The 58,066-nt window shown below is 31.7% G+C and overlaps 1 protein-coding gene across 2 annotated transcripts; it reads left to right on the top strand.

Annotated features, from left to right (window-relative positions):
- The first annotated feature begins 7,252 nt into the window (after window positions 1-7,252).
- Window positions 7,253-57,797, top strand: LOC141536112 (uncharacterized). Of its 2 annotated transcripts, XM_074256374.1 has the most exons (12): window positions 7,253-8,569; window positions 14,705-14,947; window positions 44,890-45,039; window positions 46,182-46,376; window positions 46,903-46,988; window positions 47,891-48,087; window positions 48,235-48,352; window positions 48,542-48,784; window positions 49,117-49,274; window positions 52,513-52,631; window positions 52,732-53,536; window positions 55,177-57,797. In XM_074256374.1, exons 1-12 carry the CDS (start codon window positions 8,341-8,343, stop codon window positions 57,035-57,037), a joined length of 4,404 nt encoding a protein of 1,467 aa, XP_074112475.1. In that variant the 5' UTR covers window positions 7,253-8,340; the 3' UTR covers window positions 57,038-57,797. The 2 variants fall into 2 exon arrangements, with proteins under 2 accessions (XP_074112475.1, XP_074112476.1); XM_074256375.1 differs by lacking the exons at window positions 7,253-8,569; window positions 14,705-14,947 and adding an exon at window positions 43,373-43,452.
- The last annotated feature ends 269 nt before the right edge of the window (window positions 57,798-58,066 follow it).

Below are 58,066 nucleotides of genomic sequence, written 5' to 3'. Positions count from 1 at the left end.
TCGCAAATAATTGTTAGGGGAATAATAACAACGATGATTTTCAATCCGACTGTTATGAATGTAAAGCACAAGACATGGAAGCATGAAAGGAGCACAGCAGTCGGGAATTGTAGACGTCATCGGTTCAGTTGTTACGGAAGTCAACCGTGACGGGAAGACAAGCCGAGCATACATAGTAACACTTATTGCTATCCTATACATGTAACATAGAGGCTGCCGTTGTCGATGTAGATGTGGTTGTTGCTTCATCTGGTATTGTGTGTGCTGGTTCGTTTGTAACAGCAAACGTGATCGATGCCGCGAGCATTGTGTTGACGAACCAATAGAATACACCCGTTGAGACGAGCAAACGACAGGAAAAATTTATCGGAATCGGTGTAAGGATACGAGATGAAGTTAAAGTTTTATATTATTTGTCTTTTCGTATTATTGGATAAAAATTTACGCAGCATTTCAATACTCTGATGGTATAATTTAGTTGTCATGAGCTTTTCTCTGATAATTAATGATGTTAAGAGTGTAAGCTTGTTGTAATTTGGGTTATTTCAAGTATTTTAAGATTGTTTGAGTTTGGAATTTTAGAATTTTAGTGAAATTTTATTTTTGTTACAAAAAAAAAAAAACAAAAAAAAACATTTAATTATTAAGCTACATAATTAAGAACACAATTCGTTTTTGCATTCCCTACAAGGTTCTTAGGCCAAACAGTTGATTAGTTTATTTTTTTAGAAATTTAAAATTTCTAAATTTTGACCATTTTGACTACCGAATGGCTTTTTTTTTTTTATTCAAATAATAAATGTTTAATTAATCACTTCACAATTTAATTTAACTACTTAACATTAATGTAGTTACAAGATGAGACTTACTTGTATCTAAAATCCGGAAAATTAATTTTTTACGAGTTCTAACGTCGTTAAACTTTTTAACGGGGGGTTAAATTTATAACTGTGTAGATCTAAAGATTTATTTGATGGCCGTAGTTACGACGAAGTGGTTAGATTTTAGTTTTAACGGGAATTCTGCAGGTATTAAATTAAAAGCCTGCGATTAGTTGTCGGAGATATATTTCCATTTACTTGGATTGAAATTGTGTGACTTTGAAAAATTAATTTTATTATTATTAATTTTATGAGTGAGTTTTGAAAAGCAAGAACGACGTTTGTCAAATTCTCTATTTGTCTTTCGAGGGCTTGAATAGTCTAATGTAAAGAGGAAATTTTAAAGTGAAATGGCATGCTCATGTTCATACAGACGTATGCGCTTGCATGAGTAAGATTTAATTTTATTCAAACAGAAATTCAAAACTTGTGAATAGCAATTTCGAGTTGATATTTTGGAGTTGGTATATCAAAGTCCATTGTTCTGTAACGTTATCGGTCAATAAAACTCGTCGAGATATTCCGGTTCTGGTAATACACTTGTACTCATAGTTATATCCGAGGTAAAAGCTAACTCGGTCAATATTTTCAACTTTGAGAGCTCTATAACGATACAGAGTTATAAATTTTATTTAATAACTTTTCATTTTAATTAAACATGTTTATTTTATTCTGAATGAATTATTTTGAATAAGAGTCATAAAACCGTTCGGGTAACTTTCAAAGGACTGTAAATATAGTTTTTATAAAGAAAATAAATATGAATGGTGACTCCAAGTTTTTTGTTTTTGTAATTTTAGTATAATATTTTTCAAGTTTTTCAGGTCAGCAATTTTTTAATAATTATTGAAACAAAAAAGATTGACTTGTTAGTTTTTAAAATAAAAATTTTTTTAAACACTTTTCGTTAGTTAAAAATTGAAACTTTGAACATTTAAAATAATAAGTATTGAAATATATCCATTTTAAAGGTAGATAAGTGTAATTTAAAGAAATTATCTGTAATTTAAATAGCGACTTTTTCCGTCCAATTCTATTCCACGTTTAGCATTTTATTTCCATGAAACATAAATCTGAAGAATGTAATGCGATAACAAGGGAAAGAAGGGCCTGGGGGAGAATGTCAACTATGCTCAAAGCAGCAGCGTACGAAAATATTTTTTGAATGCTCTCCTTTCGTAATCGTTGTATCCGTCTGCCGCTATCTCAACATTTAAATATCTTCCCAGACACTTAATCCTTTGTCGAGCCTGCTGAAATATTTTAAAATTTTACAGAAAATAATAAACTTTAATAGAATTCATAATAATTAATTAACAAATGAATCTGAAATGTTTAAAGTTGAATGTTAAAAAAAATGTACAGAAAAGAAAGTCTTTAAGACGGAATAAAATTTCCAAGGCTTTATGAAACGCAATTATCAACTATAATTGCGTATAAAAAAAGTTTGTGAGGTGAGTGCAAAATTGCCGGTGAGGAAAAAATATAAAATAATGTTGAATGGCTCACTTTCTCATTTATTTCTATACTTGTCGTTTGTCTAGTTCTACCGTTCGCTGGTTCTTTTCTGCTCATCCAATCTATTTCTTCAGGATCTCGTTAAGTCCGCGCTTTTCGCCTCTACTCTTGTCGTACTAACTTTTAATCGCGTCGGAACTGTAAGACTCTAAATCTCGCGATCTTATATATACTACGCCGCTAACTAGTTGTCTTCCTTTCATCATTTATTTCATTTTATTTTTCTTTCATTTTGGTTTTTTCTTGTTCCGTTGTTGAATTAATAAAATACAATTCCTCTCAATTCACTATTTCGTAGTGGTTCTCTTTGTAATTAAATAAACGCTTCGGTAACACTTTAAAGAATCAAAAAATCCAGTAAATCGATATAACGAACAATTTTTATACACTTTTATAGATGATGAACTGAATAAAAATTTATTTTGCAAATATATTTTGACCTTAAAAATGAAAAAAAAAAAAAAAAATTGGCAAATCAAAAAGTGCACGACTAATATGATTGCTTATTTTATTATGAAATAGTAAAAAAATATAAAATACCAAAAAAAAAATTTTTTTAATTCGTTATTTATCACTATAATTTCTCGCATAAAAAATAAAATTGTGATCAATCTTGTGTATCGCTGGCTATAATTATCTCGATTAATTAAATTTAATATTTTCAAATGAATGGAAAAAATAAAAAACTAATGAACAGTGACACCAAAAAACAAAGTTTAGTCTCGCAAAACATTACCCAAACTTGTTTCTCGACAAACATCGTATTTCATCTAGTCTATCATAAATTATAAATTATAAATTTACCTATCATATCACTTTTTAATATCTAAAATATGAGCCGTATATCAAAAGCGTAATCAAAGCTCAGCAAAATAAAGTAAAACAGTTGGGTATAGTTAAACAAACCAGCGCTCTCGCAAATAATAAATAAATAATTTTCAGCAGTAGTTTATAAGTAAATGTTTGGGAGTTAAATGTGTTTGAGTTGAACTTTGGATTGTTTTGTTCAAGTATTTTGTTATCATTTAATTAACTGTTAACGTGTAACTTATAATTCATAAGCTTCCATAAAACTAGATTCAAACTTTGAATAAACAGTTGATTTCAGTTTAAATGCTATCGTTAAAAGTAATCTCGTGTAAGTGAGCCAGTCTTGAGCACAGTACGACGTCATAAAGTGCACGTGGACTTTTCTGATTTCGTGACGAGCAACTTTGACACTTTTCATTATTTCTTCTTTAATTTCAGTCCTCTTTGCTCCGCAATAATACTCAGGAATTATAACAAAACTTGCTCCAACTTGTAATCCGCCTCGGTGAGTAGAGAGCTTTCGTCGACTTCAGAGTTTCACTTGTATTCTTGAATTGTTTATGCAGTGATTATACGACCGGTAATATGCTATTAAATTTTTTTATAACATGTTCAAAAAAAAATTTACGTGAATTTTGTCTTTGATTGAAACTTTAAATATATTTTTTCCTCGAACAACATTTATAGATAAATAAATAAATAAATAAATTATCATTATTAGTTTTGAGAAACGTCCAAAGTTATTTTAAGGTGATCAATCATGGCCAGAAAAATTTACGTCTAAAGATCAGCAGCTTTTTGTTTGATTACTCGATTTTATTCTTACGGATATGGCCGGCAGTTGAAGCTCTTCAGGTAACTATCCTCCTTCAACGTCAAGCAAGAGGAAGTTGAGTAAGACATCGTATCAGTAAAAGAGGATGGATGTGGCCTCCTGAGATAATTCCCTCTCCATCACCCTCTCTTCCACCCTCACCATCATCCAACTGGGCAGCTTCCTTTGGAACTTTTATTAGCTTCTAGGTCTTTTTGACTCATTCTCATTACAACTTAATTTTTTTTTTTTTTTTTTTTTTTTTTTTTAACTGTTTGTACCCTTTTTTATAAGAGATTTTTAAAATTAATTTATAACTTAAGTCATTATAAATTTAATATTAACTTTTTTTGTGGTAATCATCAAAATTTAATCAAGTTTTATAATTACTTGTTTAAATAGAAAAAAAAATAATATTAATAATAATAATAATAATAATAACAATAATAAAAATTTTAAACATTGTGATTTATACAATAGCTCAGTGTTATATGTATATACAGAATAGTAAAGTAAAGTAAGTAGTATATATCCTGGTAGTATACCGGTAGAGTATTTCTTATTCATATTCGCATGATAGTGAAGCGACAATGCGGCTCAAGAAGTTGGTCTTGTTAGCCCGAGATAACAATACGGCTCACTTACATTTACCCTTACACTTACACAAGGGAATATCGTAGTCAGTAGTGAGTAGTCTGAATCTGAATCTGAGTTCGGGTAGATTGAGATGTCTGATAAATATTTAAATGAGTAGAATAACCTCGGTCCCGACTGATGACAACCTGATACTTTTATCCGGTTGAAAACGATTCCCATATTTTTTCTCCCTTTCAGCCATTTTTGCTATTTTACTCTCGGATTTCTTTCTTTATTTTTGTTCTATACTTTTACCTTTATTCTTTTTTATTTTTATTTTTCCTTCATCATAAACTCATTTTACTTTTCTTATTCTCCATTAACTTTCAGTAAAATCTCATGAAGTCGTGTCGATTTTAGTTTCCCGAAGAACCGACATCAAATCTCAAGCTCAAGATGCACTCTCTACAATCTAGAATGTGCCATCACCCTGCCTTAAAAGAGGAAAAGAGAACCCAGGGATAAAGGGAGAGAAGCTAGAGAGGAAATGTCCTAGGATTCTAAGGAATGAGTGGCTTTGAGAAAAATCCTGTTCATATCGATAGAGTCACTGGGAGATGGAAAATAAAATAAAGTTTAAATGAGGAGCTGAGAAGGGAGAAAATAAAGAAAACATGACGCCTCTGATCTACACATTCTCGGTACGTGGTAAAACCGAGTAGGGTTTGTAAGAAAAGACGGCGGTTGAGGTGAAACCGTATATGTTGAACTCTGCTGAGGAAACAAGACCGGAGCATGAGATGTCGAAATGCTGAGCCGAGTGAAGAAAGGTGAAATAAGAAGTAAAGAAGAATGAAAGTGCTTGACGGGGAAGAGAAAAAAAGAAGAGCTGTAGATTCGGATAACGACCATCCATACGTCGGTTTTACCAGCGGCGGTGCCAAGTTACTGAGGTGGAGCTTTGCACAAGGTTATCAGTCACGTTTTTTCGAGGAATACGGTGGTCAAAAAATTATTTTCCTTCGTTTTTCTTAAATATATAAAAATTTATAAATTTTTAGAGATTTAAAAATTTTTTTTTGTCATTATTAATTAATTATTATGATGAATTATAATTCATTAAAAATAATTCTACTTTTTGAGTCATAAGTGGTTGAGTTAAAATTTGTTTACAATTTTTTTGCAAGGATAAATGGCCTCAATAAAAAAAAAATGATTTTTAGTTTTGCAAATTGACATTTCTATAATCGTAATCAATTTTATCAATTAATTAAAAAAAAAATGAACTTAAAAGCTATTAATACAGACTAAAATATCGACTCGGTATCTCCGTGCGTTGTCTCTTCTATTAAACCGAACCGAAACTATCCCCGAAAATATAACCCGCCTCTCAGCAATAGTACTCTCAGCAGAGGCGCTGCTTCTTACTTGAATTTAAATTTAGACTTGTATTTCCGTACCGGAGTAGTTTTAATCTCAGTTGCAAGCAGTTCGCTTTAGGCTTTGCCTAAATATCGCGATCGACGATAAACAACGAGGCTTACTTCTGTTAAATGTATCAAATAATAATAAAAAAAAAAAAAGTAAATAAAAGTGGTTGAGCAAACATTTATTTAGTCTATCGAATTACCCGCGGCTCGGAGGCTTGACTGGTTAATTAACAAAAAAGGAGGCTCTGATAAAGAATTTATCGTGTCGTCGGTGGATTCTGAAGGGACTCTTTATTGCGGGCGCGTTAAATCGATATAGTCTGTCAAGCTGGCTGGAAGCTATTCACCAGCAGCGATTCTTGGCTGTCGACGAGCAGAGCTGGCTGCTGTTACCACCCGGTTGCCCCAGTCAGTGCAGTAATAAAGACAGATACCAAACCCATCAAAGTGTAAAAGGAAAAGCTACCTTAAACTTGTTCAACCATTTTCTTTCATGTCCCTCTCTCCCGTCTGCCCTCCGTTCAAGCACGTCTTCAACCAACTCCTTATTACCTTTTACACCCTCCTTCCTTTTTTTACCACCCTCTCAACTATTCAACTGTACTCCTTCTCCTTTTACCGGATGTTCTAAGGTCTAATAAATTACTCCGGCTTTTAATTGCTCGTCAGTCAATCTAATGTTCTTGATGCCGATTGCTTGTTTGATTTACTTCTCTCAGGCTTGATCGCACTAAACGACTCACCTTCGTGTCGATCGGAAGCTGTAATACTCGTTTTATGCTTGACACCTGTGCAATTAAGAACAATTTTAAATTTGTGTCTTTGAAGTTTACGGGTCAATAAATTTTCAACGAAATTGAATATTTTTTTTTTTTTTAAATGGTTCGAAATCTTTGAATATAAGTGATACATTTATGTATGTATTGCTTTGGATTTTATAAAAATATGAAAATTTATTTAGTGTCTATTAAAAATAAAAAATCATTAATAAATTTGATAAAAAATTAAAATAAATCAAATCTTAATTTTGAGAATTTTTTAATTTTAGTGAAATACTTTTTTTATTTGACTTAAAAAATTCCTTCTCTTGAGAAAAAAAAATAATAATGTTACTTACAAAATTTATAGAAAAAACTGCAAAATAAAGTTGTTAATATTTTTAAACTTTAAAAATATTACAAGTACAAGAATTAAAAAATCAAAGAACAAAACGAATGAATTAAAAATAATTCGTTCAATTTTTCTGCCCAAAAAAACCCAACCAATGTCCTTTTTCAAAAGATATTTATTCATCAAAGCGTCTCATTGATAAAAGTGAATATTTTGCATCACACAGAAACTATGAATCCTCAGTGAATATGATCTAACCCGAGTGTCTCATACTTTTAATTCAGTGACAGTGGAGCTGGCCATAACCTCACATTAGCTCGAAAAACCTACAAAAAAGGAGCGACAAAAGTAAAGACAAAGTTTTAAGATGGCAAAGTTTTAAGTTGACTCGGATGTAATGTCTTGTAGTTGTTAACTCAGTGAAGTTTGTTGACTTGGAGGCTCTGGAAATACCAACTCGGAAACATAAACTTGAGGCGGAACCGCAAGCTTCAAAATCGGTGCAAGGTGCGAGAAAGTAACTTTTGAAATTTGATGGCTGCGTGAAAATTAGCGTTCGAACCGCCTGAGAAAACGTTTGTCATGACTTAATGAAAAGGAGTTTGCTGTAGTTCCAGCTACTAGCTAATAGCTACAACACACATTCACATTCACACAGAGAGACTACTCACGTTTGGTCTTGCGTTTACCGAGATATACTCAAGTTTACCAACACAGCGACTTCTATTTGCGTCAAAATCATGACAAGATATGTGTTTACTCTCTCGCTTTCTCTCTCTCTTGTCCCGTCTTGGTCTCTCTGATGGGTTCCAACTAAGGTCTATATCTAGCAAGAACGACAACGACAACGACGCGACGTACGTTCACCCTTGTTTGCCACACGTGTGCTAAGAATATCATCGCAACAGCAAAAGCATAAGCTACCGCTGAGGGAGAACAGATCTTCCTTTCCTCTTCTCTCCTCTCATCCACTCTCCGTCTCTTTGACTTTCGTATTATGAACTGACCTGAAAACATTTACGTCCACAATATTTATGCTATGATGAATAAATTTACGCGTCGATGTAATAAATGTGTCAGAGGAACGGCGATTGATTGTGATTTGCATTATTTGTTCATCTATGGGCTAATTAATTGATTCAGTTAGTAATTAATTCATGGTTTAATGTCCTGTTAATTAGAGGATTTATTTACACCAAAAATGAGGCTGATAATAATTGGGATCATTCTGGTGTCTTGCACCCAAATACTGTCAGAACACCGTGACTTTTATGGCCCTTACAATCAGTTCGGACATCAAAGGCACCGCCACCAGAACTGGGACGAAGATCAAATGACTAAAGAGGTCCGTGTTGCTCAAGGGAGATTGAGGGGCTTCGTTGTTCAGCCGAAGACTAGTCCGAGGATGCAGCTGGTTGATATTTTTCTTGGTAAGTCTCGTTAAACTCGGATGATAAAATTCTGGAGAAATATTTTCGAACAGCTTTATGGAATTAACTTTATCAAGTTATTTCTTTTGAAGTTCTGGTTTATGAGGTCTGGTTGCTTTGTAACGAGGGATTTATTGTTGTTATTTGGAGGAAATTTGAGAAAATTATGACACTGTCATCTGAAATGTTTTTTGTGTGTATTTTCGTGAAATTGAATTGATTTTTATGAGATTAAGTGAAAAGTTTTAATACTTTTATTTATTTTTACGGTAAAAAAATAGAATTATTAAAAAAAATGTTAATTTAGTATTTTTACGTTTACTGCTGAGATGATAGTTACATTTTATTTTATTATTGGCTTTGATCATGACTCTAAATGTCATTCTTATTCTGATTGATGACTCAATCATTTTATTTATATTACTCTGCTTAAAAAAATCTAAATTCACTTTAATCGCAGGATGATCTTCATGAGAACTTACATCTCATTTTTAAATAAGTAGTTAGTTTATTTATACTCAAATTTAAATGATGGTCAATAAAAGAGTTTGAATTATTAAAATTTAATTGCAAATATCGATAGAGATATCCAACTTCTGAACAACCAACAATCATTTTAATAAATTCATAAGTAGCAGTTATTTTTACTCGGTCAAATACTTAACTAATAATATTCTTAATATATTTCTTGTATTATCTAAAAGCGAATATTCTTTTAAACATTGGATAATGTATTTAAAGTATTAAATTGATGCCAGTCACCGGAATACGAGACGATAATATTATATGTAATTCAAATAAAATGCAAGTCAGAAGTAAAATCTTCGACATATAAATCGATAAAGTATTTTAGAATTAAATAAATTTTATTCTCAACAATTCCTTCGCTGATTAATTATTTAAATTAAATTTTATACATCGAATATTAATTAAAGTTGATTAGAAAAAAAAATTATTTTCATTCTTTCTTTTAGAAGAATTAAAAAATTAATTTCAATCAAAATCAAGTTATTATTAATATTATGATTGTTTTCTTTACAATAAAAGATTTTTCATGATTTAAACGAAAAAATTTTATGACGAGTTTCAATAATAACTTCACTTCTCTCAAAACAAAATAAAAATCTAATTTATCGGTGTCAAAATTTAAATACGGCCCACATTAATTATTATCTATGTAGCATATTAAATGCAGGCTTAAAATAATAATTTAGTCAGTTTTTAAATAAACCAAAACCTTAATTTATAAATAAAATGATTTTTCTTGTTTTAGTCAATTTAATCAACTCTCTCCTTCCGTCCGTTCCAAATGGATAAATAACTATTTTACACGAAAACACAACAAGATTATTTTATATAATTCTGAACTGTAATGCATCAGCTCGGGTAATGCATATAATAACTCGATTATCCATTTAAAATTTAATAACAGCACAGATTTGACTGCCACACGAGAATATGATTAAAAAGTTATCCATTAAGCTCGAAGTTAAAATTCATTAATATGAACCGGGTTACCAAATAATTTTATCGAAAATCTTTAAATAAACTGCTAAAATAAAATTAAACTTTATTAAAAGTCATATGAGTCACTATGACCAAAATAAACTTCACATTGATATTTATAATTTTTATTATTATTATTAAAAATTTATATAAGTAGTGAGAGATTAGATAAGAGTTGTATAATCTTCTCTTTTTATTTATTTCGTTGCAAATCTAGTCTGAATAGAAAAAAAATTTTTTTTTTACTCTGGAAAAACTCATTAAAGTAATGACTCGCATTTAAATATTTATTGAAATCGCCAGCGGGTTTATTTTTTATCCACCAAGTGGCTCAATAGATTTTCAGTGTGAAATTTCTTCTATTGGCAATTTGCCATGTGTTAAAGCTTTGCTATGAAATTCCAAAGCTTTTACGTTGGAATGCCTTCGTTTTTATGTCTATATTATATATTTTTAGTTTGACAAGTATGAGACGTACGGAAGAGCAAATTGGAGTGTGAAAAAAAAAATCTTTTTCCGATAAAAAATCCAAAACGATTTGTTAAAAATAAAAAAAAAAAAAAATTCACGTGTCGGAATTCCCACGGCTAGACTGACGTGCGAAAATGACGTCAGGTACGCGGAAAACGAGAATTAGAGGAAGATAAAAGATAAAGATATAAAATAATAATAGTAATAATAAAAATAATAATAGGTAAAGTGTACTGGGCGCGAAATAGAGAAAAAACGCCCGAAAAAGGTAAAACACAAACGATAAACGGAGAAAGTAAAATGGACTCGCAAGCTACGTGCCGCAGGGGGAGGTAGGAGGCCAGCGGAAGATAGAAGGGGGAGTAGAGACTCGGCTGAGCTGGGAGCTTGCTGACAAACATCAACCTCGTGTACCTATTTTCGTCAACCTCGCTCTCGGCATAACACACAACTGTCTTTTATTATTATATTTTTTATTTTTCATTTCAGCTGTTGGTATTTCTTTTTATACATTTTTATTTTATTTTCTTTTTGTTTTTTTGAGCTCTTTCATTTGCTTACGGGTTGCCATCTGGTGCGAGCACATTTGCACGTCCCTCTAAGTCGTTTGAATACCTTCTCTAGTAAACTATAGTCGTATCCCAGTGAAGAGTTTTTGTTTCACGAGTGAATTTAATTTGAAATGATTTTTTATCTTTTGGGTGTAATTTTAATTTCCATTTATATTAATTTTTTTTTATAAAACTCGATTGACTCTCAATTATAGAGAGTAATTTAACAGTACGTAAAAAAATTAAAACACTATTTTATGGGGAAAAAAAAATAAGAGAAATAGATCTTTTATATATGTCAAAAATTTTTTTGATAAAGATTTGGAATAAGGGTAATGGAAATAAGAAAAATTTAGAGGGTGCTTGGAGCGGATCGTTGGATTTTTATAATTTTATTCAGTGTAATAAATTAGCAATGAGTGAGAGGGAGATCACATTCAATTTCGAGAAAGGAATGAGCGTACCCTCGTAAAATAAACATGAAAACCAAATCAAAAGCAAATACTGAGGAACTACCTCACATTGTAATAAAGTTTATTGCACCCATCGAAGCTTGAAGAAGGACCCTATAAACCGAAAGTCTACGAAGCTTATAATAATACTATTTTCAACACCAAGATTAGGGAAAAAATTTTTTTATTTTAAATGTAGTGGAATTGAAATGGTTAAAAAAAATTGGTTGTATTGAAGCTGTGAATTTGTGGAAAAAAAATATATGGGGTATGAATCTTTGGAATTTTATAGTCTACAAAATTTAAGTCTACAAAAACACCATTTTTTTAATTTCATATTTATATTTATATATCGCTCTAAAAAAAATAGAGGCTCCTTTGACCTTAAACCAGATTTTTCCTGAAAAAGAAAATCTAAAATTTAAAACAAAAATTCTGTATAAAACAAAGTCGACAGCCGTCAGAGCTTTTTTCCATAGCTCTGAACCGTCTGAAAGTAAACTTGACATCCGCACAGCAGAGTCCAGATTTTGAGAATAAAAAACACATGTATGCAGAAAAGAATATAGAAGCTAGCAGTCCTTAGTTCTCAGTTCCGTTCCCCTTTACACGACCGTCAACTTGCCAACGGCTTTGTGCTTCTCGGTAGACTCAGCGGTTCTATTCCCCGCGGCACGACTGGCTTTTATTGCACTTGACCCAGAATATTATGCGGTTAAAAAGACGCAGTAACATCCATATGTCATCCGATACCACTGAATAAACTATGTAATATGTAACATTACATTAAAGCTTATTACATGTCGAATTCAAACATATGTATATATATATATATTAGGGTGGGTCAAAAAAATCGAATAATTTATTTTTGACTTTATACTCTGAAAAATAGGTTCGTAGACACCTAAAAAGAATTCTCTCCAAGTATAAGCTCTTAATTATAACGGGAAGGTCCTCCGCTTTGCGGGTTTCTATTTTTTTCGAATAATCAGATAAAAAAATTTATATCTCGCTTCCAACTGCTTGGAAAAATATTCCGTGGCATAGATTTTGTGAGAAATTGAATGCTTTACAAAAAAGGTCTCTTATGACTTTTTCAAAAACTCAACCGATTAAAAGATATTCATAGTTGAAGTTTGGCTATTTTAAGGAAAATATTCGTTTTTATTATGAATTTTATAAGTCGATGAAAAAAAATTATTTCGGATTGCGGAACTCATGATTTTGTAGGAAATTTACTGTTCTACAAAAATGGTCTCTTATGATTTTTTGATTAAGTGAAGCCGTTACGAGATATTCATCGTCAAACATTAACGAATATCAATATTTCCAGTTTTTGATCAATAATTCGATAAATTTTAATTTAAACTATGAGTTTCAGGAAAATTTACATAAATTTGAGTTTCGATCGATAAAGAAATGTTATAAACAATTTTTTTAATATTGTTTTCAGTCTTGAGCTTGTTTGATTGCATTAAAACAAGAAATTAGAGCATTTTTTTCGACATATAGCCAATGATTAGTTTAATTTGAAGTGAATGACATATTTCTTTGTCAAATTTAATATGAAAAGTATTGAATCAAGTGAGAAACAACCAGTATTTAACTTTTTTATAGATAAATTTTTTATTGAATTATCAATTGCAATATAATTGTCTATATTTTTAACATAACAGTACGCTATTACTATAAATAATTTCTTTTATTACAATTTGGGAATGTTTTTGATGTTCTTTGACAACTTGCAATAAGTACTGGAATTGTTCTTCATTTTTTGTCAAGCATTGATTATATTCACTGACTAATGCAACAGCTCGCTCTGCTGAATCATTGACAACTTTTAGTTGTTGAAAGTATTCTTTATTTTCGAGATAACTCTCATTAGTAGGCCATAATTCAACATCGACATCAAGAAAGTCATACGGTAGATCGAAGATTTTGAAAAGATTTAATGACTTTTTAGACACAAAGTCACTCAGAGTTCTCTGCGCCAATGAATTCAAATCTTTTTAGCAATTACAAATCTTTTAGCTTTAGAATCTGTACCTTCACGAGTATTAACAGCTTCAACAATACTTTTTTACTTCTAATGGAACGCCATCGTCAAACAGTGATAAAATGGCAAGTTCATCGCTCAAATACCATAAGTGCGAAATCATTTTTTCACACGTAGCTGAAGAAATCAAAGGATTGATATGTTTGTACTCCAATAAATTTTTCATAAACTGCAAGTCATGATAAGCAGCAGTTGTTGCAGAAGTTGATGAAAACCAAGCTTTTAAATACAATGTGACTATAAAAATACAGAAATGACGAAGACCATGCAATTCTTTCTGAGAGAGTTTGAATTCATCTCTGAATAGATACATTTTCAAACTATAAATGGCCTTAGCCATCCATCTAGCATGATGAACAGCACCAGGACGTTTGAAAGAAATCTTTTCTTGAGGCATTTCTCCAAGGAAAATCAATGATAATTCCAATAATTCTTTATCTAACTTATTATAACATTTCTTTATCGATCGAAACTCAAATTTATGTAAATTTTCCTGAAACTCATAGTTTAAATTAAAATTTATCGAATTATTGATCAAAAACTGGAAATATTGATATTCGTTAATGTTTGACGATGAATATCTCGTAACGGCTTCACTTAATCAAAAAATCATAAGAGACCATTTTTGTAGAGCAGTAAATTTCCTACAAAATCATGAGTTCCGCAATCCGAAATAATTTTTTTTCATCGACTTATAAAATTCATAATAAAAACGAATATTTTCCTTAAAATAGCCAAACTTCAACTATGAATATCTTTTAATCGGTTGAGTTTTTGAAAAAGTCATAAGAGACCTTTTTTGTAAAGCATTCAATTTCTCACAAAATCTATGCCACGGAATATTTTTCCAAGCAGTTGGAAGCGAGATATAAATTTTTTTATCTGATTATTCGAAAAAAATAGAAACCCGCAAAGCGGAGGACCTTCCCGTTATAATTAAGAGCTTATACTTGGAGAGAATTCTTTTTAGGTGTCTACGAACCTATTTTTCAGAGTATAAAGTCAAAAATAAATTATTCGATTTTTTTGACCCACCCTAATATATATATATATATATGCCAGTATTTTGATATTTTTGATTTATTTATTGTCATTTCAGGAATCCCTTACGCAGAGCCACCAGTGGGACCGTTCAGATTTTCTCCACCACGATCACCGCAACCCTGGCGAGATATACGATCGGCTCAGGAGTTCGCTCCGGTCTGTCCGCAGGTCCTGCCAAATTTAAAGCTCGAAGTTAAGCCCGCTCGACACGATTATCTCGAGCGATTGCTAACCTACTTAAAAAATCAGAGCGAAGACTGCTTGTACTTGAATATTTACGCTCCACATCAGGTTGATGGTAAGGAATCATTTTCTCTAAGTCATGAAAGTTATTATTCTTACTAATCACTTAATAAATTTAAAAAGTTTAAGATTATTCATTTCATGGTAAAAATTGAAGTTTTTACTATTTCAGTGAGGGGAAAATTCTTAGGTTGGCCTATAAAATTTTACATTGTAATTTTTTTTTATGGATTTGAAAAAATTTTTCATGATAAGTTAAAAATCATTCTTACACGAGCAGAGATATTATTACAATCTCAGCAATGGAAAAATAAATATGCAATGCAGGAAAAATAACTATGTTAATATTGGAATTTTATTACTATTGTGTTGTAAAAGTTATTCTTGTAATAAATTAGAATTTTTTTTATTTTCATGTAGATATTTAATTTGTGATAACAAAGATAAAAATTCTGGGAATTTTTCTATGTCAATATAGAAATTTTTTCTGCGTATAAAAAAATTGAAAAATTATTAATGAGTTATTTTTTTATAGATGAAATATTTGAAAGTTTATAAAGTTCAGTAATACGTCAATTTTTACAACGGTAATATAAAATTTTTTTTCCTTCATTAAATTAAAAATTTAGTTTTGATAGAGTGATGGGAATTTTTAAGAGGAAGCACAGAAAAATTTGTCAGGCATTTTTTTATGTTCACATAGGAATTTTTTCCACGGAAAAATTGATAAAATTCCTATTTCAATTTTGTTTTATCATAGAATGATTGAAAAATTTCTCTCTACAAGCAGATAATTATATTATAATAATAGATCATAAAGTTTCAAGCGCGTATTTACTATTTCCTCAATTTCTACTCCGTATAATTACGGAAGTAAAAATAAAGTAGGATAATTTAGGGCGTAATTACAAGAAATCCGGCCCCTTTTACTTAGAAAGATCTTTTAATCCTCGAATTTCAATAGAAATTACAAAGCATTAGATCAAAGCATTATCTTTTCTTTGTAACATTATACGGTGATAAGAACTTTGGATTCATTCTGAGAGAATAATTTACAATGACTACGATAAGTTTTGTTTCTAATGGACTCGCTTTCTCTTAAACTCCCTTTACTTTAAACTTGCTCTTATTCTATTTCTATATCAAGGGATACTTTCGAATTGGCAGTGGAAGTTACGATTATCATCGTTTCCCAGCGAATGAGCTTCAAAGTGTTTCTAGAAACTTGCCTTTAAGTCACTACTGGCTACGCTAACTACCAGCTCGTTCCTCTGTAAATATACATACCTTACCTCTGCATATAGTGCACTATAGTTTGAGTATGAGATCGTTAAGATTAAGGAAACAGCAGTTAAACTTGTCATCGTTGAGCCCATTAGCATGAGTAACTTACCCGGTTAATTTTCTGGGTAATATCCGTCTGAGATTCTACCTGACCGCTGTCGATTTCGTGTTGTTTTACACCCCGTCCTTTTTTGGAGTTGAGTATCAGCCGGAATTTATTAAATTTTCAATTCTGCGAGCGTAAGAGTTACTCACGTATCGCTGGAGTTGAATCCTAGTGAATGATTCTGTTATTTGTGGGCGTTGCGGGTGAAAAAATCGTCAGTTGGGATTTAGAATTTTAATAAAATTTTATCGAAATATTTTACAACTATTCTTCCAGCTAATCACATTTAAAGGCGACACACTGTCACTAAATCGATACTAAAAAAAATTATTTGCTTCAAGAAAAATGTTTTCTGGAAAATTTTTTTTGCATAATTTTAAAATATGATATGTATGTCCACATAGTCGCAAAATTAAATATTTACGAAGTTGTATTACATATTCAACAGCGTCAAAGCCTGAATTATTTATCCAAATTAAATTTTAATTAATTTTTGAGTTACTTATTGTTTATGGAGACTTTTACAATATTGTCTTTTAAAAAAAAATTTCGTTCTTTAAACGAAAATTTTTCTTAAAATTTGTGTTGGCAAATAGTCTGATTGAACAGCATTGACAATTTTTTTGAATTGACACTCTACAATGTTAAATATTCTACAAAAAAATTTTTACAGTCAATCAGTGACGAAAATTTCTCTACAATGTATAAAAACTCCTCATAAAATTTCCTTTGAAGTCATTGAAAAACTAACTGAAGGAAAAATCCATCGCACGTAACATTGTATCCCGAAGATAATCTAGCTTATGTTGTTGAATAAAAAGTATTTTTTGACGTATTTTATGGATAAATCTTACAACACACACCCGGTCTGGCTCTCGACCAGTCCAATATTCTATAGTGTAGAGTAAAAAGTAAAGCGCATGTGAATTTCTTCACAAAAGAGCTGGATAAGTCTTAAGATGTTTGGCGAAAAGATATCCAAGCACCAGCGAGCGTCGGGAATGCACAAAGACCGACAGATGGGGAAGCCTGTACCGTTTGACGGCCATAAAGGATGCAGAAAAATATGAAAACGAATACTATAAGAGAATGAAAATAGTGGAGGCCAGTCGCGCTTCCACGTTATGGAAGCGTCGATCTACGAGTTCGGAATTTGTTATGAGACTTTTTAAATCCAAATACACGGTTATATTCCTCACGCTTCTGAACTTGGCTCTATAAAACTCAGCCATTATATTTATATTTATATTTTTTTATGTAATATTTATTTTATGGCTGATCGCTATTCTCCATTACTTTACGATCGAATCACAGCACACATTATTTATTGAATTATTTTTAAAATTTTTTCAGTGCAAAATTCACGAACGAACCGTTGTAAAATGTAAAAATATTTTATAATTTTTTCACCTACACAGTTCATTAAAGCTCACAAACATTCAAAACTATTTAAATTTTTTTTTTCACTAGTTTATTTTTTTTTATCTTTATTTCCTCGGATATCAACAGATAAAAAAAAATAAAAACAAAAAGTTTAATTATTCTGCCCACTGTACGTTTATAGGAGAATAAATAACAAGAATACTATTTTTTTCGCGGGTCCTTTTTTTAAGCTCTTTTATTATTAGCCGTATTTATAATCTGAAAAAACAACGTTTCAAATTCGTTAAATCAGAGATCAATAAATGCCTCGAGCGCAATAGCTATTTATAAATCAGAAAATATATTGTTTTCAAATAATAAAAATTACTGCTGGGGGCAAAAAAGACGAACCAATCACTAAAAGTCGAGTGATTGATTATTTTCAAATAAAGTTGAACGAATTATTCAAGTTAATGGATATCAATAATACTTACCAGCTTTTGAGCAATAAAAAGCTCTCATGGATTATATTATTGATTCCATATTTTATGTCGTGGTATTTTTTTTTTTTTTTATTTTAAAGACATTAATTTTTTAGATGCAAATTTTTTTGGTATATTACAAGATTTTTCATTTTTTTAAACTTTTTCTTTTATAAAAATAATGATTTTTTTTATAAAAACTTAATCATGCAAATCTTTCAATTTTTCTATGATTATAAAATTTTTTAATTGATTTTTTCATACAAATATAATTATTAATTTCTCTTTTGAAAAATAAAAAAAATAAAGCTAAATTTCTTCCAAAGAATGGATTATTATTTACGATTTATCTCTAAATACCTTGAGATCTTGAACAATCCTTAAAGAGAATGTAATTTCCCGTAACGATTTCCCCCCACAACTCCGAGATAACAATCTATAAATTACTATTTTCATTACTCGACCTTATCGGATATCGAGATTCGAAATATTAATTGTCCTGGCACACACGCATGGGAATAAAATTCGCGTATATGAAGACCGCGAGGATTTTTTTTTTATTTTAGAATTAAACTAGAAACCAATAACGAGGATAGCTGAAAAAAATTTATCATTGGTATCGGTTGCAAAATACTGCAATAGATGATGTATATTCTATGAAATGTGAAATAAATGTTCGCGGTTAAACTTGATTCAGATTCAAACTTTATTTAAATATCGACAGTCGCGTCTCTATTATACTTCTCAAGTACAAGTACTGATGATTCGTTTCCCATTTAGCCGCGTCTCTATCGCACACGCGATTTGCGCTGAGGGATAACCGAGAGAGAGAAAAAGAGAGGGAAGGATGGAGCAGAGCAATCGACGTGTACTAATCGCCGAGTAGAGAGAAAACCCGATATTTCATCTCACTATCGTACGTATAACGACAGGGGAAACGAGGCCCAAGTCGATAATGACATCATCGGAGATTGTTTGCCGGTAGACAACCGAGACATCCAGTCTAGCTACAATTCACAAGTAAAAAAATAAAAAGACAATCAAATACTGTCTCCGAAACTTTTCTACGGCTAAATTATTTTTTTTATTACGGCAATACTTTTTTTCTAAGATATAATTGGAAAAAATATATAGTAAGCTTGCAATATTACGCTCCAAACTAGTTTGTGTCCAAAGTGATTAAGTTTGGGATTTAGATCGTTGTTTGGAACATAATTTAAGTTTTATATCAAATTGGTGTTTTTACACATGAAAAACTATAGGATATTTTTCTTTTCCTAGAAGTTACATTAAAAAAAAAATTAGTTGACTCAAAAGAAAATTTCTTAACAGGAAAGTTATTTTGAGGAGATTTATTTTTTTTAATTTAAGAATTTTTTAAACTCATTTTGTTAGCTTAAGAAATTCTGCTTAAGGCTTACTATTCATTTGTATTTTAGAATTATTTTTAATGATATAAAAAATTTTTTTTTTTAATTTTAAAATTGAAATTAAATTTTTAAATTAATTTTTTTTAGTTTATTATTTTTACCAGATACAACAAGAAAAAGGTTTGTCCATATGTGACCTTAGATAACGCAAAAAAAAAAAACGAGGAAATAAATTTTTTAAAATTTTATAAGCTTTTAAGATAATATTTTTCTTGAAGCAAGTAGTTGATGTAAGTATTCTGTTGGAATCTATGAATTCTGTAGGCAGAAAACGATAAAAAAATTGTTGATAATAAATTATAATTATCTCATGAAGTGTCTCATAAATTGGTATGTTTGATGTTGAAGTTAGTAGTCGTTTGCGTTTTTATATTCTATTCAATTAACTATTCACTAGATGAATTATTGAAAAGAATAGGCGAGAATAAAATTGAAAAATACTCTGCGGGAAGTCGGTAAGAAAGTTATTTGTGTATGTGTGTGCGAGGAGGAGTATGTGGGTAATATTGGAAAATTGTTCGAAAAGAAGAATAGCGTAACAATGCGATCGACACCTCTACTCTTATCACGTGAGAGACGTAACTTTCAACAGAACACGAGACTGGCTATTTGAAGAAAATCGAGGGCGAAGGATATACCAGTACACCAGTTGTAGAAGAAAGCGAATCAAGTTTCCATGGCTATAATAAAACCAATTTCGTCGGACATTTTGCCACGTTCCCTACAGAGGCAGTGATGTATACATATATACATATACAATATGCAATATACATGTTCATAATAGAAGGCGCTGGAGGGTTGGGAGCTTACTTCTGTGATGTGAAAATTTCTCTCGCCTTTTCTTCTCAGTTTATTTATCTTTTTTACCTATGTTCAATTCAGACGTTTACGACGCTATTTACACTTCGTAATTGCTAAACTACCGAGGATAAATTTTTCCATTAAGACACTCTCTAAATTAAAGTTTAAGAACTTTTAAACAAGTATCGAGAAACTGGAAAATTAATTCAATCACTAAAATGTTTCAGTTAATGAAAAAATAGATTTTGAGTATTGATTTTATGCACTTTTATTTAATTATTTTTATTATTTAAAAAAAAAAAAAAACAATTAAAATGAATTATTTCATAGTGATAGAGAGGATGTATCATTGCAGAAGATCAGTAGTATTCCACATGCAGAATATTATACAACTACCAGACATATAATCTTTAGATGGTTCGTTTGCACCTGTAAGTCCTCGGGGTATCAACTACATTAAACTAAACTAGTACTGAGCTCACGATACATCTCGCAAGCTCACAATTAATGCATCGAGTCTAATCAAGGTGGTTTGAAGCCGCTCCAGAGATCAAGGATCTAATAACACCCCTGCCAGACATATAGATTACAATTGTTTGCAGATGTGACGTTGCATTCAGAATTCCTCAAGCAGCTTAAATGTTCCCACACATGGTCCAAACTATTCCATTTACATTATTCGCACTACCGATTGAAAACTCTGAAATTCCACGTTCATGACTGAAACATTTTGTGAGATAATATTTATTATTTATTCCAATGAAATGTGGATGATTGAGATGTATTTTACGCGTGATATTATCTCCCGGTGTCTATACACCGAGAAATATTTCAATTGTATCGTGTCGCGTGATACAATCACAACTTCCACTAGATATCATGGATGGCGTAAATGTCCATTCTACCAGACCAGAACAACCAGACAACTATATTATTTACTATTTACTGTATACTCTCTACCATGTACTGTATAGTTGTCTCCTACAGCGTGTTTGCATCCAAAGATAACACCTAACAATTGCGTTTCGAGTATTTGTCATTTTCATATTAGATATATTGGATGATATGTTTATGAGTTTTGATATCGATACCTTAATTTATCATTTATCGTTTATTATCGTAAATTTTATTATTTACAGAGTTTATTGTTTAATTTTCTAATGTAAATTTCACAATAATAACATGACTATCAAAATTATACTGTTACTTTATCACATGAAAAAAAATTTTTTGAAGTGACTAATTTTTATATTAGACTTACATTAGGCAATTAAAAAATTAATTATTATTAAAAAATATTACAGAGTTTTATAAAAATAAGAAAAATTGATATTAACAATAAAAATTAACCAATCAAAAATGTAATTCTCGAATTAAAAGAGCTTTTCAATAAGAATTTAAATAAATGTATTTATTCAATTAAAGAAAAATTTTCCCCTACTCAAAAAAAATTTATGAAAATTTTTAAAATCATACCAAAATATCTCAGATCATAAAAAAATTTTTTTTCACCCCAAAAAAAGCTTCTACCAAATCTATATTTATCCTTTTAAAATCACCCCAATTAATTCCAATTACTAATCTTAATACCACGAACTTATCCTTAATCCTAACTCTCTCTCTCTCTCTCTCTCTCTCTCTCTCTCTCTCTCTCTCTCTCTCTCTCTCTCTCTCTCAAGGGAACAATTAGTCGTATCTTGACTTTTTGATGAATCGTCGGCCGCGAGAATTATAAATGAGACATTCACATAAGAAAGGGAGACTGAGGCTGAAGAGAAACTAATGACAAGTAGTCTCATGAGTTGTCGAATGATATAAGTCTCTTTCTTTCCACCCTCCCACTTCTATATTCTCTCCTATTCCATATCCTCGACTTTCATTTCCTTTTCCCGGGTCACATCGCAGCCGTTGGACAACTCTTAACTCGCTAAAGTTTTGCGAATTTCCCTCCTGGTCGTTGGTCCCGGCAATAAACTTTTACGTGGAAGGCCCGTGAAAGATAGCGACTGGAGGTAAAATAAAATAATAAAATGAAATAAGTCCTTATGAAAGCTCCTCAGAAACGAGAGACAGAAATGAAGAAATAAAATGTTAAATTCAGTACCTGTATGTCGGCGAGTCAAAAGCAACCCTGAAAAAAAGGAAATCGGGAGGACTGGAGCCAAGCTTAAACTTATACGACTGATATAGATAAAATTTGTCTAATGGCTCGAGCTCAAGGCGCAAGTTGCCGTTTATTCTATGGCTCTAGCTCCTTTCTTCCCTCGCGCCATTACCAATCTCAGACTTTTTTTGGTACAATCCACGGCCTCTATCTCTCTTTTTCTCTCTCAAGAAATTATCTCCCCTCTTTCTTTCTCTCGTTCTGCTCACAGCAGTCATCCTATTTCACGAGTTAACTTTTGTTTTGTTTTACTCTCTCTTCTCGGCTCCTTCTTTCAGCTTTTCGCGTTAGTCGAGAGCTGAGTTTTAAAGAACTTCTTAAAATAAACGGCTACCGTGGTCACGAGTATTGCCAACCGTGTGTACTTACTGACATTCTCGGGAAAATATATATGTGTTTGTGTGTATGTACGTTCTAACTTTAACTGTATTTATACATGAACTTTCGAATGTCCATTTACCTAGCTATATGCACTTATGTACATACTTATAAATTACAACAAGACACTACTGTAGTGTTTAGCCGTCTTCAGACAATTCTTATCCAGTTCCAGTTACAAGTACCAACTACCAAGTGCTCTTCTTCGCTCAAACACTGCTTTATTTATAGCTTTTTAATAACCCGATATACTTGCGCTGGGTTTAGTGTCCTCGACTTCTTTTCCACGCCAATTATAGTTTTTTAGGATTTTCGAGATTACTTTTGCGATTATTTGAAAAGAAAATATTCTGAAGTTCTTGAAGAGAAAGTTTGATCATTTGCACAGAAGAAAGAAAAAAAAATTCTAGACTTTTTTGAACAGTTAAGAAAGTTTAGTTGATTCAAAAAAACTGTTTAGAAGTTGATTTTTCAGAGGTACAAAAATTAAAAAAATTTTTCAAACGGCTTCAATAGTTAAAATTTTAAATAAATGGGAAATAAAATTTTTTATATTATAAAATTTTTTTTTTTTATGTCAAGCTAATCTTTCTAACTACGAAGCAACTTGAACGCTGTAATTTTGACTCACAAATAATTTCACTTAATTAGAGTAAAAATTGAAAGATTTGGAAAAAATGTGTATTAGTTTGATATTTTAATAGGGTCGTAAAAAATTCAGAATATTAGAACAAACGAACTATTCAACACCAATTGTAATCAAATTAATCTTTAATTCGACTATTCGCACAACCCTAGATAAGGGCATTGAATCCGAAGTGAATGTCTTGAAAAGATCACGTTTTGCGGTTAGCATCGAACACGTACTCAGCATTCCTCAAGATCATTCAGCGGTCTTGAATGTCTTGTGGTATAGAAACCCGTAAAATCAATCGCCGGATCCTTATGCAGTGGATGATTCGAATCTATAGAGAGTCTATAGCTGGGGCTCTAGACCGTGAGGGAATAGAGAACCCACTATCTATTTGGCACTATCTATATAGAAATTACTACCCCCATCTTGCCTCTGCTCCATCGTAGATGAAACTGTATAGGAGAACTACTTAATATGGACGTAGCATCTCGAGCCATAGACCATCAGCTCTGCACTATCTAATCCTTGGATGCACGCGTTAGCTGAGTTGAGTGCCCAGTAACACGTTGGTTGGGCATCTCTTGGATTACGGTTCATCATTATGTTAGTCTCGAAAAGCTTCGGCTACTAACTAAACATAACCAGTTCTACCGCCATCGCTTCAGAAAAGAGACTCGATGTATAATATGCACTGCCTAGGGGTACGAATAAGCTGGCTTTGCAAATCATCGATCTGATTACCAGCTTCACTGAAAGTTCTCCTGCTATTTAGCAGGCTACCTGGTATCTTATGTCTTGAAAGTGACAGCTTCTCGATTGAGAACATCATCTCACAATTCCAGATAGTAAATGATATCTCTCAGACTCAGAGGATCTTGCATACCTTCATCAGAGATTAATATTACTGACGGGTGCCGCGGACTTGTTTGGATCGAGCTCGGTATAGTTTGTGGGTTATGTTCTGTCAATATACGGAAGGATATGAAAGATTGTTGTCATCATTCCTCAACGAAAATCATTAAAACTGGTAAAATTAATTTTTTTAACGCACTCGACCTGAAAATATTGCCTTTCTTTTGATAAAAAAAAAACATAGTTAAATACTTAATCAAAAATTGTCTCTCAAAAAAATTTCTAACATCTGATTTTCCTTCGCAGCAGCATGTGAGAAAAAAAAATAAGAATTTATTTTGGCAGCGTGCCGCGATATTAAATGTACACGTAAGCCCTCAGACTTCCAAGTTAGTATCGTAAGTGTATAGTCTATATTATATACCGTAATATAAGCAAAGAGAGTAACTTTTATGCCGAATATCTGTGTCATGAATTCACCCGTACTGTGACAATAGAATCGATGTGATCGCAGTGTGTAGCAGACCGTCCTGTACGATTTGTTTCCAATGGCTACAATTTGTAAATGATGGTACACATTTTTTTTCTTCTTGTTACTGTAATTTTCTTTTCTGCTCGATTTCTTAAGAAAGGTACAGAAGTGTAGAATATAGTAGTAGCTCCTTACTTCCAACGAAATTGGTTTTATTTTGTCTATTGCTTTTACGTTAAACACATTCACCTTTTTTTTGCCAATGTTCCTTTATATAATTGTGGAAACTAAATATATAAAATAAATTCTAAATTTTCTAGATTTATTTACACATTTTTTAAAATTGTTATTATTATTGTTATTAATTCGGTATTTTTTTTAATAATAATAATGATATATTTTAATATAAAAAATTGACAACTTAAAACAATCCGAAATAAAAATGACAATTGACATCTGATGTTTAAATTTTAATTAATCTCAAAAAAAGTTAACTTTTTTTTTGTCCAATACTTGGTTATTTTTATTAAAGAAAAAATCTACATTTATTTACTTGTAAACAGAAGAACTTTGATGTTTTTTAATGAATTAAATTTTCTTTATATTTACTTAACTTAGCAAAAAAAATTTACTCTTCAAAGCATTTAATTTCAAGAATTTAAAACTCGAGTAAAAGCCAGCTCGAGTAGGTCAGAGAAAGAGGAGGAGGAGGAGGAGTAAAGTTTTGAAAACGGTATAAAATACGAGAATGTTGAGAACCCACACCCGGTGTGTGCTAGTAGAGCTCTTGACTGTTAGATTTGTTGGTAAGTAGGAATGGCAATGAGAAAAGTGAGTTGCGGTGCACAAATAATGAAGAAAAACCCATGCCGAGTAGAGCACCTGGACGTGCTCCGAAACTCGCTAAGAAAAACTATTTACGGTTTATAGACTCGAACTCAAAGACTCAGCTCAGAGCTTTTTCTCGTATTGAAAGATCGAACTTTAACTGAGGTTCCACCGAACAAAAGAATAACGAAAAGAAACGTACAAAAAAAATATGAAATAACTGAAAATAAATAAAACTTACAAAAATAAAGTAAGCATATACATACAGCAACAGTAATAATAGTATGAGTTGTATGCGCCACGGTAGTTCCAAAGTAAAGAGCTTGGGTCTAATACTTACGAAAGAATCGGGCTAAAGAAGTTTCGGATAATAGCGAACGAATGGAAAGAAAGATTCAACTAAAGAAAATACAACTAAATTTGTGTCTTTTAGTTTTGTGCAGAGTTTATTTTTTAAAATTGAAATAAAATAAACCCAATACATTCGGTTCTGCTCCGGTCTACAATGCTCTTTAATTTTCTTTTAATGTTTTTCTGCTTTTCTTTCGTGCTGTTTATTTATTTATTTTTTTTTTTTTTTTTTCATTTACTTTATAATTGGAAAATCTTTACAAGTTAACGAAGTACAGAGCTGATTTTTTCGATAATCTCCAATTAACACAAAATCTTTTGAATTTGAACAATGCGTGGGTTAAATATGACGCAGCTCGTTATTTGCGCGAGAATTGGAAATAATTCTGACTTTAGTCTTTGGCGTTGTTGATAAGTAAAACATAAGCTCCAAATCGTTGACCAGCTTTTACTTTTTTAATATTCAATAAATTGTGGAAATTAAAAATTATAATTTGACGAACCGATTTTAGAAAAGTTGAACATAAATCCGTATTACTTTACACGTGGATTGCGTTGAATTAAGATTATTACGTATAAAAAAAAATGGTAAATTCGACGAAAATTTTTTTAGTTTGTAAATAGATAATTAAAAAAATTCAAAAATTCAAAACTACATCAAAGATAAAAATTATTAATTTCCTAGAAGAATTAAGTGACATTTTCCTGGAACAAATGTAATTTTTTTTTATGAAACTTAAGCCTTGCAACAAACCGTCGAGGTGAATTTTAATCCCGACTCTTTGTAAATTAAATTAAGCTTGAAGAAAAATACAGATGTGAAGTAATTAAAACAACGAGGTGGTCGGAAAAAGTATGGTGAGGTGAATAAACACGTTGATCCGGTAACGAGGGTATGAAACAGACGAATCGTGAAGTATAAAGTTGAAAGCTTTGGAAACTGAAACGTAGCATTGGTGTCTCTGTCTCTGTCTAGCAGTGGGTGGAAATTTCTCAATACCGGCGGCGTTCCAGTATCAACGGGGCTTGTTGAAGTTTTGGAAGGGCATTGTCAGCGAACAATTGGTTGACTTAGGATCCTCGTCACGTTGTACGTTTTGTAATACTAGTGAGTCTCCTTCTGCCCTTCATCTCTATACATATATCCAGGGCACCCTCTGTTAATTCCTCAGATTCGCCAGCTCCTCACACTCGAATCTCAACATTGAAATCTGTTGATTCATGATATCTGTAGTCAGTGCAGTACAATCACGATCCAAAAGACGGCGTCGAGCTTGACAACTGACAGCGCAAGCCTTTAATGAGTATTCGAATTCAATTTCCTCCCCCCGATTTCAATCACGCGAACGAGAATCTAGGTAAACAAATCCTAGGTAAACAAACAAGGACGATATCCTTTTGCCGATTCCGTTTGTTGTCTTTCGGATCCAAAGCGATCTCTGAATAAAGTCCTCGTTCCGGGATTAAACGAAAGTTCGGGCTCCTTCTCGGTGAGTTATAGCCACTGTTCTCTCGCTAAAACAAAACGCCGTTGATATACACAAGAACTCATTAAGTAACAAGAAAAAATAAAATAAAACTGTGAGCCAGAGACAGAGGTCGGGCTCACACTCCAACTCAGAGTTTAGTTCTTCCTTTAAGCTTCAAGTAGAGAACTACAAAGTTTGTTCAGTGGTGTGGCAACTGTAAACTTATAAGACGGCCCGGTAATGTTGCTTTAGCAATATTTTCTCTCTTTTAACTTTAAACTAGACTTTCTTGCTTTATAATTAATATAAATATCTCTCTGTATTTCCGATACGCCGCAGTTGTATAATTGTTTTATGAAACTTACAGAACAAACAAACTTGGTCATTTTTTTTTTTTTTTTCAATTATTATTACTATTATTATTATTATTTTCATAAAAAAAATTTTATAACTTAGACAAAAAACATTTTATGACATAAAATTGGATAAATTTGTAAAAAAAAAAAAAACGGACGGAAAGAAATTTTTTTTTAATTCACTGTTATATTAATGATAAAAATTACCAGACTGTATTATAATATTAGGAGTTACTTTACGCTTAAGTTAAGAGTTGCTTCAAGTAAAATAAAAACTCTCCTGTAAAAAAAAAAAAAAATCTTAACACAGCTTAACAATAAAATATTGATTTTATCAATTGTATTCGTAAATAATTATTGAAATAATTGTAATTGAACCTGGAATTATCGAATGTCGTGCAATAATTATGATGTTCGATTAAAATAAAATTTTCTCATGATAACTTAAAATAAAGTTTCTTTTTATATCAACATCCATTCATCGAGGACGTTTATAATAAAGATGAGTATAAGAGTATGAGATGTCTTTTAAATTTATATCATTTTCCTTTGGCCTCATTACTCTCTTGATTTTATTGAATAAACTTAGCCGGTTCCGCTGGCAGACAAGTGCAGTTCTAGGTTCTGATGAAAGCTGAAAGCAGAAAGAGCGAGAGAATAAAAATTCCTCGTAAACTTTAAGGTCCATTTAAGAAGTCCACAGACAAGTTTGATGATCAAAGATTACATTCACTGCCTAGCTCGTAATCACTATTCATAAAAAGTTTTATCTTCAAGCCAAGAGGAAACTGTTTAACATTTAATTATATAAATAATTTTCTTAATAAACTTTTCTCAATGACATCATCGGCGTCAGACGATTAATTATTTTATCTGATTAAGAATACGTTATTATTGATTTAAGTCGTATTACTTTCTCGTGATTATAGTTTACGAAAAAAGATGATTGATACTCTTCAATAGAACAGGCCATAGAAAAAGTTATCGAGTTTATTTATAACTTGCAACAAAAACAAAGTTGTGTCTGAGATTACCGAGTTGGGCAATTTTTTGCGCTTAAACTTTTACAAGACGGTAAAGGTCGCCGGTACTGAATCCCGGGAAATGAACATAATTTAATGTCAGTAACGTATTTTCCCGTCGAATCACTGTCGTGGCCGTAGTAATCGAATTACGTAGCCCCTGGACCGTCATGACGAGAGCTCAGGGGTAAAGGGAAGTCCCCTTCTATTTATATACATGCATATATATGTATACAATACATACATAGAAACCTTTTGCCTGTTATACATCTCTCTGGTAATTCCGACACGGTTAACCAGGATTTCATTCGCGTTTAATTTCGAAAAGCGGATCTGCAAAGTGATTAAACGATTACGCAACCCCACCGTATGACCTGTTCATTTAGTACAATTACATTTTGACGCTTTTCTTTCGACAATCCAATGTATAAATACATCTAATTGTACAATAGATTTGTTCTTTTCGATCAAAAAATGATGTTAAAAAATAGTCTCTAAAGACAAATTTAAAAAAATCGATTTTTTTTGCATTTTTTGATAATCTATATCATGTAAAAAATATTTTTGGTGTAAATGCGTCAGTGTAAAAATTTTTAACACGCCCGTTGTGAAAATTACACCAATACGGTGTCAAATTTATATCGTCTGAATTAAGGGGGATAGCCACTGTGACGCTGGAAAAAATAGGCAATTTTCGGGAATTTTTTTTACTAGGATAATAAAGGAATTTGGGGATCGGGTATTTTTTGTTTTATAAAGTATATGTTGAGGATAATTCTCCTAAATTTTTATTCAAAAATATTTTGTTATCACAAAGTTATAAACATTTTTGTAGAGCACCAAAAAAATTTCCCCCTCCATTGCCGGTACTGTAACTCAAAAACGGATTATCTGAAACAAAAAAACCAAACGGCATTTTAATCTATAGGAATGTCGCTATCGTCGCACGTAGGGGATTTTGAAAATTTTGATTTGAGAAAAAATGGCGCCATATTGAAAATTTTTTCGTCTTTTTTTCTCATTTTTTTGGACTCAAACAGCCTTAAAAAATCTTAAAAATTAAAATTTTCAAAATCCCCTACGTGCGACGATAGCCACTAAGTAGACGAATACGGGGAAACAAAAAAATTGAGAATCGGTTCATATTTACGAAAGTTATAGTACCGGAAAGTTTGAAAAAGTCGTTTTGAGAAAAACGCGAGTAAAGTTTTAAGAAGATTCTCGCAACTTTAAAATCTAGTCTTTCACAAAATATTCATACTCACATCAAACTATCAAGTCCTGGGCCATATGAGGGTTCTTCCTCCTTATCTTTAGTATTGACCTTGACTTTTTTATTTTTTTACTGGCCGTTTCCATGCGGCTTTCAGCAGCTTTAACCCGAGTAGCGTCGCGCTCAGCGCAGTATGAGTAGAGTGTTGGTCCTACTTTAACATCGAGATTCTCTAATATCTTCAGAGTTGCTAGAGCCCCATCATTGAATGTAATTGTTGAAATATATAAAGCTATTTCAACAATAAGGGAATAAGAAGAATTTGTTTTTGGGGCGAGCTGCCACACTAATGCATTGAAGCTTTCATTATTATTTTGTGTAAACCCACCGACACATCGTTCCAATAACTCTGGATTCGATAGATCTTCATAAATCGGTATTAAAGCTTCCGCAATATCTGCAGGAAGTGGTGGTTTTTCAACTAATGAGTCCAAAGTATTTGTTGCCACAGCTTTTTGAAATTGACACCACGAATTTGCACCTTCAGGACAAAGAAAATGCTGCGGATCTTCGGGTGATGAAAACTTGTGATAAAATGTTTGCCAAATAGCATTATACATCTCATCAACATCATTAGAATGACGTCTGATTGCTAAACCATAATACTTTGTAAATTCATTAATTGCTTTGTCCGTTAATCGACCTTCCCACCTAAACTTTTCTGTGTATTTTCTTCTTTTCCTGTTTTTGTCTTCTTGTTAGTTCGTTGCTTCTTCAAAGCCCTTAGTCGACTGCCCATTCGTTTTTGCACGTGATTAATACATTCCTTTTTTTTTTTTATCTTCACCATGTCCCCATACGGTTTAGCATCACAAATATTTTTATACGTTTTAGTGTCACCATCACCTATATAGTTTACATACTTAACGTTATGTAATAACTCTGATCGCATAAACATCTCTTTTATTCCATCTACCTCCATTTGTCCAGAAGAATTTTCATGGTTTATTGGACAGTCTAGAGCATGGTCTTGCATAAATTGATCGTATTCAGCTGTTCCTTTTTTGAGCTCATTAGCGCACACATCTTACAATAACTGGATTTCATACTTACATCTACGATTTTGCCAGTGAAGTAACCAATTAGAGAAGATATACCAAATGAAGATTTAAACCCTCTTTTCTTCCAACTACCGTCACCGGAGACAGAAATTCCAGGAATGTCATTGGATTTTAAATGCTTGCAGGTTTCTTGGATTTCTTCTTTAGCAGCTTTTTTCAACACTAAATCACAACAGTTTCTAGCTGCATTTCTGATTTGTGTGACCAGACGATCGTAAAAGCTATGGAACATTGGTCGTGGTAAATCCATGAAAGCACAAAATCTTTCAGCTCCAGATAACCCAATACCAATTATCCGCATTGCAAAGATGAAACGGCGATTAATTTCATACGCACTCTTGATGAGTGGACATGAATTTATCAAAACTGGATCACATTTTTGCAATTCACAACTAGTTTAAAACCTAATCCTCGAATACTTGTCTCAGTAAAGTTTACATCACCACCACACTTTTTACACGATACACAGCCACTTAGTAAATTAAATATCGAAAAAAATTTATAATTTTGTAGCTAATACTCGAATCAATTGTACAATCAGATTTTTGTGATAATTTCCTCTTGGAAGCACTATCACGTCGTTGAGAGCCAGTATTTTTTCAGTTTCATATCTGTTGAGCGGTCGATTAAATTTTTTCCTGTCGTTTGGCAGTTTTCTTTCGTTTTTAATAACTTTACTTTGTTTACGATCCATTATTTAACAAATTTTTTTGTTAAATAAACAAAAAAAAAAGATCAGAAGATTTAAAAAAATAAGTAAGTAAACAATAACGAGTACACTAAGAAACTCAATAAATTAAAGAACGAGTGTGTATTCATACAAAACAACTAAACTATGAGGTACAGTATCTCAACAATAAGAAAAAATATACGTTAAAAGTCAAATAATTGTAACGGTTGACAATCGTGAGGGAAAACAATCGCCAACCCGTACGAATCAAAGACGGAGCGAGCAGGCGACGTTTTCGTCGAAGCGCCGCGCGTAAAACGGTCAATCGACGCGCTCTTATAAAAATGACTATAACTCGAAAACTATTCGGAATTTTTCTATAAAATTTGAAATACATAATTTTGAATATATAAACTTCAGTTTAATGAAAAAAAAAAAAAATTTTTTTTTCCGAAATTTTACAGTGGCTATCCCCCTTAAAAAAAAATCAAATTTTAATAAAGTTTATTTTGGTAGAAAAAACAAAGATATAATAAATTCAGGTACGTTAAAAATCAAATTTCACATCGGCAAAATTATTTTTTTTTTTTTAAACAATAGAAAGTGTAAAAGTAATTTTTTTGCAAGCATGAATAAAAGAAACACCTAAAAAAAGTACAGTTTTGCACAATTTACATTAGCTAATTGGTATTAAGGTAATAAGAGAATTTAATAGAATTAGAGAGGAAAGTCGTAGGAATTGAGTATCTCACAGCTCAAGTTTGAATTGGATGAGCTTGCGCTGCCGACTGGCTACACTTTACGCCATTCAGGGGCACTATAACTGTAGATGGCTCTCTTTGCTCCGTTTCCGTTTGTTTCTCGTCTAGCCACGTTGTCTTAATTAGTTGATGGAATCGCTACCAATTATACTTATTATTATTTATTGTTTGATGTCACAAAAAAACCCCTATGGAAGCCACATGTGGAAGAAAATAAGTATTTATACTACTTGTCGCTTTCTAAATGAAAACATTTTTAAATATTTAAGAACACTCCGACGTTGAGAAATAATTTTGAATAATTTAAAAAGTTTATTTTGAAGAGCAAAAATTACGGATCTATCGTTCACTTTATGACCCGAAAAAACTGGAAGATACAACATGAATAATAAATTTTGAAGACGAAGTATCAAATGGACTTTTGAAAAATTTTTAGTGCTCATTTTACTTCAATCATTTCTAATTCTGTTTTAGATACGAGTAAAATATTTTATGGAGACGTGACCTACCTTAAAAAAAGTTTTACTGTAGGACATAATACATAATAAGCTAATAATACATAATACATAATAACATAATAAGCTCATAAAAATTTTTTTTTAGACCTAATTTTTTATGGATGAAACATTTTTTTAGAATTCAAATTTATGTTAAAAATAAAGTGTCATTTTGTATTTTAAAAAATAAAAAAATGTATTACAAAAAAAAAATTTGTAAAATCATTGACATCGATCTGAGCCATTTTTTATAATGCCGAATATTTTGACAAAAATACAATACAAAAAAAAACCTTAATACACCTCCTTAAATTTATTTATCTTTTTAATAGCAGTATACTGTCTGTAGCATAAATTGCCTGAAAAGTAGATTAAATTCACGGGTGGATAAAATAAAGGGCAGAAAAATAAAATCTAATTAGTTGTACATTTCTGGCTAATAAGAAAAAAAAGCTTCGATGTTTAATTACGTGAGCTTGCTTTGAGTCTTCCGATAAATAAAGAATGGACGACAAAATAAATTATTCGTTCGGACGAAAATAAAATATTGCACGCAATTATCGACGTATAAGTGTGAGTATCAGTATGAAAATAATTATGTGTGTGAAAAGAAGGATATTTTGTTATTAAAAATAAAACGTAGGTTATTTCGAGCAATAATGAATTTCTAAAAAAAAAATAAATAAAGCGAGCGCAGGTATGATTAAATTTTCCACGTTGATTTTATTTTTTACAAGAAAGCTGTTATGTTGCAGTGCCCCCTGGGTAAATGTGAAAAAAGGCAAAGAGAATAAGTTGAATCCTTGCGAGATGGATGCAGAAAGCAGCGGGAACGGGGCTGTAGCGCCCCAGGGGACACCGCCAGAACTTTCGTCCGCTATAAAATATGAAAACGCGATTACTCCTGCGCTTGCTCGGTCAGTGTAGTAGAGGTGTGTTGTGTGAGCCGTGTATGCATTCGAAGAGAAAGAGAATAAACTCGAGCACTATGCCGTGTTAGAGCTGTCCAAAGTAAAAGCTGAACAAGTAGACACATAGTGAAACGTTAACGTCGAACTTAATTTATTTTCGGATGTACTATAGTGTCTCTATTTGCATTCATTAAACTTTCGCTACTAAACTTTATTATTCACTATCGATTTCGTGTTAAAAAATTTTATGTCATTAAAAATTAAACCGACGAACCACACACTCTCATGTAAAGTTACTTCAATTCAGTATAATATTATTGAATGACGATATTTTTGGAAATTTGTACCAAGATGTATAAAGTTGATTACATATAAATTGAAATTAAAATTATTAATAATTACTATTTCGTCAAACATGGTCACAGATGATAATCATATATAATGGTCATATATGATCACGTATGATGGTCACAAGGTCACATATGATCACAAATAATTAAATTTGTCCAAACAGTTGTGTTCCATGATATATGACTCATATTATTCAGAGTTACAAGCAACAATAAATAATAAAAAAAAACTTAAAAATTTTTCACAATATTTAAATCATTTCCTACATCAATTTTTCTGTATAAATATTAAACCATAAAAAAGGTGATAAAAATTTTCAGATTGAGCAGTGTCGCTTTTTCCACTCAATATTTATTTTTTTCAGTTCAGAGAAGGTTGTGTAAATTTGTATGAATAATGTATCCTTTTGCACACGGACACTTTCAATATCTGTAAATACATGTGCCGAACAATATACACAAAAATATATATAATGTAAATAAGTGTATAGATATAGGTACAAGTGAAGGTATTTTCTATTCTCTCTCTATAGTAGTATTACCGGTAACGTCCGATAGAGAACAAATAATGCCGTTAACTCAATATTGAGTGAGAGATAAATAAAGTAAAACAAGACACCTACCCACACAAGAGGAAAGTAAAAGCGTTAAAATAGTGTTGTGAGTAACAAATTCTATAGGCCGTAGCGAGGAACGATCGCTCGAAATTTCCAGATCAGCATCCATCGTACAGTACGTCTGCGTGTTTTCTATGCATGTGTGGGAGTGCTTGTTCGACTTCGTCCAACTGGACGGGAAACAGGTGAATAATAAAAAAAAAAAAAAAAAAAAACTGGCGTAAACAAAAAAGGCGTGCAAAATAAAATAATTAAAAATAACTGTCGCGAAATTGAATTTAACGAAACTACGTCGAGTGCGCCCTCTGTGTAACTTGGTATTAACAAGCATTGAAGCGGGTCATTTGGACGCTCCGGAGTCGAGTCATATGTGGATGTGTGTGCATATGTGAGAGTCGAATGGCGAGAAAAACCGGGGAATTTAATCTACGTGTTTCGACACCCCCTCGGTCAATTTTGTATTTAGTTGTTGTGTACTTCTGTATGTGCTGCAATTTCCCAGTATGTAGTCTTTGAGTATGTGAGTGAGAGTACCGGCTTGGTCTCCCTTATTCTCTCTGGTTCGTCAGTATTCTGCTCTGTGCAAGCTGTTACCTTCTGTCTGCTGGGCATTGTCGATTTTGTTCGCAATTACGCTGTTGCAGTGGGCTCAAAAATAAATCCTATGTAAAGGGTTGCAGTAATATAATCCAGTTGTTTTCTGATTAACGTCCTTTGGTAATTTAACTGTCTAAAAGACCACTTTCGAGGTGATTAGTTTGTAGTTATCGAGCAATTAAACGTGAAAGTCGAAGCTCTTTAACACCCAATTCTAGGGTGTGCTTCATTTATTTTTATTAATTCGAAGTATTGCGTTTTTCTTGAGTTTCTAAAAGAGATAATAAAAATTAACATGTACTATTTAAACTATTCAAACGATCAGCCGTTAATGGAAGATTGTAAAGGGAATTTAAATTTTGAACAGAGATTCATTCTTTCACTGATAAAAAGATTTGTTAGTATTTGATAAGCTTTATTGACTGATAAAAAATTATTTTTTTACATTGAATGATTTAATAATTAATAAAAAATTTTTAATGTAACAAATATTAATTAATAATTAAAAATCACTAAAAAAAATTTATTGAAAGGCTGAAAAAAATTTTCTTTGTAAATTTATGATCCAATTATAATCCTTAAATAATTAGATACTAAATCCTTCAATGTATGCTTAATTATAAGTAATTTATAAGGATTCATAAAGTATAATTACAAGGAATTTATTTCGCTTTTTTCAATCTCTGAGATAAAAGAAATTTCTTCCTTTGTTGTCATGTAAAATGTTGTATAATTATTCCGATTCCTACACAAAGGAAGTAATTTATTCAATTAAATTGAGAAAGTATCAAGAATCTAACTTGTACTTCCAATTTTTTATAGTATGAATACGAAAGAAATTTTTTTTATTTCAGGCTAAAGTAAAAATTGTTACTAATTAAATATTTTACCAAGTTTATAATTTTCTCAATTACATACTATTCAAATAATAATAAATATAATTTCAAATTATATCTAAAAAAGCCCGAATTTCATTTTTTTTGTCAACTTTTTGATAGAAAAAAATATAAAAATTACAAAAAAACAAATTATAAATCTTGGCTTTTATACCCTTCAAAATTGTGCTTTGCAATATTTAATGTTATATTGAGTAAATTTAATAATATAGTTTATTCCATGAATCAAAAGAAAAAATGCAAAAATTTATTAAACACTAAAATTGATTAAATACTTTTTCAAAGAGACCGTTCCAATCATCTCTAAAGTAGACTTTATATTCCTTTTCGACCATTATTCTAATACAAAAAATTCATTCCCGATGCATCGGCCTAAGTGGAAGTTGATTAAACCCAGCAATCGGTTTGTCTCGCAGATATATATCTATATATAAACATAATAAAAAACGCTCGTATAAAGTAACTTTCCGGAAAAATAAATAAATAAAAATGAAAGAAGCTGAAAAAGTAAAGGAACTTAATACATATAGGTTTTCCTCTTTCAAGGCCTTTTTACGATCGAGAACAGCCGTCTTAGCCCAATTCACTAGATAGCAATGTCGGCTTACAACTCCCGCTCGGTCTGGTCTATACTAGTCTACTCTACTGCACTCCTCTCTTCTCTCTTCTATTTTCTCCTCCTCTTTCTGTAGTCTACTCTTTACTCTATATCTCGGGTGAGGTTCTCTGCACACGGTACAGCCCGATGGACTTTAGTACACCAATCTGCTGAGTGGTGGCACATGCAACATTCATCCCTGGGCTCACGTAGGTCAGCGAAGTTTCATCCACAGTCCCTATTACTTTTATATATATATATATATATATATATATATATATAAATGTACATGTTCACAATACCTAGACCATTTCTGCTAGTAGTATTAGTGCCAGAGGGTTCAGAGAATACATTCAGCAACGCGCAATGACGAACAAAATCCCTAAAAGATATCAAGACAAGCGTGAACCAGTCATAATAAAAGCCTGACCCAACGAATAAGCTTTCATTGTTCCATCGGTATCATGTTTCCAGTTTTGAGTTTACAGTTTCGAGCTAAAAATACCGCTGAGGATTCAAATTGTCAATCGCTTATTGTGTCACAATATTCCAAAAGGCAAACAAACGCGTAAGCCAATCTTCAAAGACGTCACTCCAATTATCACTGGCTCAGAGAATATAACTACCTTTGCAAATATCTGAATACCTTCAATGGGTTTAGGTGTATTGACAAGTTTGATGACAAGCTCAGGCTTTGCCGTTGAGTTTTTGGAGAAATCTAATCACTCTAAGCGATCAAAATGAGAAATAGGTATGCTCGGTTATTAAAATTTATAAGTTAATTAAATTATGATCTAATATAAAATTAAATTTAATAATTAATAGCAATTACTTCCATAGAAAAATTGGATTTCTTTTTGTAGAATTAAACTTGAAAATTAACAGAAATATAATATATTTAAGAATCAAATTTAATAAACTAATATATCAAAATTTATCAGTGAAAATTTAAATTTAATGAGCTATAGATTATTTTTCTATTAAAAATAAAATTTAATGCCTAATAGAATTATATAATTAGAAAATTATTTTAAATAACTTAATGCATTAATTTTTCATTGGAAAATGGAACATATTGATTAACCGACATATGATTCACTAAAAGATACTGTAATAATTAATACAAAATAAAATAAATATTGACTAAAAGTCGATAATTAGTAAAATGACAGCGTTTATTACGTAACTTCAATCAGGCACAGCGTGTTAAATAAAATTTGTATTTTGATTGACGTCGTTAACAAATGACGGGATGAATAATTAATAATCAGGATTAATTGATAATTGGCTGTAGTGACAGTTACGTAACCGGCATAATGCCATCGGATAAAAATAAACAAATAAAGCGAAGGTAATCCATTGGAGTGGGTTTATATAAATCGCGTCTTTGTTCTTTTGTAATGTAACTAAATGAAAAATATGTAAATATCGATCGTTGATCATTGTAATTCAAGTTTAACGCAAATTTACACTTTTAAATTAAACATCAATTGCTTTCACATTAACACAGTGATCAATTTTAAAATTCCTTTGACCTAAATCTGGGCTAACGATTTAAAAATTGCTTTCGTTTGTCAGGAAAGAATTTTTTTTTTCGATGTTTGTGATTAAGATTAATGAACAATTTTTTTAATGATCTATGTGATTATGCGCGGATGAATTTTTCTAAATAACAATAAAAATAAATAGCGAGTTTATTTATATCGAAATATTATTTTTGAGCTCAGAGCGCAAAGGCTTCAGATGTATGACCTAGTACCGGGTAATGTGTATTCATGTGTGTTTGTGTGTTGACTGTCGAGTATGTCGAGGGTGTATAAAGCGTGGGAGGGTACTGGGGGAAGCAGGAAATGGGTGAATGAAAAAGCGACTCCGGCAAAGGAGGTGCGCATATTTCGCGTGCCCGATTCAGCTTGGCCGAGTGGAAAACTACTGACGTCATGAAAAATGACGCCATCAGTGTAAAACGGCTTACTCTCAAGTGGTTGACTTGCGACCTCAGGAAATTACGTTTGCCGTTGAGACATTGAAAATCCGTATATTCATAAGATACATAAAAGCTCTTATTTTAGTCGAGAGAATAAAGAATAAGGCGAGGGATACATAAGTTAAGGTTTCTTGAACTCGCTTTTTTAGTCGTTTTAGGGACAGCGCGAATTTTTTTATTTTTTTGTCAAATAATTTTTTTTTGAGAAATTTTGAAGATTTTTTTTAGTAAGTTTTTTTGAACAATTTTTGCTGATTGTAGGGCGGAAAATTATTCCTGTCAATAACTTAGTGGCAAATTTTTGAATATTTTTGGAAATTATCGTTTATACCATTTTTTTCCGCAAATAAAATTCAAAATAACTAAAATCTCACAATTTGGTAAAAGTATTAAAAATATATAAAATTTATAAAAATACTTTTTTGTAGAAAATTTTATTCTTTATAAAAAAGTTTCTCAACTCTAATTTTTAAGACAAAATTTTTGACATAAATTAGAATTTTTTACCATTGATAAAATTCAAATTTAAAATTTGGGTAAAAATATTGATGATAAAAAACATTTATAATTCTATCAATTTTTTTATGTATCATTTTAAAAATAATTGATCATAAAAAATAAAGATCAAAGTGTTAAAAATAACTACATACCCTTCACATAAAATGAATTTAATGTAAAAGTAGAAATACGATGAACTGATGAATATTATTAAAATATTTACATTACAAACGCTTTCATACTTATCTAAATTAAATGAATTACAGGTGAGTCAAATAACGCATATAATGAAGAGAAACAGGATAAAAGGGAAGAAGTTTTTAAATAAATGAATAAATAGAAAAAAAAATTAACGAATATTCTGGCTTGGAGTGCGAGCATGCTCATTGCAAATTGCGAGCTGAGGTAGAAAGTAAATGCTGTAATATTACATATAATGTGATTCCGGATATATTTCTAGCACGGGTAACTATCTTCCATATTCCATATGTGAATCGTGGGTGTGTATGCTTTGGTTTAACCTTTTGAGCTTTTAAGCGACGTTTTAAAAAGGGACAGTCCGGTTATTGCGGGCTGCATAAATATGTCGGAAAACTCACAAGTGGGCAAGCTCACAAGCCAGCCAAGAATGGAAATCTCATCTACGACGCGACTCTTTTCCAGCCAGGAAGGTGTAGGTGCAGCCCACCTGGCTTCAGACGTGTGTAATGCATTTAAAGTACCTTGCTAAAAAAATCTGTCTCCCTATTTAATAATAATAAACATTTTTTACTCGCCTCCGCTGCGTAATTCTTGAATAAATTTTTTTATCATTAAAATAGATAATTAAAGAAATTGTTATCTTTTAATTTATTTAATGAATTATATAATTAGTATTTCAATTTATTTATAAATACGAAAAAACAATTTTTTTAACATATTTTTTTTAACATATTTCAAATGATAAAAAAATTTTTTTTGTCCAAAAATCTTTTATTCTATTATGATAGAAACTTTGTTAATTTTTTCAGAATTATTTTTCCATAAATAATACATTTTACATTTAAAAAATTATTATTCGCTTTTCAGTAGCGTTGATAACAATTTTATATGCAAATTTTGCGTGCTCTATCTCATAAACAAATTGATGAATGAAAAAATGCTCCGAATATTTGTTTGAAATTTTATACTCTACCATTTATATACAATAAAATTTTTTTAAAATTCAATACTTTCTAAATTATGAAAAAGAAGAGAAAAAAACTCAAAAAACCTTCTAAATTTAGTAGTTTACACATTTATGGTTATTACTTAACAAAAATTCAATTTTAGAGAGTCATTTCTGTTTTAAAAACTTTTTTTTGCCCAAAAATATTTCATTCCTCTATAATCGATACTTCGTAAATTTTTCCAGAAGTATTTCTCCATGAAAACAATTTTTCAATGTCAAATACATACCTGATAAAACAGGGGAAATAAATTCTATTGATTAACGATTATAATTTTGAATTATTGATGAAATTCGGCAGGAAATTAGCAAAGGGTGGTTACAAACTTTTAGGTTCGTAGGCCAGTTCAGAAGCGGCCTGAGAAAGCCTGCGGATTAAAAGTTGTTGTGTTAAATTATTCCAAACATAATTATCGAATTTTACTAAGCAGCTTATGGTTTTTGATTGTTAAAAGTTTGAACTTTCGAGGAAATATTGTTTTATTTCGATAAGCTTTATGTTAGTTCTGGTATATTAATTAACTGATTGATTAAATGTAAAGTTTTGATTCATTGTCAACAAAACTTTTCATTTGAATTTAGTCAATAATGAAAGTTTATTAATTTTCTATCAATCAAATTTACTGTCGAAAGGACAATTTATCAATTTTCTATTGTTCAAAATTTATATCGTAAATTATTTAATCACAAGCTGTCAATTGTACTTCGTTGAAAATTTTTAAAATTTTTTAACTAAAGAGAAAAAAGTAATTAAAAAAAAAATCCTGAGAAATTTATCAAAAAACGTATTTAAAATCGTCCAACCCTCGGTCGAACCCGAATCAAAGATCTCTGATTACCCACACGAATTATGTCCTATTATATCAGAAAACATTCTCGAACTGATATCTTGATACTGTGTAAACGCAAGTTATGTCTTATCGAAAGTTGTTCCGCGAACTAGAGTTCACCCCGGTGAAATAAAAAGGTTAAACTTTTAATCTTCCTACTCTGCACAGAATTTTTTTTTCTTTTTTCTTACTTCTTTATTGCGACGTCCCTATTCATTTGCCCGCTAATAGAACAAACATAGTTTTCTGACATTTCTAGTGCTTACACGAAAGTTTCCGTCCAACTTTTGTCATCCACCCGAACCCGCTACCGCGGGTTAGAACAACTTCTTTTATTGCCAACCTCACTAACAAATAATCGTATTTTTATCCCCTTCGTGCCTCATTGTACCCATCTAAAATAAAATAAAATCGAATGGGGCCACCAGATTAAAAAGATAGTTTAAATTTGTTAAAACAACCCTAAAGTGCACAGTCGTTAAATATTTTCGTTAAGTTACAAAACAACTCCAGTCTAAATCGGAACACAAAGACCCTTCAGAATGTTCAATCATTCTTCGCTAAAGTTACAATACAATTTACAACTTACAAGAAATAAAGTTTCAAGACTCGTGATCTCAATTTCTAAGTAGCAATTACGACTCCCGCATAATTTCGTTATCGAAACTTTCGAATAATCTGGTAGAATTTTTTTTTAACTTGTTCAACAATTGAATTAAATTTTTTTTTTTTTTTTTTTTGGATAAGAAGAATATTTTTCTTCTAAAATATATTGACTTTAATTATTTATAAATTTTGTTAAATTCTTTCGCGGTAAATTAATTATTGATCTTGACGCGCAGAACAAAGCCCTTCGATCGCCATCTGTGAGATGAACCGCGAACTCGAGGAATCTCAAGCTTGCGTGTTTTGTTGCCAGGTGGCCTTAGTTGACACTTGAAAACTATGCTGAACTCGCACCATGAAATTAACATCTTGCCGACCCGAAAAAGAAGAACTCAACCTTTTCGACTCGAGCTTTTTTATAAAAGTTTAACGCGTGTCGGGATCTGCCGCACCGAAACTTCAGATTCTTGAACACGAGCCAACGTACACTGATTTACTCCCCTAAACTTGACAACTGTATTTACTTACTTCTCATACGTATGTTTATTTATTTAGTTTAGAGAGTTCTTATTTTTTGTTACGGAATATTACGTCAATATCCAAGTTCTAGGTCAAGTTTTTTTTTTTTTACTTTCAAGAGTTTTAAATAGAATTTTTTATTTCGCTGATGGAATTTTTTTTAATCAATTCCGGTTTTTAAAGATTGAAAATATAAATGTAGGTAATTCAATTTTATCGGAAAAATTTTTTTAATTATTATCCTGTCACAGATATGGCTTTTAATTAACTATATATTAATGCAAAAAATATTGGATTTTGAATGGTTATAATAGAAGAATTCAAATATTTCAATGAATTAAAATTTTAATTTTAATATTTTTAAGTATCAATGAATAATTAAAGAGATTATGAACGAGAATTTGAATAAAATTATTTCGATGAAAAAATTAATTAAAATTGTGTGAAATAAAAGCAAAATTATTGAAAAGATAAACGGAGGTTTTTATGTTTTATTATGTAATAAAAATGTGAACGGATAATTTCCACTGAAATATCGTTAAATAATAAATTGAATAAAAATGTTATATTTATTGAAAAAAAAAAAAAAAAAAAAAAAAAAAAAAAAAAAAAAACAATTTAAAAAATTGAGTAGTATAGTCTCGAGTAGGGACTGAAAAAATTAATCATCAAAGGTCTTGGCAAAAGATTGGTAAGAGACATAAATAAAAATCGGTGTTGCCCGATTTGTCTGAACCGGGTGAATGTTATCAGTGACGTTTTCGTATTCGAGGATGAAAAATCAGAGCGGCAATATATTTTGGGCGGATGAAAATTTAAAACTCGAGTGCAAAGAATAAATTTCCGGGAGGGAGAGGCGATAAAGAATACAAAGTGTCGGAACCAGGTAGATGTATAGGGTTAGATTGTTAGATGGTATAGATTGACGGGTAGAAAGGAGAACAAATAGGTCGTAGGTAAATCCAGTATGTGTTGCTGGGGGATGATGAGTTAAAAAGGGAAAAAGGGAGGGGATCTGTCGGAAATTTACATGAAAATTGAAAGGGAAGCCCGAGGGCCACGGTACCTTGATGTATTGTCGTTATATTGTCAGCTGTTATACTCCTATCTTTACTTTTACTGCCGTACAAGAGACCGTAATGCTCTCGTAAATTACATGTATACTCTCGTTTGCATACTGTCAGATATACGAATTTTCAATAAAAATGATTCCCTGTGGAGAAAAGAGAATAGTTGTATTTTCAATGTAGAATTACAATCATCATTTACGATTTTACTGAAAATAATGCTATAAGTATGTAAAATAGTAGAAATAGCTATTTCATTTTTTCCGTGTGCAATTTTCCTTGATTTTTTCTCCAGACTTTCATTTACATTTTCATTTCGTTTTCCTTACAATTATTTGAGGATCTCTAAAGTAACTTTAATTAGATAAAAATTCTTTTGACTTTAAAAAACTATGACACCTTCTCCCACTATTAAATTTCACGCCCCGATAGTTTCATAGAAATTAATCCTCAAACTCGGTATTTAGACCGCAATTAACTTCAGAACATTTTTGTCTATCACAGCGTTGTCTTCCGTTAATGCCTTAATTTTAAATCCGCGTAATAGCCTTATTCCGCCGTACTCTTATTAATTGTAAGAGGTTAATTAAATCGCGAGATAAACTCCGGGAGGTAAAATAACGAGTAACGAGTAACGAGTTAATTTGGAAAGTTTTGCTCCAACCGTAGTACAGAAGAGCAGAGTAGAAAGAGGCCTGTCTTGTTGCTAGAGCGGGTGGTATGCTACGTCGCTGTCGAAGAAATTAAATCGCTGCGCCTCCTCTTTACTTTTACTCAGTACAGTACACTTTTAAAGGTTGTTCGCTTTTGTTATTTACGATATTATGTGGCGTGGTTGTTATTGAAAACTTTAGGAAAATTCGATAGTGAGGAGCAAGCCAGCATCAAACAGCATTGTGTGTGTGAGTAACTGAGTGAGTGTGAGTGAGAATAAGGGTGAAGGTGAGAGTACAGAGTACAGAGTACAGAGTGTACTGAGGATAAAGTATAAGCGTATTATATGATGTTGAATTTTAAGCTGAGGTAAAATATTCCAATATAAGTTAATTTACTCTTTTTAGGTCAAGTTAATTCAAGAAGGTATCCAGTTATGGTTTTTATCCACGGTGAAAGCTTTGAGTGGAATAGCGGCAATCCTTATGACGGCACCGTTCTAGCGGCTTATGGCAACGTCGTCTTTGTAACTATTAATTTTCGTCTTGGTATTTTGGGTAAGTTAACTTTATAATTAAAATACTTTCTCGTATTATTTTTTAATTAAATTTCATTATTATTTTTATTATTATTATTATTGTTATTATTATTTTTATTTTTATATCAATTTAAAACGCGAAGGAGAAGATCTTATTTGTGTATTTTACTTTTTTTCCAATACCTGATTTACGGTGACATGTGACTTATACACACGACATTAATTTTGATAAGTCAAGATTTTTTATCTCGAAAAATATTTTTTGCATGTTCTGGTTCTGCTTTGCTGAGCTCGTAATTCAATCGGTGAATAAATTTACAAAATTTACGTAGATCGGAAAAAGGAAAATTCTGAACCACAGCGAACCCCCGTAGTGACAGTAAAAATTTATTAATTACGACATTGAAATAATTTATTATTTTTTGTAAAATATTTTACCCAAATCAAAAAAACTATTTAGTGAATTATTAAAATTGAAAATTGAAATATATAGTTTCTCAGCACTCTAGTATAGATTATAAATGTTTAATTTAAAACAAACAACTTTTGGTTCGTGCTCAAGGACAGAGAGACTATGTAACGATAGTTATCACATATACTCGAGTTGAAAGCTCGCTCTCTCTTTTTCTCTCCGGTGGGTATCTGCTGGCAGAGTGGTTGCAATAAAGCAAAAACGCTAAAATATAAAATAAAAAAATAAAAAGACCGAGGCAAAACCATAATCATAAATTCAGTTAAAGTGCTAGAGAACCGCTTAGTGCTTTTCCGACCGCCAACACGAGATGGACACTGTTAGTCTTGTCCGCGTTGTCCTATAATATATCGAGGGTAAGTTCGCTCTTTTCCTTTTTCTTCCCCACCGTCGATGTATTTTCGGTAGACCTATAGACTGTAAATGTAAAACAGCGGAACATGCGCATCCCGATACCCAGCAAGACAGAAAACAATTTCGGGATTAAATTTTAATAAAGTAAATTTGTTAATAGAGGTAAAAGTCTCTTATCCGCTTGATCGTACCCATGAACTTACGAGTTATTTTACTATTATTATTATTATTAATATTTTTTCTGACAAACGATAATGAGAGTCACAATGAAATTACCGGATAATTGCCCGGAAAATAATCCAATAAATTCAAAATTATGGATATTTATTTCACAGGTTTCATGCGACCAGGGACCAGTGATGATGCGGCTAGCAATTTTGGGCTGCTCGACCAAACGGCCGCGCTTTTATGGCTCAAAGAAAATATTGCGCGATTTGGTGGTGATCCGAATGTTATCACTATTGTGGGACATGGTACTGGGGCGACACTTGCTAATTTACTTCTTATTAGCCCTGTTGCTAATAATAAAGGCAAGTTTATTTTTATAATTCAAGTATATTTAAAGAATAAAATTTTGCAAATTTTTTTTTTTTTAATCATAAAGTAAATTTTAGTCCGGTTTTTTTTTTTTTTTATGGTGAATCATTGATTTTCAACAAAATTTTATAATGTATGCATTACATTTGATACCAATGCAACGAATATCTCAAATAGATAATATATATTCGAAACATACGTTTGGATGGTCCTCTAAAGACATTTCACGATTGTATCTCGGAATTGGATACGTCAGAAGAGAATTAGCAGGACCAATTGAATTTTGCTTACTCGACCTTAAACTATACGGAAGGATAATTATCTAATTAATTAAACGGTTCACTTACTTTTTTTGTCCTTTTAACTACCCTATATATAATACCGTTATTTGCATCAGTATCAAATGGCTACATTATCTTGTAACTATGAAACTCTCGAGGTCCATTGTTATTTTTCAGTCATTATCATCATCTAGTACAACAATTGTAGTACATACTCAATAAGATTTAATGCCAACAGGTCTGTTTAAACGCGCCATTTTGATGTCCGGCTCTGCATTGAGTTTTGATGCAATTGGGAAGGCTCCGCTTCAAATAACAAAACAGGTTAATAAACTTTATTAATTCAATAGACAGCTTATTGTTTACCATAAATTTTCTGTAATTATATCATAAAATATCTGAACTTTTTTTTTTTAATTTTTTAAAAATACTAGATAGTTGTTGTTCTTTTTTAGTATATAAAAATAGGATAATTGTTCGTTAAATGACAGAGAACTATAATAATGAATAAGTTAGAGGATTGGTTCATAGAATTATCACTTTGAATTTCAGTAATTCATTTGATGAATAATGAAACATTAAATACTAAACAACAGTAATTAATATTGGTAAACTAAGTGACGTTGTAAAGTTTGGTAATTAATTAAGCTGTAAATGTTTGGTGTAAATTACTATTTATTAATAACGAGCTATCATAACTTAAGTGTTTGATAATAAATTCTATGGAGAAAGTTTAATATACATTTTGAAAGGACAATTATGGTAATATAATTTGTAGAAAATTTATCTTATACAGTCATATATGTCCGTATATGGTATGTTTGTTATATAATATAAGACCATAAAAGAAAAATATTATGATATTTTGTACGAAAATTAAAAAATCAAAATTATGAATTTAAAATCGCAAAAAAATTTGATTCATTCTTAGTGATTATAAATGGGTTTTTAAAAAATTGACTTCTAAGGTTAAAAGAAATTTTTTATTCTATAAAAATAAAATTAGAAACCAAAATTGAAATTGAGCAACTTGAAAATTTTAAGCTAAAAATGAAAAATATTAATTCAAATACTTAGTTTGTTAATTTTAAGATTAACTTCAAAAAAATTTTTTTAAGTCTCGAAAAAACTTTTTCTACAAAAATCAGTTTTGATCTTAAAAAAAATTTGAAAAATAACTTTTCAAAAAGAAAAAGAAAATATTAAAATAAAAAATTATCTTATAGGTTGCATTTCAATTAAACTGTCCTACAATAAGTGACAGCGAATTAGCGTCATGCTTACGAAGTAGAGATGTAGAAGCATTGTTAAACGTGAAGCTCGATAAGCCGTCATATGTGCCAGCATTCGCGCCGCTTATCGATCGCGCTGTAATACCAAAGAAGCCCCTAAGATTGATGGAGAATGCCCAAGTGTTTGGCAGGTTTGTGCAACATAAAAACTTATTTATCTAACTAATATCCCGGCGCATGTATTTATGCATCCATGCATTCATGTATCTATAAATACATTCAAGTGCATATGTACTTTTAAAATATTTCTCATGCAATTTTACAATCAATATCGACAGTTTCGACTTGATGTACGGCGTTACTGAATCTGAAAAGTTCCACATTTTACCGGCGGTTGCCGTGCTACACGGAATGTTGGACGAGGAACGGGACCAGGCGATTCGTGATCACGCTAAAGTAAGATCGACATTCTTTATATTTAGCTTTTTATTACTATGATACCTGTTCTGTTATATATGTATGGATAAAGTATCGGGGAATGAGTTTAAGGGGAATGGGAATGGGGATGGAATACTTTAGTGGGCCAAGATTCACGGTCCACTACCGCCTTAGTATTAGTCGAGTGCTTTAATATATATTTTTCAGGCGACTCATGAACTAGAACCAGATCCGATACTGTCACGGGTTTTGGAGCATTACGGCGGAAATTTTCTCGATGGATTCACCAATGATTATCTAACGAGGAATCGCGATATTGTGCTGGATGTATTTTCCGATAGCGGGACCGTTGCTCCCCTTGTGATGACTGGCAAATTACATTCTAAAGCTAATCCCAAAAGCTATATGTATGTTTTTTCACATCCGAGGGCAGTACAAGATTACTCTGGTGTAAGTTTTTATATTTATTTATTTTTTTCTTATACCTATATATAATGGAAATTCTTTGCTTTAAATTAATTTTCAATGTAATTAATATTTATTTATCAAGTAATAAAAAATAATGAAAATAAAAAAAACTCTATCAATAAAAATGAATTTAAACGAGTTAAAACATTATATCCATTTTCTTTTATTTTTATTATTATTGTTATTGAATTAATTTAATCCTTTAAATTGGAATAGGTACTTCAGTATCAATTTGATAAAAAATTATTATCATCAATTAAATAGATATACAAAGTTGAAAAAGATTTTTTTCTGAAAAGTATTAAAAATTTCAGCAACAACGACAACACACAGTTCATGGAGAGGAATTGCCATATATACTAGGCGTTCCACTTGACGGTGGGAAGTATCACTTGCGCGGTCGATATAATATCGGTGAAACACTCTTCTCCGAGGCCATGATGACCTGGTGGTGCAATTTCGCCCATACAGGGTACGTATGTCCTTAACAAAAAAAAAAAAAAAAAAAAAAAAAATTCCATTGTGATGAAAAAATTTTTTAATTCGAAAAAAACAAAAATTAAACAAGTATATTAAATTCCCTTTTATATTTTGCCCTCTATTCGTAAATAAGAAAAATCGAGAATGACATGTTGGTTACTAGAAAATGGAAGTGGGCACCGTTCCAACCGTTGTCTGCATACGTGTGAGCAATTTACAGAGTATGAAGAGAAGAGTCGTTGCTTCTATCGAACCAAACTTCCTTCTCACATTTTGGAAGCTTGCGATCTCCCAGTATATTCTCTGCATTCCATACTACATTTTAACGGCTGAAAATTGGGCGGTGGAGAGTGACAGAATCAATTACGCTGTACACACGGGCTATGCGCAAAAAGAGTAAGGGACTGCTACACATCAACGAAATAACCGCACGGTCACTCCAATGCCGTGCATAAACACACGATTTTTAATTAACCCTCATCTGAATATTTATTTATGCATTCCTGAATTATTATTCGTTTGCCTATCGTCAGCAGCAAATCCGTCCGCCTTCCTGTTATTTTCAAATTATTTAACCATTTTATTATTTGCAGACTATTATTTTTTTAATTTGTATGCAGACTGATTCAACCGATTTTCATTGTCTATTTAGAGAATTATTTTGTATCAAATGAGTAATTTTTATTAAAATAATTTGAATAAAAAGCCCGGTCAGAATTACAGAAAAATTAATTGCATTTACAGTTTTATTACTATCGTATAGTAAGACATGAGCTGTTTAGTTTTTGTTAATTTCATTTTTGAACTATTGAATGTAAATTTATCATCCAAAAAAAAATTTTAATTTATAAGGAAAAAAATGGAAATTTTAGATTGAAAAGATTAGAAAAATTTTTAAATTTTATATTGTGAAAAATGTAAATTTAGCAGGCCGATAAAATGTTAAATTCACAAGTAAAAAAATGGAAATTTAGGACTACATTATATCGACCCTTTTAAAGTAGTTATATGTGTTGTCAACAGATGGTGCGAGATTTTTTTAATCAAAAGTTTGTTTGATTAATTTTTTTACAAAAAATTTTCTTTCAATAGAAAATAATGTAAGCTTTAGCATAGTGTTCAAATTTTTTTAATTGGTAGAGACTTAAAATAAATTTAGCTGTAATAGATGAGAACACGTTAACAATGAGATGTGTGAAGATTTTTGATAATTTATTTGATTAATTCAACAAAATTTGTTCTAATTTATTCAAAAACAGAAAGGGTAAAAGCAATTAAGCATGAGTGAGTCAAAATTTAAATGGGATAGTGAATCCCAGAGGGCGATCGCGCTTGAGGCGTGGAATATTTAAATGTAATCACTTAGCGAATTGTTTATATTCCCGGGAAACGGAGTGAAATTTATCAATATTTTTAATTGGCTAAAAAATACAATTGAATTTGGGAATTAAATATTCATTGGATTTGGCAAGCATGACACATATATACATAAACATACATACTTTACACACTGGATGTTATATTGTATTATTTGTAATTGTGTACAAATAAACGAAGTGGATACACAGAAAAAAAAAAGTGAAAGATAAATTTTAGTTTATTAATGTTTTGTCAATAGGATGGAGTAGGTGTGTGAAACACGGAAGTTGGTGGCTTCCCCTTTTGCGTTACAACGATTTTCAGAATAATTTAATTAATGATTATTGATTTGACGGTAGACATTGTTAAATTAACGCTCGGTTGAATCGTTCGTTTTAATTTGTCCAATGGAAACGATTACCCTTTGCCTCGCGCTCCCTTCTTCTCATTCCTGCCTACAAATTACAAGATCCCAACCATTTTAAAAGAGGAAGACAGAAAGTACATTTAACTCGATGGCGAATTGGTTACGCTTGATCATTTTTAGACAGCGTCAGAAATTAGCACTCCCTTCCGAATGGATTATTTTCAATGTTACAAGTTATAATACAATGTAAATATAGTAACACCCTAAATTGTTTTCATCTATTCATTTTCCTGTCATATATAATTGTTCACTATTTTATTAAAATTATAATCATTATTATTATTCATTGTGATCTGCAGTAACTGGATGACTACCAAAAATTACGAATTATAAATAAAGAAATTTTGGCTTAATGATTTTTAATTACAATATAAATAATGTGAATACCTTTCAAGTTAATTTTGTAAATAATATTACTATGATAGAATCAACGCCAATAATTTTATAGAAAATATTTTGGAACAAACTTATACAACCAAAATTTATTTAAAGCAGCCAAGAAAATTTTTTTGGCTCAGAAATCAATTTTTTAAAATAATGTTTTTTTTTTTTTTTTTAAAAAAGTTTTCCTTAAATTTGATATTACTTGCTATTTTCATCAAGTAAAAAGTTTTGACAGCTTATGATTATAACCTCGTTGATATAAACATTCTCATAATTGGACAAAAAAAAAAATAAAAAAAAAAAAAACAATATTCTGTTTGTAAAATATAAAAAAATTTTATACAATTCTATAAAAACAGAACCTATAAAATTTTGACATTACTACATCCACCGGATTTATGTTATAATTGATTCAAACAAAGTTCTTTTTATAAATAAACGAGTAAATGAATCCAGAGATGAAAAAAAAATGAAATGAATAACCGTTACGAATTAGCATTGAACGTACGGTTTTGTATGGTCATGTATACTAATCGTTAAAAGGTCTCGTTAACCGAATCTGCTTCAAAGATTAGTAACTACAAGAGTACTCGTGCTGTATAACATTTCACGCATACAAATTGGAAAGATTCACGGTGCAAGAAAAAAAATAAAACGGAAATATAAAGCATAAAACGTGGTAGAATTTGTTACGAGAGAAATTAATTTATCGATGAAATAATTCGTTTTTATTCGTTAGCAATTAATTTGACTGTTAAAAAATTTTATTTTAATAAAATTCATAAAAATTGAGATTAAGTTTATTTAAGAGATTATTGACTAAAAAAAATTTTTTTTCTTGTATAAATTTTAATTTTTTATTATCTTACTTTAAAATTTTTATTATATTTTTAAAATATTAATAAATCACTAGTAAAAAACTATTTTTATAAGCACTGTAAATTCTAGCCTCTAGACTAAAAAATTTTTTTTACCAAGTCCAATTTTTATTTATTTTTCCCAACACAAAATGAATAAATTGAATATATTGTCACAAGCTAATAAATAAATTTGATTATAGAAACCCAAATGCGCCTCGAAGGATGACCTATTTAACAGACGGACCAAAAGAATGGCATCAATATCAACTAATAAATTGGCCAGAATTCAATATCACCGGGGGAACTTACTTCAACTTAAGTAAGAGTCTACCTTTATAGATGTTAACTTCTTAAACTATAGTATCGAATCCGATTAGCAAAGTTATAATTGAAAAATTTAATGCAATGTAACTCTACAGCAATACCGCCGAGGATTGGGCGCCAGTACCGATCATCAGAAATGATGTTTTGGAACGAAGACATTCCCAATCTAATTAGACACAAGCCTCGAGGCCGTAGACCAGACTTTCTCGATCACATTGATAAGGACGGCCAATACAGAAACACCAGTTTCCCTGCAGTTGACGAGCTTGGCATAAAGTCTACCGGCATGGCGCCCACTAATTCTGATCCTGGTTATTACGGATCTATCGAACGAACTGGAAATGACTACTCAGATAAACCTCCCGTCCCTTGGGGTCCGCGTCTCGGCTCGAAGACTCCGCAAATGAACCACAAATATAATCCCAACGATAATCATGATAGCGGTGATAATAATCAAAATAATGATGATAAAAAATCAATGACGGAAAGTAACTTCAAAGCATCCTCAACTTTCACCATGGTGGTCGGGATTAGCGTGTTCTTTCTGTTGGTAAGCCTGACGGTCCTCTTCTACATCTACCACAGAAGGCAGCGGATAAAGAAGAGCAAGGAGTCGCCTTTATCACAGAAGCTCAAGCGAAATACTAGTATTCTCATAGGATCCAGAAAGTCAAAGACGAACCAACATCATTGCAATGACAATCATGGAGAAAACGCTGGGGAGCTAAACCGAAAATGTGAAAGCAAACCTGATATTCATGAAGTGATTAAGAGTGATAAGGCGTATGACAATAGCTCAAACTTCGGGAGACAATCAAAACTTTCGAGGCAAAATTCTAGCTCGACCATCGATACTCATATTAAAGTTAAGGAGTGGATACAACAGGAAATTGTTCACAGGTAAGAAACTCGATCAGTAACTAAATTTTGGTAATTACATTGTTCTTCAAGTTTTCAATATAAATTATTCAGAAAAATGACCTAAGAATTAATGATATGGGCTTATCAAGTCATATTAGGCACCTAAAACTTCATTTGTACTGATATGGCTTCACATGTCCAAATTTCATATAAGGCATGTTTGGAGATGTAAAAAATTGCATATGGACACATCAGATAATTTTTTCGAAAAGTATTATCATATAGTTATTACAGCATTGTTTAGAATAGCAACTGTTAAGAAGTAATGATAGCAATGATTAACATAAAACTCTCAGTAAACTGAGGAATAACAAGATTTGTTGTCTCTCGGAAGTCTTAGTCCAAGTTCAGAATATAGCCTCAGTCTTAGTTCCTATTCTTGACAGGGTATTGTTGTTTGGATGTTGATGCAAATACAGATGTTGATGTTGATGTTGACGTAGGTGGAGACAAAGATGTGATGAGGATGCGGATAAATACAGGTACAGGGGAGAAAGCAGGAGTAAGAGAATGAGAATGAAGGATTGTACACGCCTCGTTGTAGCTCTTGTACGAGTCAAAGTGTGTCTAATTGAGCGAGTCGTATTCGTTGTTCAAGTGCACTTGTATTAACGATTTGCTCGACCAACAACTGCAATGGAGTTCTTGACCAACCTGGGCTGGGGTAATCCAATTACGCTTGCTTCTTCGAACAGTCGTTCGTATACTGTTGGACCAAAATGCGGTCGACAACCTCAGACTCTACTTATGCTACTTGTCTGTGTGTATGAATGTTGGAGATAAGCAATTATTTTTTCATTTAAAAAACGCCATTCAGAAGAGAAAATTTTTCTTATTCAATCTCACTTTTTTACACCCAATTTACATTTTCTGATTTCGTATATTTTATCGTGTTATTTTATAATTGGGCCGTTCCTGAGGTTCCTTTGGAGGATTTTACTTACAAATTCTGACTGCAAATAGTTCTGTTTTTAATTGTATTGCTTAATCTTTTTAGGGCATTTGTTTTGGTAAAAGTATTCAAAATACTTATCACATGGCATTGATTTGACTTAATATATATAAAAAAAAAAAAAAAAAAATAGATGCATATTTATAATTATATTCTATAAATTATTCGCTTGATTTTGTTACTTAATTGAAATTGCTATGAAAATATTTCAATAAACGAAGCAACGTTGTATGAAAAATTTTTTCCAATGTATTATTTTAAAATCAACTTTATTAAACTAGGAAAATATTTCAATATCGGAAACGAAAAACTTCCCAATGATCCCGTAAATTCCGTTCATTGTAATACGATTTTATTATAAAGATATTAAAAAAAAAAAAAAATGATTAAATTACTGAGGAAAATTTCGTACTGAGAAATCTTATCGTTTATAGTTTTGAAATTAAAAAGTAATCAAATTAACAGAACATTCCGATGCTATGACCGGTGAATTGATCAAACGGAACCCAAATGAACTTGATTACCAGCAAAAATGAAACCTTGCAAACAAGTTCTTTGAATTTAAATAGAATCGAATAATCAAATACCAATTGTTAGTAATTTTACTAAAAAATGAATTCCATGTGAACATCAATAATTAACAAAGACTTCGTTTGCATTGTTACAGATGTTCCCCACGGTTTCTGCGAAAAACTCGAGAGACTTTGCAAAAAGAGCACCAGCAGAAGATCATCCACTCGGAAATGGAGCGGAAAAAGCAGGACAAGCAATTAAAATCAGAGAAGCCGGAACCAATATACGATCAAAGTCCGGCGCTAACAATCCGACCGGGATTGAAAAACCCTAAGTGCAAGCCCGGCAAGGTATCAGTAGCGATCGACGCGACCCCAGCAACCCGCACCGAATCAATCCTTAATCAAGTGCCAATAGAGCTCGTTAAAGACATCGTTGAAGATTCTAACACATACGAGGAATTCATCGAGCTCCAAGCTCCCCAGGTGGTGGTCATCGAGCACCACCATTCGCGCAGCGACCCTCTTCCGATGGAAACAGTCTTCAAGACATCCACCAATCAGCGGCCTTCCACCTACAAGAGCGGTTCGTCGCGCGTTTACGAGTCTGATTCAGGCAGTGCGAGTAGTCTGTATGCGAAAATCAACCCCAAGTTGAAGAAGCTCCCCAAGTTGAACTTGGACGCTTGCACCCTGGAAGAGGACGTCTCCAACGACACCTGCGATGGAACATCCAGCGTGGTCTCCAAAACCTATCAAAGTTTTGATGAAGGAATCTACGGAACTATTCCTAAAATGAGTACCTTCGCACAGCCTTCAGTGGACATCAACGTGACCAGTCTCGACCCGGTCATCGAAAAGGACCCGATTAGTCCCGAAGAGGCCCTCAAGACCATAAAAAGACGGAATTACCCGAAAGTTTTGCCGGACATTGAAAAACGGCGCTCCCTTCCTGTGACTAATTTTTCGACTCTAACCAAGCAAAGCATAGGGGGAACCGCAGCAGTGAATCACAGAAAGGGGCCGCACCCTTCTTGCGGATCCGGTTGTCCACCACAGCCACCGCCAAGAATCTTCGGCACTTCAAAGAGTCTTGATTTGCCCGAAGAAGAGGAGAATGAGAGAGAGCCAATTACTACAAATCTCCATGTCGGTCCATTGTTGAAGAGACAGGATTCTTGCGGTAAGAATCGCTCGGATTCCAGCATCATTGATTCGATTGAGCGGATTGCCATTGACGCTCAGCAAGTTCTATACCAACATAATCGTAATCAAACTGAGCTGGATTCATCAAGCTCTATTACGCCAAATCCGAAATGCCCTGTGCACGGATCCTACAAAGCTTTCAATGATGAAATGTACGCCAATAGCAGATCCGCTGACGAGTTGGACAGGAGTGTGGGGAGCGATGATTCGTACTGGTACGAGAATTACGCAGGGGTTGAGACCAACAAATCGCTGCCGAATGTCAGCATTAGAAACAAAAACTGCTACCAAGTGGGAACAGAAAAGGGAGCTATTTTTGGGCGGGATGCTCAACCTTTAGCGAGAGAAGGTGAAGGTTTGAAGATAGTTATCACCCCTAAAGTCCCTGATGCCTCTGGTAACTTTGCCAAGAAGGAGGATGTTCCTTTTGCAAAGCAAACTGAGGCTTTTAGTGTAATTAGTGAGCGGAAAGAACCGAAAATAGTTATCGCTCCTTCGGGTACGCTCAGGCCTCCGAAGATAATCATAAAGCCTAGTACTAAATTTGAAAGAAAAAGGGAACGGATGATTCCCAAGGTTTCGGCTATTCCCTCGCCAGAGATTCTCAGCGAGAAACCTCCCCTGATGGAGAAGCCGAAGGTCACTAGGATCCCTTCGCTGCGGAGGAGGGGCAGCGACGCCAGCACGATTTACTCGGAAAAAGTTGAAGTTGTCCAGCGGATCAATTGTTCGGATTCCGGGGATATGTTTTCGGGTAAAGCTCCGGGAGGAACTAACACTATTAAGCGGAAGCCGGTTGATAGGAAGTGAAAGGTTCGGGTTTTTCATGGACAGTAAAAAATTTTTCGTTAATTCAACACAATCGCTAGTGTTATTGGATCAGTCCATTTTATAACTCATAAAAATGGTATTTAACACTTGAGTTACACTTTTAAATTTTTATCTCAAGTCGAGAAAAAAATATGACAGTGATTTTGTTGTTAAAGGTTAATTTTATTGTTTACAAATACACATTTATTTGCTGATCAGAGAAATGCAGAATAAAATGTTAAAATTACGACGTTTTATGTGTTAAAAATAACACTTTCGGTTCTCAAACTCGACGAACTGGTTCTAGAAAATTTTAATATAAGTTTGTGTTACTTTATCAATACACACACACACATACAGATTGAGTTGAATTAACACTAAGTTTGTGTAGAAAACGTCGTTAACCTAAACTTTAGTGTTTAATTTGACGAAAAATTCGTTACTGTGTAATAGGATTTTTTATGATGGTGTAAAAGTGTTTAAGGTGCAAAGAAGAGTTACAATGTTTACGGGGTATTTTTATAGGGATTTTGTAGTACTTTTAATAATTTTATACACGCTTCGTGCCTTGCATAGGTCGATTGATGAGCAGCTTAAGCCTTTTATGTGTAAATATTTTGATGGATGGTTACTAGAGTCAAGTTTTAATGCGACTTTATGACCAATGACTAAGATGAGTGAAATTAAGAAATTAATTGTATAATCAAAGATTTGTTGTAAAAATTATTACTATTAATATGAATAAAAGTTGGTAATTTGTGATATATATATTTTGTTTTATTTATTGTGTATTGAAATAGAATTTGAAGTGTTCTGTTCTGAAGTAATCGATGGTTTAAAATTGAAAGACTCCTTAACGAGATTCTCTAAAGAAGTTTATTATTTTTTGGACCCTTATAGTCTTTGAGAGAATCCTTTGGAGCTGAAGGTAGAAAGAAGGCGAATAGAGAGAGGGGGGTGAAATTGCTGAGTAGAAATGGTGAACAACTGACAAAAAAGCATTACGGTAATACGAGCTCATCAAACGGA

The sequence above is a fragment of the Cotesia typhae genome, unplaced genomic scaffold (genome assembly GCF_013202065.1).
Source record: "Cotesia typhae breed Kobodo isofemale line unplaced genomic scaffold, CoteBio_Ctyphae scaffold_152, whole genome shotgun sequence".
Taxonomy (NCBI): domain Eukaryota; kingdom Metazoa; phylum Arthropoda; class Insecta; order Hymenoptera; family Braconidae; genus Cotesia; species Cotesia typhae.
Note: the sequence above shows the minus strand (reverse complement) of the source record. Positions and strands in the feature narration are given on the sequence as shown.

Coding starts and splice junctions, on each gene's coding strand:
- LOC141536112 (XM_074256374.1), top strand. CDS start 8,341: ATGAGGCTGATAATAATTGGGATCATTCTGGTGTCTTGCACCCAAATA. Junction 8,570..14,704: donor GCTGGTTGATATTTTTCTTG/GTAAGTCTCGTT, acceptor TTGTCATTTCAG/GAATCCCTTACGCAGAGCCA. Junction 46,377..46,902: donor CCCTGTTGCTAATAATAAAG/GCAAGTTTATTT, acceptor TAATGCCAACAG/GTCTGTTTAAACGCGCCATT.